At 45.3% G+C, this 72,089-nt stretch overlaps 1 protein-coding gene across 1 annotated transcript; it reads left to right on the top strand.

Annotated features, from left to right (window-relative positions):
* The first annotated feature begins 39,330 nt into the window (after window positions 1-39,330).
* Window positions 39,331-71,509, top strand: PYGO1 (pygopus family PHD finger 1). The gene is made up of 3 exons (XM_082252832.1): window positions 39,331-39,633; window positions 63,699-63,784; window positions 70,159-71,509. Exons 1-3 carry the CDS (start codon window positions 39,606-39,608, stop codon window positions 71,200-71,202), a joined length of 1,158 nt encoding a protein of 385 aa, XP_082108958.1. The 5' UTR covers window positions 39,331-39,605; the 3' UTR covers window positions 71,203-71,509.
* Window positions 71,510-72,089: the final 580 nt, after the last annotated feature.

Genomic DNA, 72,089 nt, shown 5'->3' with positions numbered 1-72,089 from the left:
TCTTTGAAATACAGTGTGCAATATAATATCCCAGTGCCGGCTTGGTACTTTGGGTGATTATTATACAAATGAAGGCTAAAACAATATGGCTTTTGGGAAGATGTGCCTTGTAGATTCATGTTATGTCAGTGCCAAGTGCTTAAACATGCCAAGGCCCAAACCTAAAGAGTGTGTTCGTATACTTTAGCTGTGGTGAATGCATTCACCTTTTATCATTACTGTTTTCTATGGATGCTGGCAGCTGGTTAAACCCAAAAGTATTGACAGTTTTCCAAATGCTACTCTAATTTGAATACCACCCTCTAATGTTGGATGGTCAGTTGGGAATGTGAACTGCGGACATATCACCATCAGTATGTCCTAACATTTGTGTTTGCTGTAGAAGTTAATGATGCCTGTGATTACTCAGGTATCTGTGATCTGGTTGAGGTTAATGTAGTTCTGCTGGACCAATATAACGGCACGCAGTCATGCCAGTGTTTTCATGGCTTTGTCTGCAAACATCAGGCCACTAGCAAAGTTGCATACATAATCTTTTATCATGGGTGGATTCTGGTTTCCCAAAGTGTGAGAAATCCAGATTTTAGGGAAATACTAGTCCAACCATATACCTATGTTTAATTTAAAAAAGCCAAATATGCCTTCATTCCCTGTATGAATACAAACTCATTAAAAGTCAACAAATTTCCCATCCACTGTAAAATGTTACCAGGGCTTGCTAAATTTTATAGACTGCTGATTTCACAAACGTTTCTGGTAAAACTTTGCAAAAAGGTAATTCTTAGGACCAATATCAGATTATCTAAATCAACTTTGTTGCTGATTTAAAAAAAAAAAAACACACCCTGCAAAGAAAAAAAAAAAAAAAACATTTTTATACTTATATGCCCCACTGCCTGAGCATTGAATTTTAGGGCCCATTCATGCCACATGTATTGAGTTGCTTTGTTCATCGCTGGCCCAATGCAAAAGCAAGCAGAAATATATTGTTCCCAATAGACTGAGTTTGGGTTTTATGAAAATTAAGACACGGTTCACACTAGCGCGACTTGTCAGGCGACTTGGTTGCCTGACAAGTCGCGGTGGGTCGGACACAAGTCGCTCCGACTTAGAAAATGGGTCCTGTACTACTTTGGGGCGACCTGGAGGCGACCTGCATAGACTTCAATGATATGAAGTACGTGCATGTCGCGCCGAGGTCGCGGTGCACTGTGCACCGCGACTTCACAGGTCGCCCCGGCAAGTAGCGTCGCCCCTATGTGAATGGGGTCTAAACGTGCTGTATTTAAACACAGCACAACATGATACAATGTGCATTTAACATGCATCAACATAAGCTGAATGCATGCAATGGAAGTGTTATGAATTTAGCAATGGGACAGTGGGACATGTAAGTATAAATACTCTTTGTTTTATAGGGTGTGCTTTTTTTTTTAGTTCTTTATTATCACACACAACATCCTACTTGTCACCAAGGCTTTTTTTTTTTTTTATTTAAGAATGTATATTTATGAACACAACACAAACTATACATTTGTACATGTGTGTATTTCTTATGCAAATATTTTTATAGCTGTATTTTCTTGACTTTGAATATACTCGTCTATTTTATCATCTGTGAAAAAATGTATATTTAACTAATTGTATTGTTGTAGGCTTACGTGTACAAGTAATGTATCACAATGCTTATGGAAATATTGAATATGTGCCATAGAGATCAATAACTATTAATATTTGTGCCCAGTAGTTTTACAGTTTTATACGCATTATGTTGGAATATCAATCACTGGCCATAGAATACATCACATTTTTTGGAAAATCGGCAGCTGTGTTAATTTAAAGGGCTTTTCACCCAGTTTTAGATTTTTTTACATGAATCCAAACTGTTGAAAGACATGAAGGTTGTGCTTTGAAACACTCAGTTAGTATGAGTGACAGGACTATATCTTACCTGAAATCAAACAGTGCTGATCAGGAATGTGTTATTATAAAATATTGGGGTTGGTTTACTAAAACTGGAGAGTGCAAAGTTTGGTGCAGCTGTGCATGGTAGCCAATCGGCTTCTAACTTCAGCTTGTTCCACTAAGCTTTGACAAAATACCTGGAAGCTGATTATTTATTATGCAGAGCTGCACCAGATTTTGCACTCTCCAGCTTGAGTCCCGGTTCACATATGTGCGATAATAGACATTGCATGTGTTTCGGAGCACACTGCTCTGAAAATCACATGCGATGTCTGTGCGATGTGAATTCAGCCATATAAATTGTATGACTGAATTTGCATCGGATTCGCACAGGACCCTTTTTTGGGTCCGCACCAGAATCGGATCGCATGGGTGTTCACACCTATGCGATCCAATTCATGTCTGAACTGACAGTTCGCACTGCGATATTGGCACTTTTCCACTGCAAGTACCGGCTCGGCTCTACTCGGCCCTGCTTGGCCCGGTTTGGTTTTCCACTGCATGGTACCGCATGGTACGGTGTTGGAATGGTTTGGTACGGTTTGGTATGGTTTGCTTTTCCACTAAAGTAAGTGGGTGGGATAACAAAGATTCTCTGACCAATCAGTGGCTAGTAGTGACTGCATGCAAAGGATTGTGGGATATGGTACCGGTATGGTACCTCTTGGAACCACAATCGAGGTGGTACTGTTTTAGAGAGCCGTACCGTTCGGTTCCATGTAGTGGAAAAGCGCCGCCATAGCGTACCGTACCGAACCGTTCCAACACCATACCATGTGGTACCAGCAGTGGAAAAGCACAAAAGCGAGCCGGTCCGTTCGGTTCCATGCAGTGGAAAAGCCCCATATGTGAACTGATCTGGGAGTGTCGTTAACTTTAGGCGCTTTTCCACTGCATGGAACCGTACCGGTTCGGCACGCTTTTGTGCTTTTCCACTGCTGGTACCGCATGGTATAGGGTCGGAACGGTTCGGTACGGTACGGTATAGGTTTGCTTTTCCACTGCATGGAACCGAACGGTACGGTACGGTACGGCTCTGAAAAAACAGTACCTACTCGATTGTGGTTCCAACAGGTACCAAACTGGTACCATATCCCACAATCCTTTGCATGCAGTCACTACTAGCCACTGATTGGCCAGAGAATCCCACCCACCTCGTTGTTATCCCACCTACTTAACTTTAGTACTACTTTAGTGGAAAAGCAAACCTATACCGTACCGAACCGTTCCGACCCTATACCATGCGGTACCAGCAGTGGAAAAGCAAACCGGGCCAAGCAGGGCCGAGTAGAGCCGAGCCGGTACGAGCCGGTACTCGCAGTGGAAAAGTGCCATTTGTATTAACACCCCCAGCGATTGGCATATGGCAGTGTAAACTGCCTGCGAGTTGAATGCGATGTGGGAACCCGCAGTGGATTTGCAGGGTTCCCGCATCGCATATATGTGAACTGGCAATTAGGCCAGCCACACACGGTTAAGTGCCGGTTCACATATATGCTGATGTCAGGTTGTCTGTTGATGTCTTGCACCTGCTACAAGATAACCCTTTACCCTGAACCTAAATATATTTGAAGCTGGATAGACAAATCCTTTAAACAAAGGAGATGTCAAGTGAGTATGTTTCATTTACAGGCAGAGCATTAAGTGTTCAGTTAAGCAGGACTTTTACAGTTTAGGCCTCTTTCACATGACAGGTCCACTCAGGTCTGCCTATCAGTTTTTCAGGTGGACCTGACCGGAAGCTCCACATTGGGTGGGGGGGTTTACTAAGGCCCTTTTCACACTAGCGGACTAATCGGGTCCTCCTGTCAGTTTTTAAGGCGGACCCAATCGGACTCTCCAGTCTCCTCTATGGAGCGGTGGGTGTCAACGACATGCAGAGTGGACACAGGCACAGCCCACTCTCCTCTATGGGTGGTCGGATATAAACAGAATGCCTGTCTATTTGCACCCAAAATTCAATCTGATCCTATCCACTAAAAACAGATGAATGGGGATCTGTTCCCCATCTGGCAGATTGGATGGAAGTCGAGTGTAAACAGACAGGTGTTTCGTTTACATCCGACCACCCATAGAGGAGAGCGGGCTGTGTCTGTGTTCGGTCTGCATAAGCAAAGCGGACACAGGCCAGCCATTCGCCTGCTCAGCGGGATTCCCTGCTAAACAGGCGATCTCCAACAGAGCCCGCCCCTTGTGGGAGAGGCATAAAATTGCAGCATGCAAAATCTGGTGTACTTCTCCATAGAAACCAATTGGCTTCAAAGTTTTATTGTCAAAGCTTAATTAAACAAGCTGAAGTTAGAAGATGATTGGCTACCATGCACAGCTGCACCAGATTTTGAGTGCTGCAGTTTTAGTAAAAACTTTTTATTCTTGGCAGAGTGCGTGTGATCACACAGGGCCAATCAGCACTGTCCAGACAGAGGATCAGGGGAGAATGAAAACTCCTCCTACAAGCGTTAGGCAGAGACTGATACAAGTCACACATTGCTTTATACTGCTGATGAGAAAAGGTCTTTAGCAGTTTATATTTACAAAAATAATTGCATTTCCATATTCTGTGGTAGACCAGATATAGTGAATGCAGGCTCCTGGGTTTAGTAACACTTTAACTCGCTTGCGGGGAATTTTAAAAACTATTTCTGCCCATGAATGTTTGAAGTGACTCCACTTTCCCACATTAGTATTTCAAGCCTTCAATGTCATTATTCTGCATTACCTAAGATGAAGTGTTATGCTACATGCACACATGCATACTTACACATAAAATATGCTTAGCTCAAAAAACACGTGTTTTCCCCCTCGACAGGGGTGCCGCAGGTGTGGCACCTAGCCGACTATAGAAGTGAATGGCTGTACTCTCCTGTAAACACTTTTGCTACCGTGCATCACATTTGACCCGCGCATGCACGTACAACGTTCTGCGTTTGGGAAAATACGCTGTACGCATTTGTGTGGGTAAAAACCAAAGCACAGAAGAGTACAGGAATGTGCAGATATTCACGTCTATGGCCAGCTGTACGCCCCCCGCAGCTCCCCAGCCATTGGAAAATGATGTCTTTTTACGCTAGGCATATTTTATACCAAAGTACGTCTATGTGAATGAGGCCGTAATCTCTCTGAAGAGCGCAGCCGGCTTCTCATAAAGTGGTTGGAGAATGAACGTGCATGTTGAAGTGGCCTTGAATTCCACAAAATAATGCCTCAAACCTGCGGCACACTTAAACTGCAACATTTCTTTCTAGAAATAATGTTACACTGTGTATATACATGAGTCAAATGTTATCAACACCTTTTAAATACTTTATTATGAATGTATGAGTTTCTTTCCAATAGACCGCTGTTACAATACTCTAATGTATGGAGAATTTAGAGCGAGCATCTTTTTCTTTTCCTCTTCTTTTCTTTTCATGTAAAGGTGACACTGGTGTTACTTTGGAGGACACGACTGATTTAGTTTTGTAATGTACTCAGGGAATCGGCTTGTCGCTCTGTTGTGCTCTGCCTGTTGTTCTCCTTGAATTGTGAATGTAACTCGTTTTCTCATTTCATGTACTATTGTTTAAATATTTTTTTTTCTCCTTTATTGTTTTTGTATAGAAAATGGTTTTAGTTTGTTGAGAATCCTTTTTTTTTTTTTTTTTTTTTATACTATGTTGTTTATTGGTCAGTTTACAGGAGTGTTTCAGCTCTTGTAAGTCTTGCCAAAAATGATAGATGTTGAAACGCCAAATGTTTTTGTTTCTGCTGCGATAACAGTCAGGATATCAGTGAGTTGCACAGTTAAAATAAAAGTTTTCTTACATAAAAGTTTTTTACAGTCGTGTTTATTTTTGCATTTATTTATTGTATGTACAGTTGTGCTCAAAAGTTTACACACCCTGGCAGAATTTATGATTTCTTGGCCTTTTTTCAGAGAATATGAATGATAACACAAAAACTTTTCTTTCACTCATTGTTAGTGTTTGGCTGAAGCCAATTATTATCAATCAACTGTGTTTACTCTTTTTAAATCATAATGACAACAGAAACTACCCAAATGACCCTGATCAAAAGTTTACATACCCCAGTTCTGAATACCGTGTATTGCCCCCTTTAACATCAATGACAGCTTGAAGTCTATTGGGGTATTTGTGGATGAGGCTCTTTATCTTCTCAGATAGTAAAGCTGCCTATTCTTCCTGGCAAAAAGCCTCCAATTCCTGTAAATTCTTGGGCTATCTTACATGAACTGCACATTCTGCACGAGACTGAGATGGCCACTCCAGAACCTTTACTTTATTCTGCTGTAGCCAATGACAGATCGACTTGGCCTTGTGTTTAGGATCATTGTCATGTTTGAATGTCCAAGTACGTTCCATGCGCAGCTTCCGGGCTGATTAATGCAAATTTTCCTCCAGTATTTTTTGATAAAATACTGCATTCATCTTACCTTCAATTCTGACCAAATTTCCTGTGCCTTTGTTGCTCGCACATCCCCAAAACATCAGCGATCCACCTCCATGTTTCACAGTAGGAATGGAGTACCATTCGTCATAATAAATAAATAACTAAATAAATGGTGTTCCATTTCATCATAGGCCTTGTTGACTCCTTTCCAAATGTAGCGTTTATGGTTGTGGCCAAAAAGCTCAACTTTGGTCTCATCACACCAAATGATTTTGTGCCAGGTTTAAGGCTTGTCTCTGTGCTGTTTGGCATATTGTAAGCGGGATACTTTGTGGCATTTGCATAGTAATGGTTTTCTTCTGGCGACTCGACCATGCAGCCCATCTTTCTTCAAGTGCCTCCTTATTTTGCATCTTGATACAGCCACACATGTTTTCAGAGAGTCCTGTATTTCACCTGAAGTTATTTGTGGGTTTTTCTTTGCATCCCGAACTACAGTGCCTTGCTGAAAGTATTCGGCCCCCTTGAACTTTTCGACCTTTTGCCACATTTCAGGCTTCAAACATAAAGATATAAAACTGTATTTTTTTGTGAAGAATCGACAATAAGTGGGACACAATCATGAAGTGGAACGAAATTTATTGGATATTTCAAACTTTGTTAACAAATAAAAAACTGAAAAATTGGGCGTGCAAAATTATTCAGCCCCTTTACTTTCAGTGCAGCAAACTCTCTTCAGAAGTTCAGTGAGGATCTCTGAATGATCCAATGTTGACCTAAATGATTAATGATGATAAATAGAATCCACCTGTGTGTAATCAAGTCTCCGTATAAACGCACCTGCACTGTGATAGTCTCAGAGGTCCGTTTAAAGGGCAGAGAGCATCATGAAGAACAAGGAACACACCAGGCAGGTCCGAGATACTGTTGTGGAGAAGTTTAAAGCCGGATTGGGATACAAAAACATTTTCCAAGCTTTAAACATCCCAAGGAGCACTGTGCAAGCGATAATATTGAAATGGAAGGAGTATCAGACCACTGCAAATCTACGAAGCCCTGGCGTCCCTCTAAACTTTCAGCTCATACAAGGAGAAGACTGATCAGAGATGCAGCCAAGAGGCCCATGATCACTCTGGATGAACTGCAGAGATCTACAGCTGAGGTGGGAGACTCTGTCCATAGGACAACAATCAGTCGTATACTGCACAAATCTGGCCTTTATGGAAGAGTGGCAAGAAGAAAGACATTTCTTAAAGATATCCATAAAAAGGGTCGTTTAGTTTGCCACAAGCCACCTGGGAGACACACCAAACATGTGGAAGAAGGTGCTCTGGTCAGATTAAACCAAAATCGAACTTTTTGGCAACAATGCAAAACGTTATGTTTGGAGTAAAAGGAACACAGCTCATCACCCTGAACACACCATCCCCACTGTCAAACATGGTGGTGGCAGCATAATGGTTTGGGCCTGCTTTTCTTCAGCAGGGACAGGGAAGATGCTTAAAATTGATGGGAAGATAGATGGAGCCAAATACAGGACCATTCTGGAAGAAAACCTTATGGAGTCTGCAAAAGACCTGAGACTGGGACGGAGATTTGTCTTCCAACAAGACATATCCAAAACATAAACAAAATCTACAATGGAATGGTTCACAAATAAACATATCCAGGTGTTAGAATGGCCAAGTCAAAGTCCAGACCTGAATCCAATCGAGAATCTGTGGAAAGAACTGAAAACTGCTGTTCACAAACGCTCTCCATCCAACCTCACTGAGCTCGAGCTGTTTTGCAAGGAGGAATGGGCAATGATTTCAGTCTCTCGATGTGCAAAACTGATAGAGACATACCCCAAGCGACTTACAGCTGTAATCGCAGCAAAAGGTGGCGCTACAAAGTATTAACTTAAGGGGGCTGAATAATTTTGCACGCCCAATTTTTCAGTTTTTTATTTGTTAAAAAAGTTTGAAATATCCAATAAATTTCATTCCACTTCATGATTGTGTCCCACTTGTTGTTTACTCTTCACAAAAAAATACAGTTTTATATCTTTATCTTTTTTTATATCCCTTTCCTGTTTTATACAGTTCAACTACCTTTTCCTGCAGATCCTTTGACAATTCTTTTGCTTTCCCCATGACTCAGAAACATCAGTGCTGCACTGGATGAAAGATGCAAGGGTATGTCAGAAGTCCAGAAACTCATTGACCTTTTATACACACACACTAATTACAAGCAAACAGATCACAGGTGAGAATGGTTACCTTTAATAGCTATTCAAACCCCTTAGTGTCAACTTGTGTGCATGTTATCAGGCCAAAATGACCAGGGTATGTAAACTTTTGATCAGGGTCATTTGGGTAGTTTCTGTTGTCATTATGATTTAAAAAGAGTAAACACAGTTGATTGATAATAAATGGCTTCAGCCAAACACTAACCATGAGTGAAAGAAAAGTTTTTGTGGTATCATTCATATTCTCAGAAAAATGGCCAAGAAATCCTAAATTCTGCCAGGGCATGTAAACCTCTGAGCACAACTGTATATAAAGCAACACAGCGGGTGGTTTGTGGTGCGATGCACTCCTGGGTTACTGCAGTGCAAGTTGCAGAGCATTGCACTGTTTATCTTTTTTTTACATTTTTGTTTTTTTAAAAACAGACTTTATCGAACTCATAAAACGAAAAAGTGCTGCTCCAGGTCTCCAATCCAATTATCTCCAGTGACTTTCACTGGAAAGGTGTCAGCATGGAAAGAGCCCATCCCGGCTCAATACACACACTGAAAAAGTCCAAATGTCGCACACCAACATAAGCCCCCTTCTGCATTATGGTAGCATTTGTATGGAAATTGTAAAGGAAGTATGGACTTTTTGGGCACATACACACTTATTTTTTTATAAAATCATTATATTTGTATTTCATAATATTAAAAATGTTTTATAAAAAGATTACAACAACAAAGATGGAAATATATAAAACAAGGGTAATGCACCCAACAGGTTTCGGATATCCCCACAAGGTAGGCAGCATACAATTCAATGAGATATAAGCTGACAATATTACTATGCAGTTGAATGTATGGGGATTCCATAACCCACAACCTTTTGGCTCAACATGTTTCACGGCTATGCACTTCTTCGGGAGCTCTTAGGGTGCCTCTGAATGAGATGAAAGTACATGGGTATCATCATAACAAAATTCAGAAATGGGAAATCCACTGCAGGCTCTGGAAGGATCCCCAACTATATTGTTGGAATCCACCCAGCTGCCTGATTGACAGCTGACACCGCTTCTCAGTACATGGCTGAGAACCGAACCCAGCTGCCAGCTGTGCTTGCCCTCTTCAGCCCGGCGCTCCAGTGAGCGCTGGAGGGGCAGAGCAGAGAGCGGTGACTAACAGTCACTGCTCTCCACTCTGAGCAGACTGAGAAATGAATGATCAGCAGTCATGTGATCAATTATTTCTCTGTCCTAATTCTGACGTGGAACAGCTGAAACATCACAGCGATGCTGCAGCATAGAGGTAAGTATTAAGGTAAATTTTAACCTATTATAACCTATATTAAACCATAAGCTTCTACTTTAAGCAAAATAGGCCCAAAATGTTGTTCAGGCTTGGAAGTGGATGCTTGTCACATTTGTCCAATGCATTTTTTATAGGTAGACCCCTTAGTCTAAAATGTTCTGAAATATCTATTATCAATTAAAATTCACTTCATATTGAACTAATACCTGTCTCACACACTCATCAGTCATAGATATTTCTTATTGAAAACTATTGCCATGCCTCTGAAGGACTCAAAGTCTACTGTCTGAGTCTGAGGCTAAGAATGAGGTGACGGCTTATGTTAATGTACCCTTCTGTTTCTTGGGTCGCTTTTTTTTGGGAACCATCAGGAATCTATAAAGACCGAAGCGACAAACCTGCATTGCCCATAGTAACCAATACAATGATACTTCATCTTTATAACTATCAATAGAACAGTGCCAACTTTGGAACTTCATTCACTGTTAGGCCTTATTCTTATGGGCTCTGAGGTCTGTAGACTGATTTGGTCATGTGTATATACGACTAGAGCGGCAAGCTGCTATGTGCAGGCAGCCTATATAAGTGAAGGGGAAGCAGCAGCTGCAGGGATACAGCTGCTTGTACCAATTTGGCAGGGATGCAGGTGGGGGTAAGCAGCCTGAAACGCAGGCAGTGTGCATTGGGGATCACTCATCCGCACATCTGTCAAACTGGAATGAGTGGCTGTGTTCATGCATCCACTACATCCCCTTACACTTGGGCTGTCCACATGCAACGTCTGGCGGCTCAAGTTGCATATACACACAGCCCATTTACAGGCTTCAGCGCCTCTTTGAATTAGACCTTAAGATGTATTAGGTCCTCTGATCCTTTCCTACTAAAAGATGGGTTTATGTTTTTGTCTGCATCCCTGTTGGAGAGAAGGCTATGGTTAGATTTTAACGCCTACTTGTGTCCCTGATAGGCAAATGACCCCTTATTTCTGGTTAGTAAACTAGGGTACACAGACAGCAATAAAACAAACCAAGAAAGGCTCTAATCATTCCCTCTATATTCAAATTTTTTTTTTTTTAAGGTTTTGGATAGAGTAGAAACACCTGTCAGTTTTTATTACTGTTTGCCATTATCATTAAAACTGAAGGTAAAAGAAAATCCAACATTTTGGGTTGACATCAAAACATTAATAGAGCAAAAATCTTCCAATGGGAACACTAATTCGGGTGACCCTGGTGACACCCCAGGCTTCCCTCACTTTGGAGGGGTTTTCTCTTTCTTCCTGTTTTGGCTATGGGATGGAAAGTGAAGAGAAATCTTCCCAATGGGACACAGATGGCAAAAAAAAAACAAACAAAAGAAAAAACTGTCAGGGATTCCTCCCTTATTAATTCCAAAAATAAAAAAAGTTTTGCCATTAATGACACTTCAATCATAAAGAAAAGCAGTACACAAAACAGCATCCTAGTCTTAACCATGTGTTATATGCAGCTACCTTCAAGTGATTAGACAATAACAAAAAAGCTTTTCTCCAGAGCGTTAGGATACTATACATGAACCCCACCTGGAAGAAGATGCGGAGCTGGCCTGTAAAATTGCTTCAGTCACTGGATCCTGCATGGGTGCTCACCTTGATGTGTACTGCATTGCACTGAATTAGCCGTAGGGTGCTATACAGGTCCAGTGCCACGAATCATTAGTGAAGGAGGCCTGTCCCTGAAGACCCGTTGGGGGAGTATGCCCATTGTGGAAGGGGAAGCTAGGATGGGACTGGTCCTTATCATTCTGCTCCCCTCTCTGGTCTCAGTGTGCTGACGCTTTTTCTTTAAATTGGCACAAGTCTGTCACATGGGCAGCGCCTGCACAGCCTCACTCTCCCTGGCCCTAATGTGCATGCACGCAGGGCCGGTGCTAGATTGTTTTGCGCCCTAGGCAAGATCAGCTACTTGTCATATGCAGTGACCCTGATCTGATGGTTCCTCCATGTAATGCTGTCATACCCAGTGACCCCCATATTCCTCCATGTCACACCTGGGGACCCTGATGTCCCCCTATTTCACACCCAGGGACCCTGATGTTTTTCCATGTCCCATCCTGGGACCCCACTATTCCTCCATTTACTGCTGTCATACCCACTGACCCTGATGTTCCTCCATGTCATACCCAGGGACCCCTGTATTCCTCCATGTCATGCTGTCATACCCAGTTACCTCAATGTTCCTCTATGTCACATCAGGGGGTCCCTGATGTTCCTCCATGTCATACCCGGAGACCCTGATGTTTTTCCATGTCACACCTGGGGACCCTGATGTTCCTCCATGTCACACCTGGGGACCTCAATCCCCCATGGCACACCTAGGGATCCCAATTCCTCATAGCACACCTGGTGACCCTGAACCCTTGTTACACTTGTGACCCCTCTCCCCCATGTCACACCTGGTGACTCCGATTCCCCATGGCACACCTGGCGACCCCAATTCAATTTCACACCAGAGATCCTCCATGTCACACCCAGGGACCCTGATCCCCTGCAGTATGAAGAGAGTGGCCTGTACTCTGCCCTCCTTCACCGTGATCCTGCTTATTCCTTCTCCCAGGACGCTCCTCTCCTGGACCACAGTGCTCAGCACAGCTCCAACCGGCTCCTGGTGGATGGAGAAGCAGCAGTCAGAGAGCTCCACACCTCCTTCATCACCAACATCCTTAGACCATTCCAGTGCCTTGTCGCTTCAGCTCCAGTAAAGGTGCCGCCCTACAGTGCCGAGCTCAGGTTCAGCTCTCCTCCACTCCCTGCTTAATACCGACCCAGGGAAATGAATGGCTGCCCACCAGTTCAGTGTAGAGAGTCACTTCCCGCCCAGGGTTTAGGCTGCTCAGCTCTAGACGAAGAGGACCATTATGCAGGTAGCACTCCGGTGGGCTTCTTTCCTGCCCCTTGGGGCTCCCCCAACAATGGTGGAAAGACCGGGCCTGGTAGTTCTGCCACTGCCCCAGACACCTGGCATCTTCCTCTGTCCCTTCTTCCTCCCCCACTGCTGCCCCCCCCCCCCTCAGCTCACAAGGATCATTCATGATGGAGAGTGAGTGCTGACTCCTGGATGTGCCCCTAGGTGGCAATGTGCCCTAGTAGGCTGCCTAGTGGAAGCACCGGCCCTGCATGCACGCACTATTTTCTTTCTCTTGGCATACTTTCTACAGTTGGGAAAAGCTACTTCTGTCTCTTGCATACAACACAGGGATCCTTGGATGCTTTCTACGTTCCAGCAGCCTACAGTACCTGAAACAGTAGTATTCACCCTTCCCTCTACACAGCAGCGAAATTTGTGAGTACCCCTCTGGGAAACTTTGTTTCTCCCTTGGGCTCACATCTTACCTCCTAGAGGAGTTTTGTGCCACCCTGTCCGACTTTGTGAGATCGAAGTTCTGTTGGATGCTGATTCACAGGGGTCACAATCGAGCCCCACCAGCCTCTCTTCCTGAGTCAGACTCTGACTTTACTTTTGCAGCAGATGCGCTGCCTGAGAAGGAGGCAGTCAAAGTGGATCTGTCCCTTGGTCATTAGGAACTGGCCCATACCTGCTAAGACCTACCTAGTTCACTCACCTTTAGAGCTCGTTTTGTATGACTGCCCTCGCACTGAAATAATTTTTGTCCCTCTTAGACATTTTTCTCATGGATATCCTATCAAAGGGTTTTGCCACAAATGGAGGATGCCGGACATGGAACTTCTGGCATCCAGAATCACCAACAAATTGTACAGGTTTGCTTCCAGGTCCAGTGACCCTGGGGCCTTGGCAGTGGATGCTCTAGTGATCCCAAGAAATCAGTTCAACCTCATCTATGCCTTTCCTCCTCTACAGCTCCTCCCTTGCCTGCTCCAGAGCACCCAAATGAAGGGTATTCCAGTGATCCTCATTGCACCAAGCTGGCCCAGGAGGATGTGGTATTTGGACCTACGTATATATACTCTTGGTGGACTTTCCATGAGCCTTTCCAGATTGTCCCAAACTTCTGTCCTTGGGACCAATCCACCAATCTGCTTCTAAATTGTTGGTCTAAACAAAGCCCAGGTTTTCCTCCAGTCAGGTTTGGACCAGCAGCCATCTAGCCTTGAGTAACATCAGAGAGCAAATCTCAGGCCTGACCGTTGTGCAGGTTGTTGTGCATATTATTCCCCCTTACAATGCTTTGTGACTCTGTGGGACCTTAATCTGGGCCAAGAGCCAGTGAGTGGGGAGTGGGGCTGAGCCACGCTCTCTGTGTTTTATGGACACAGAGAGTTGGCTCAGGAGAAACCATGCAGGAGTGCCCCATATCAAGGTAGGGGGGCACTTGGCATGGGGGAGAGGCCCAGAGCACCAGAAGAGGAGGATTGGGGCTGCTCTAAGCAAAACCATTTTTTTTTTTGCTTTTAAAAACACTTTGAAAGGCTTCCCCAACCAAATCCATCTCTGCAACTAAGCTAGGTTGAGTGATGCATTCATTGGTAGGTCTATTTGGCGTTGGTTGGCCAGATAAAGAGCATTGAAGGAAGTTATGTCAGCGGTGTGTGGCCTCTATCTTTTCTATCTTTGGTTTGAATTTACAAATCTTTGGAGATTACTGCCATCCCCATGAATTTAGTGAAAACTGTGAAAAATCATTGATGTGGAAGATTTAAAAACAAGCTAAAATTACAAATATTTTTCCCACCATCACCCTCCTTAAAATTAAATTAAACTCAAAGCCAAAAATGTAATATATTGCAGCTTACCAATCATTAGATGTGGTGCCTGTATTAGTTTAGGTTGTTTTCCCTCTGTTTTCACCTGGTGATCTGGCCAGTAACACACCTGCTGTAATACAGTGCCCCCACTGGGGATGAATGAGCACGGAGGGCACAGCATTACTAATCTAGGGGAAGGGAGCATTAGATATACCAGCAGATTTAGATACACTAACAACTTAAGGCTGAACTCTAGCTAACACTTTATAATCAGTTACAGCAAACAGTTTTGTTCTTTTTAGGATTAAGGTTTTACATAAAAAAATAAAAACTGATCATTGTAAGCACCCCTGTCAATGATAAATTGTTTATCTCATCCCTGTAACTGCTACATCTGCAGGACCGCTTGTTCTGTTGACAATAATAAAATATGCCCTGATGCACCCCGTGACGCACCTCCATCCCTAAATAACATAGAAAGTTGCAAAGATTGGTCCTTGTGACTTTAAATGAGGTGCGACACGCCCAATGATGAAATATATAATGCAAGTTTATTGGAACATACAGTGTTAACATGTAAACACAGGAAAGTACCGTACTATCAAACAGATTTGTGATGTTAGACATAGTATATTATATATTCATGGTCAAGTTCAGTATTCCGTAGAACAATCCATGGTAGGTATGAAAATGCATCCTGGTAACCCGACGCGTTTCGTGAACAACCGTTCACTTCCTCAGGGGTTGATGTGATACATAATTACTATGAAATAAAACAGTTTGTGGCATGTAATAACGATAGTAGATAATGTAATACTAATGCAAAACACTAAGGGGCCAAAAAGGGGCCCATACTTACAAATCTGTTAAAAAGAAATCGCATGCTCATGTTCAATTGGCTGACGCTGGGAATGTCTATCCCGGGAGCTGTGGGCCTGGGATCCACAAGGGCCCGGCAGGACAAACAGGGCAAAACACAAGCACAGACCAACATAGTGTGGTATCCATGGTGATGACTAGAGGAGACATATCTATGTGTCAGACTCGTATCTAAAGTGTATAGGAATAGTAATATCAGCAATCAGTACAAGGAGTATAATACTATGCAGTAAGTAGGGGTATCAACTAGTTACACTAGGAGTGAGCCTGGGTTCAAAAAGTATGTATCTGATGCTCACATTAAATGCTAAAAGTGAGCAATAAAACAAAAGAGTATCAATGATGTGTGATTCAAATTAAATGAAAAGACAAAACAAGAAGCAAAACAAATAGCTCCTGGGCCCAGAGGCCTCAAAAGGAAAAGACAAACAACAGACTTACTTACCAGATCATTAGAAGAAAATAAAGGAAAGAAAGCCTAAAATAGAAAAACGAATGCAGCCATCACATCTAAGAATTGGTAAGCTGCAATATAATAAATGTTTACTTTTGTGTTTTAAAATACTTTAACTTGCACACACTGAAAAAAATTAAAACTCAGACCAGGTTGCATTCTTCCCCTCTTTGACGCAGGCATCCAACACTCCAGAACATAGAAGATGCAGAAGATTTTTCAGAAAGATCAACCCCATAAAATGGCAAATGTTTGACAGCACAGGACAGGGGACAGTTAACTGGCTGATGTCACGCTGTTCTGTGTGCATTGCAGCACACACGGTAATACAAAAGTGTTGGTGTAAATTGGTTCATATTGTTTCCTTTTCAAACTAAACTGCAGCACATATATGTGACCACACTTAGGGGAAGCAATGGGATTTCTACAAGACATGCATATCCATGCAGTAAAAGCATGAATTTTACTACATTAAAGTAGACTGGGTTTTTCCACATTGATTCTTTACTTTGCATGATTTGTTGTAATGACCTTTATATATGCACTGTTGGTATGTATACTTTGTATTTCTACCAATAAAAATATTTAATGAGAAAATAGACAGGGAGGAATGGGCGCTAAGTGTCTACTCACACTTGGCCGTTTTAAAACACAGCAAAACGCATGAATTTTTCTGCATGGAAATGTCTGATAATTGGAATCCTATTGTTTCCTACACTCGTGCATTACCAAGTGCACTGTAATGCATGCAGAGCAATGTAAATCCAGCCTAAAACATATTCTTGTGCTTAACAATTTAAGAGAATTACAGAAATAGTATGTCAGCATAAAATTCATTAGTATCCACAGATCTACACACTGGGGATATTTATATAAGAAATACATCTGGTATTTTCTGTCCATTTCACACTTTTTTCCTAAGTAGTTTATTTTTAGATAACAGAAATGCACTTTTTTATAGTAATGTGAAGCCTGTGATTTTTTTTTAAACAGATGGTGTCCCAAAAGGGCTATGGCATTCTATGATATAACCTGTTGATCCCTCCAGTACATTTATTTTCCATTTCTTTTAACAGGGTTACAGTACTATTTTCTCTGTGGTGAAATGGCACAGCAGCATTGTCAACATGCCAATAGGGTAGAGTTAAAGTGGTTGTAAAGCCACTTGGTCAGGAACATACAATCCCCTCTGTTTAACAACGTTATGTGCCCCACATTACGTGTTTTATAAAAAATATGTTGATTTCTACCTAATTTCAGAGCACCTCCCGGCGCTCACGTGACTGCTCGCCGCTCTCCTCTCCCAGTCTGACAGCTACAGCGGCAGGGGGCGAGAACTCCCGCTGACATCAGAGGAGAGAGGCAAGTAGTCACGCGAGGCACTCTGAAATAAGGAAGAAATTTATATATTTTTTATAAAACACGTGCTGTGGGGCACATAATGTTATTAAACAGAGGGGATTGTATGGATGTATTGCAATTAATATAGCAGCAGGAAGGGAAGGGGCAGAGAGCAGAGCGGCACTGTCATGAGTTGACAGGCAGGGAGGAAGGGGGGAGAGGAGGACAGAGAAGGGCAAAGCAGGGCTGCGGATGACGGAGATATGTAAACTGATCACGGTGTCAGGGCTCAGCAGCCAAGACAAACTGTGGTCAGTTTACAGGAGGGACGGCAGAACCAGGCAGGATCAGCCAGGTTTTTTAGGTTATACATGGGGACAAATTACACAGCACAAGCACTTTAATTCATGCTTTAAGGGAACAGGATTAATTTTTTTTTTTTTAGGGTAACAAATGCTTTAAATAGACAAGTAGTTTTTATTGAACTTTAAAATGAACATGTGCACAGCCTGTGCACAAGTAATAGCATGTTCTGAATAGGAAGTAAAAGCCTTTTAAAACAATTCATTATTCAACTCTGCAGTTATAGGCATTGTGGGGAAATTCATCTTCAAACTTCACAATGGAGGCACTGCAATGGGAGCTTGTCTCTCCATTTTACTTTTTATGGAGTGCAGAATCTCATCAGCCCCCAATCCTTCCAATGTAAACACAAGGAAGATGTTTCTAAGCCATTAGAAACAGACTAATATCTGGTTTTCATCTTTGTTCTCATCTTAGGGGATCTGTGAGAATGGATTTATCCCCTGTACTTTAGGCATTGTTACTAACTGTCCCTGATTTCGAGGAACTGTCCCTAATTTGGAACAAAGTCCCTCTGTCCCTCTTTCCTCCTCATTTGTCCCTCATTTTGGTCTGATATATATAGTTGTATATGTAGCGATACCCCAGAAGAAACCACTTGAGTATGTTTGGTTCTGTACTCTGACTCTAAACCCCAAGAACCATCCCAGCCCCTCTGGAACACCTGGCGTAAGTCTTAGTGCGAACACCACCAATGAAAGACACACGTTATAGTAAAACACAGAAATGGTCTTTACTGTGAAATTTCTTAGGAATAGAAACAGACAGAAGCAATATAGCTGAACAGTGGATGAATATATCTCAAATAAGTGTGTAATAATGACTGAAATCAGGAGCAATAGAACTCAATAGTATTGTTTGGCTGCTTTCAGGGGACTCCTCAAGGCAAGTAACCCAGAGAGCAGAGGCAAAACACTTTAACAATTAACAGGCCACAAAATGGCAAACTCTGTAACAAACTGGTCACCACTCTACTTAAATTGGGCTCTATGAGTCCAGGAGGAGAGCAGAGGATTGACCCTCTTTTATGTCAGACCTCTTCCTTCTGTCTCCTAACACTACAGGCCCACAAAAACCATAAACACTGCACCTAGTTCAGTGGTCAATAGCATAACTCCCAAGTCAGACTACCCTGCTCATGCACTACATATACTGAGCCCCAGGTATTTGTGTATGTGTACATATGACACCAATAACTTCAGTTCCTTGGAAGAAGAAGGCCTTGGACCTTCAGCTAGCCACTTAAGTTGGTGCACTTAGAGATCCTGTTTGGTAGGAGTGATGCGAAGTATACTGTGTAATTCCTGGAGCAGAAAGAACACTTTTACTGCCTGGCCGAGGATAAGAGCAGCACAGTGTTGTTTTAGTGTAGGTAACCACAGGCAATGTTGTCTGCATGCAGTGTTTCTGTATCTTTGTAAAATGGGCAAGTGCCCACTCACTAATCCTGTGATCAAGGCCCAAGCAAAGTGTCCTGGATCAGGCATATTCTTCAAATAGCCAACCGGCTACCTCACAACTGGAACGCTTCACGCCGTCTGTACAGGTGCACCTGAAAAATGCACCTGGGATCACCCTCTCAGGCAGGATGTCCCCGACCGGCAGTGGATCTGTGGGAGGAATGGCACACCGACCCGGGAGGAAGAACCTCTACCCTCTGTTCAGTCTTCTTGCTTGCCTTGTGGTGCCTGACAAGCTCCCAGTCAGCCCCCCCCCGGTGTCCTTTTTTTCTTTTCACCTCAGGGCTTGCTGGGGTGTGTAGTCCTGTCCCCAAAAAAGGCTATAGGTCTGTTTTGTGTTTGGGACTATATGTCCCAAGATGCATTGCTGCAGTATTCCTTGAGTGTCATTGGTTCCCTCCCCCTGCCAATGGGGAAGCAGGGAAGGGAACACAACAGGCTGCTAGTCTTTCAGCGAGCGCCGCTCACACACTACACAGAACGAACTGGAGAGTAAGGGGGGGAATTCCCCTACAGGAGCTGACAGGCTTCTCTCCCTTGTGAGAGCCTGTGTGATTCCCTGCGGTGGCCGGCAGAAAGTACAGGGGCAACTGCTACCTTTTATTCTCCTATTCTCCTTTATGGGGGCGTGTCTTATGCCTGCATACTTTTGCTAATAGATGTCCCTTGTTCTCATCTCAAAAAACTGGGAGGTATGCTTTAACCACTTGCTTAGTGGGCACTTTCACCCCTTCCTGCCCAGGCCAATTTTCAGCTTTCAGCGCTGTCACACTTTGAATGACAATTGCGCAGTCATGCAGCACTATACCCAAATTAAGTTTTTATAATTTTTTTTCAGACAAATAGAGCTTCCTTTTGGTGGCATTTAATCACCACTGGGTTTTTATTTTTTTCTAAACAGATAAAAAAAGACCGAAAATTATAAATAAAATATATATATATATATATTTTTCATAGTTTGGTATACAATTTTGCATACAGGTAATTTTCTCCTTCACTGATGTGCGCTGATGAGCCTGCACTGATAGGTGGCATTTATGGGCATTGATGAGGCAAGGCTGGTGGGCACTGATGAGGGGGAACTGATGAGGCTGCACTGATAGGTGTCACTAGTGAGCACTGATAGGTGACAATGATGAGGAGGCACTGATTGGCCGTTGTGATTGGCTCTTTATCCCCATCTGGGATCAGCTGGGTCGGGAAGACTCAGCAATCACAGAGTGTTAAGGTCTTTGATAACGCCCAAGTGGAAGGGCGAAATGCGTCAACGTATTTCAGGTGCGGCACCTTCTGACGTCACTTCCTGGTCATTTCCTGGTTCTCTGTGGAACGCAATCGGCCGCGCCGTTCCCGGAAACCTCTTGTGATACGCTCTCCTCTGCTTTTATTACTACCATTTTTTATGAGCATATTTATTCTATGCATCAATAAAATATCAAAAACGGGCTTCACTATTTTGGAATCCTTATTGTTTTTGGAGCTGCCCAGGGTCATCACATTGAAGGGATATTATCCAGCTTATTGTATCTCTCATCAAGAATAAGATTTTACATGCTATAAATCTCCAACTAGCTAGGAATACAGATTGGAGGATCCCTCTTAATACAAGCGTTTTTGACCCCTAATAAGGGTCCACCCTTTCTGGTGAGTGGGGTTTCTGATGGGGTTCAAGTCACCTGGCACCAGTGATCATCTTAAGAGCACCTTAACACCTGCACAGAAGCGCCTTTATTGTATTTTGCATTTATTTATTAGTATTTTTATTTTTTATATATTGCACTTTTGTGCACATGAAATTTGAATTTTCCCAATTTTGTGGACTTTTAACCATCAGTTTTCTGGACACTCAATTAACAGCATTTTTAATTTTATTTATATTTTGCACTTTATGCACTGGATATTTGCACCTATTTTGTGCTTTTATACTTGGTTATTTTAGGCACTTAATTTGCAAGCGCTGTGACTTCCTGTTCTTACCACTAATTTGTCCGAGTTTTTTACTTGGTGAACAGCAGCTGCACTACCCAATTTATTGTATTTTTTATATATATTTATTTAATTCATATATATATTTTTATCACATTACTATATTTATTTAGCGCTGGTTTAAATCTATATATCACAATCACAGAGTGTGCTGCCAGCACGCCGCATGGGGGCTTACATGCATCATGATCACAGGAGGGCCTCAATAGACGCCCTCCCAGCAAATGAAACCTGCGCTGTATCTGTCATTTGGCTCTAGAGTGGGAAGGGGTTAAGGCCCCACCCATTCACACCTGAACATATATGAGGCTCAAAACACTTCAAGCGACAAAAACACTTCAGGTGTGAATGGGGCCTTAAAGTATATCTAAACCCAAAATCCCATGGATTTCAAATGTGTCTGCGTAGTGTAGCTTTGAATCTTGTAGTTCAAAGTACAAGCTCCTTTTGAGCTACAAGCATCCAACGTTTTTGGCGCCGATAGAATTTGAAAAAAACTAAAAGGTACAAAATTTTATTGTGAATACAACATATTTGGAATCCTCCAATCCCATGTAAGATACATAGTTCCTTCCATTTGGGTAAGAACCTTTCATAATGTAGATGTTCCACAGGTATTACTCTATCCTTTAAGCCCCTCGGGATAATTTTCTGATCTATATGAGTTTCCAAGGAGGAAACGTCCCATTTACGATTCAAATGTCTAATGAGTAGTTTTTTATGTATTTTAAATTCCCTCTTAATTTCATCTTCACAGCTTTCCGTGTTGACTGGATCTCCCCTTAGCTCTAATTTCTTAGCTCAAATTTCTACATCAACCTCCTCACCTAAAACATAGGCCATGGGGTTAGGTCTAGAATAAAAAGATCTATAGTAAGATAGAGGGAAGTCTTCTTCAAACACTTGGAGGGAACATTCAGTGCACAACTACAAACACCAAACGAATGCCCCGTACACACGTACCGATTGTCGGCCGAACGATCGGCCGTCTTTTGTCCAGTGTTGTTGTGTTGGTTGAAATGTGCTCTAGACTGCACACGAATTTTGTCGGCCAACAACAACCAACTGCAGAAGTGATGTCATGTTCTGGTCTACTTTCCGTGTGTTTTTTCTTCTCTGAGCATGCCCAGTCTTGCTCATCTGGCTTTTGTCGGCCGAAATCTGTACTGACTGAGGAACAATCGGCCGTTCTTTGTTGGCCAACAAAAATTTTATAGCCTGCACACCAGATTTTGTTCGGCCGAAAAGTCGCAGTCGGTTGTCGGAAGCATCATACTAACAAGGCGACAATTGGCCGATCGGACGTTGGCCGAATATTTACGGGCGACAATCGGTACGTGTGTACGGGCCTTAACATACAACATTATATAAAACATGGAGATGGGGGGAAGTTACTGAATACCAAAGATTCTCAGGAAAGAGTCACCAGTACTCTAAAGCATATAACTACAAAACAATAAGCAAGGGAATGGGGATATTAATCAATGAGGATGTAATTAACATCCTCTAGTAACCCACTCACTCACTCTTATAAACAACATAAAGTGGAGAGTGGGGCTCTATGGCAGCAAACCAGCATACATAACAAAAATAGGCAAACAAGAAAAGTCGCCTAAAGGACCATATATGAGCCACCGGGGAATAGTTACAAAAAAGTTGATCAAACACTACAAACGATGTAGCAAATGCTAACTAATTTTATTGTGAATACAACTTATTTGGAATCCACCATATAAAAAATATACAAGGCTAAGGTTTACCAATTAAAAAGACAACGTTGTCTTAAAAACAAAAAAAAAAACACGGTGCACCAGACGCCATACGTTCACATACACAATGAATCAAGTCATATGTTCTAGTAAAGGCCCGTACACACGTACCGATCGTCGGCATACAAACGTCGGCGGACGAAAGATCTGCCGATTGTACGCGTGTTAGTATGGTGCCTCCGACAGATGTCTGCGCACAATCCGCGGACAAAAGTCTTTCGTGCAAACATGAAAATTTTTGTCTGCGGACACCAGAACGGACGATTGTTCGCCTGTCAGTACAGAATTCGGCCGACAGACCGCAGATTTGCAAGACTGGGCATGCTCAGAAAATTAAAAACACAGGGAAAGTTAACCATTACATGACATCACTTCTGCAGTCAGCTGAAGTCTGCAGACAAAATTCTTGTGCTGTCCTTGTGCTGTCTTTGCACTTTTCAACAGACACCGACATCCCGGGGAGAAAAGACGAACATTTGTATGCCGACGATCGGTACGTGTGTACGGGGCTTTATGCTACAAACAATCAACCAATATAAAGTGCATGGAGTTCACCTATCAGACTCCATAAATGGTGCAGCAAATATAGAACAAATATGCTGCTAAAAGGAATATGAGGCGATTAATATTCTACAGATGCTGCAGCATTAATCTGAGTCAGCGGTTGCGTGCCAGAATGTAATATGGCAATGACACTAAGATCTGCTAGGTGCATATAGTTGATCAAATGTTCAACAGAGCCCAGTTATGTGAATGTTTATCAATGAACTCAGCTGTTGATCAACAGGTGTCCATCAGGTGTATAGCAATAGTAAAATCATGGAATTAACACAGCAGCTGTTGCACGAAGTAGCAGGTAAGCAGCAGTGGAGGAGATGTAGCAAAAATCAATGTAGCACCATCTGTAGACAGCAATGTTAACCATAGATTGAAACGTCATTAGTTCATCATAAGCAGTAGAAGTAGAGATAGCTAGTAGACAGTGTCAACTTGTTAGAGCAGCATGGGGAGAAGAAAGCAGCAGCAACACGGCAGAAAGGTATATGCATCAGAAACTTAACATATGAATACGTCAGCGGAGTGCAGCACTGATAGACAGAGTACGGAAGATTCAGCAGGGTGACCTTACATCTTAGAGAGCTAAAGTTTATAACATAATAGTCTGGATTCAGAGTCTGCACTTTGTGGAATAACCCAGTGATCCAAGTATGGAAGGCTGATCCTAAGGTTTTAAGAAATATAAAGAATCACAGCAAACTCAAACCGGATTCCTGGTCCCCAGTGTATCCATATATCCTTCCTTCACATGCCTTCAATGTAGTCGTGACTGCAGTCCCACTATGCCCTATAGGCTCTACCTGCTGTTGACCGATTACCGAGTGTGCAGTCACCAATCAGCCCGGCAGCTACTCCCATAGCACGATCCCGGGTGAGTGAGAGTGGTAACAGGCATGATCAATGGCGTCTGGACAGTACAGCATGACGTCTACGCATTTTGCTGAGAAACCGGCTTCTTTAGGACGTAGAACCCCCTAGCTGGAGTGCATTTAAATACACTTTCTGCCCAAGCTTCAAATTTCATTTAAAGGGGACATGACAGTGGTTAACAAAATTATAAAGAAGTATAATACACTCTAAGATCAGTCAGTCATTTTTGCCCCCGAATGCCCAGTCTGCAGTTATGCACCGAATGCCCAAAGAGGGGCCATATTTAAGATTTTAACACAGAAACAAAAAGAAAAAGAAAAAGAAGAAGATGAAAGGAGCAAATTCCTGAGAAAAAGGGATTCATTTTTCCAATATTTTTCCATATATGCTTTTAGTAGTGTTATAACTTCCCGAGAACAGCCTTGTTCTAGGAATCTATTCCTTTCAACTTCCATGCCATCAAGTGCAGTCTTTCTGGAGCTGGGTGTAGGAATTGGCCTTGAGAGAGAAGGTCTGGCGTAACTGGTAGAAGCAATAGGCTCTCTAAGCTTAGTTGCAGAAGGGTCATGAACCATGGTCTCCTTTGCCAAAAGGGGATTACTGCTATCACTGTTGATGCCGATCTCCTCAGTCTGGATAGGAACCTTGCTATCAGAAGTGTTGGGGGAAAGATGTAGCCCAACTGGAAATCCCAAGGGTGGTGAAGGCATTCTACTCCCTCGGCTGAGGGGTAAAAGGCTCTTGCTAGGTATCTCTGACACTTGGCATTCGCAGGTATTGTTGCCTTGTCGATCTCTGGAGTTCCCCAAGTCTCGATCAGAAGGGAGAAGGCTTGCTGACTCAGGGACCATTCATTGTTTGACCCAAAGTCCCTTCTCAGGCTATCAGGTAAAATGTTCTGTGCTCCTGGGACATATATGGCTCTCAGATCTTGTAGATGTATTTGAGCCCAATCCAGGATAGGACGAACTTCCTTTGGAAGTGTACGATACCTGGTTTCCCCTTGTTTCTGGATGTAAGCTACTGCTACCTTGTTGTCCATGCATAATAGAACGTTCTTTCCTCTTAGGGAAGGAGCAAATGCTAGAGGTGCCTGGTTCCAGTGTATTTGAAACCACTCCGTGTGATTTGAATCGCCAATGTCCCTGGGCCGATTGGTCTTGATAGTGAGCTCCCCATCCTTCAAGACTGGCGTTTGATGTTGCTATCTCCAGATGCAGAGGAACTATATTCCAGTGTCTCTTGAGGTTGTGAACATGTGTCCACCACTATATGGATTGCTTCACCACCCTGTAAATATAAATCTGCTGAAGCATCAATAGGATCTTTTTAAAGGTTCTTAGTGGAGTGGAGATTCTGAATGACAAGCTTTGAAACTGGAAGTGTTAGTTGTCTACCGCAAAACTGAGAAATCTCTGAAAGATGGGATGTCTAGGAACATGTAGCATCCGATAAATCTATGGACAGTATGCAGTCTCCTAAATTTATTGCAAATAGGATTGACTGAAGACTCTCCATTTTGAAGGATTCAACCTGAATCTTTTTGTTAAGGTTCTTCAAATCCAGAAGGTCTCCCGTTTTTTTTCTTTCCAGGAATAGTGGAGAATAAAATCCCGTCCCTTTCTAGTTCGCCGGGACTTTTATGATTGCTTGTTTTAAGTAAATTCAACACATATTTCAGTAACATTCTTTTTATTTCCATTATTGTTGGTAATCTGGTTGGTTGAAAATGGTCTTTTGTAAGTCTGCTTTTGAATTTCCACTTGTGACTGAATTGAATGGTGGAAATTGTCCAGGGGTCTGTTATATGATCCGCCCAAACCTTTATGAATAGCTTGAGTCTGGCTCCCACGTTTACAGGTTGGACTGGCTCACCTTCAAAAGGACTTCTGCTGATCCATTGTTGAGGAGGGTTTTGACTTTTGCAGCCTGAGAAAGGAAGACTGGGTATTTCTCCAGTTCCTCTTGAACTCTCTTCCAGGTCTATAGGATTTTGCATCCCTGTATCTTTCTGGAAGGTTGCTTTTGAAAGATGGGCTTTTTTAAAGTTTTTGTCTTCTGTCGGAGGGAATCAGGCCCGATTTTCCGCCAGTCACTTTTGATATGGCGCAATCTAGTTTTGACCCAAATAGATTTATCCCGTATGGTATTTTACACCAGTTAGTTTTGGACGCTGTATCGGCCATCCAGGGCTTTAGCCACAAGGCCCTTCTGGATATTACTGAGGCCAACATGGCCCTAGCAGATGACCTAATGATGTCTACTGATGCTTCTGCCACAAAATCTCCAGCCAGCTTGAGTTCCTGAAGAGAGGATATAATTTTTCCCTGGTCTGATCCTGTAACGCTCTGGGTTCTTAGTTCAATGGGGCTGGATCTACAGCTGCAGAATTCCACTCAGTAGTCTTGTAGAGATCTGTTAAATCACCTGATCCAACTCTCTTGACTCATCATAGTGGTTCAGCCTGATTCAGTATGCACATATACAAACACTCAGATAATGATGTTGCAGGAGTGATAGGTAATTATGCAGGTAGCAGTGAAATGTTACACTGAGGGTATAGGCTTTGCAGGAGTGGTAGTAGATGATGATAGGTAGAAGTAATAGTTACACAGGTATGTTAGTCTCTTTGTAGGTGTGTGGAGGTAGGTTGGTAACTGATGTCAGAATCAGCTAGGCTGGTAACCGATGTGAGAATCGGATAGGGCTGTTAACCGATGTGAGAATCGGATAGGCGGGTAACCGATGTGGGAATCGGATAGGCGGGTAACCGATGTGGGAATCGGATAGGCTGGTAACCGATGTGAGAATCGGATAGGCTGGTAACCGATGTGAGAATCGGATAGGCTGGTAACCGATGTGAGAATCGGATAGGCTGGTAACCGATGTGAGAATCGGATAAGGCTGGTAGCCGATGCGGTGTTCAGAGGTATGCACAAAACAGAGTTGCAGGATAACAGATAGCAGTAGACACAAGAGCTAGCAATCTAGTTTGGTAATGCAGGTGATAGGTAGTAGCAAGCGGTAAGCACAAGAGCTAGCAATCTAGTTTGGTAATGCAGGTGATAGGTAGTAGCAAGCGGTAAGCACAAGAGCTAGCAATTAGGTTTAGGCATTAGGTAGCAAGTGTTGTTGATAAGGTGGGGGCCCCTATGGGGTACTTATCCTCATAGGAGTGAGCAGCAGCGTTTAGCAGAAGGCAGAGTAGCTCCGGTCGGTCCAGCAATGAGGTACAGGGTTACAGGCAGAAGCTCCGGTCAATCCAGGTATAGGGTATGTAGCTGGAAGATTCGGCAGCGTCAGGATAAGCCACTGCTGAGAGCGGTTGCACGAACCATGTGTGAGTGCAGACCGTCAGTTGAAATAGCCACTCAGTGCGGCGCCTGATGATGATGTCAGCCCTGTTAAAGGAATACACACCTATATGCGTTCCACCTACCTGAGTGGTGGAACGCAACCCGGAAGTGAGGAAATAGAAAGGCACTGAGAGTGCCAGGATCTTACAAATCCTTCCTGCAGTGACTTTTCAATACTGAAGGTCCATCCTGAAATCGCTCTCCCGACCGCTGCTGAGGCGATGGTTGATCTGCCGGTGCCGCTTGCTCCTGAGTTTGCTTTCTTTAGGTCAAGATCAATCTTACGGTCGAGTACATCCCTGAAGGTCACTTCATCTTCTATGGGCAGAGTTACATACCTATCTAATCGCATCAGAGAGGCATCAACGACCGGTGCATAAATTAATGGGTTCACATTGAGTTCTTATCAAGGTCTTACCTTGCCCTCCTATTGGCAGCCATCTTGGACATGTGCAGACTGCTGCCTCTTATAAACTTTAATTGCATCATCATTTGCCTGCTGCCTGGGTGTCGCACAGTGATGATGCTGCTCACCTGACTATATCAATCTCCTGATGGGTTGCAGTCCTAGCCCATGCATTTGTGCTCTTGACCCTGACTTTTTCCTGTTCTCGCTTCCTCACTCTTGCTGTGTGTTTATTAATGTTTGCTCCAATAAACTGCCTTTTTTTACCTGCATCCCCGTGTGGTCTGGTTCCCTGGCACCCTGACAGTTCTTTAAGCTGGTATAATTTTGCTAACCTATTATTGAGGATAGTCTTTTTGTCTGGCTTCTGGCACTCGTCCTTAAAGAGGTCCTTTAATTCATCAATGAATGGAAAGGACTCCATTCTGGTGTTTCTTTTGTCTCCTCCCAGCCAATCGCTTCTTTGCCTGACCTGGTGAATGGTTTGACTAATGTGAAGTCAAATCCTACTGAAAGATACAAGTCTTCACTGTCGGATGAAGAATCTGTCCGCAGTAGAGGGTGAGAAGTCATGGAGAAAGTGTTTTGAGAAGCTCTGTCTGGTTCAGGAGCTGATGCTTCTAGAATTGTTTCTCGCACCTCTCTGTTACCTCTCTGGCATCTGACTCTTTTTCTCTTCTTGCCTCATTGAAGCATGTGCGGCAGGCTAGTTTGTCTGGGAGGGCCGGTGCTCCGCAAACCCAGCAGGCATTTGCTGCAGGACAGGTGTGATGACCGCCGTGGTGACAGGATGAAGAGGAGCCTCTGTGACGTGAGTGGTGGTGGCGAGAAGAGGACCTGGACTAGCTCCTTCTGGATCGCCCATGTGCCGATGTAGATGCAGGATTTGAGTGCTCTTTGTGCCTTGAAGTCGATGATCATGACCTGGTAGGGCTGGCCAGACACTATAGTGTTAGTGGCTGTGCTCTCTTTTTCTAATCTTCACTACTTACCCCATTGAGAGAACCACTTGCATTATAGTCTGAGGATAGTCTGCTTGAGCAGTGGCCTCCATGAGCAGTGCTAGAAAAGACAGAACACCTATAGCACCAATAAGAAGAGTGTATTAGCAAGGTCTCCAAGAGAGTACAGAGTATTCTACCCACAATAAGAAAGAGTAATAGCAAGACAAGTACCTTAGGCAGCAGTAGAAGGGATCCTGAGAGGTGCAGGGACTTAGATCTCCTTGTGGATCTAAGATCAACACCAGCCACATCTGAGAAAGAAGCTGCAGCTTTTAAATCCGCTGCCGCCGTCATGGCGGAAGTTACGTCATTGTGCATGCACAGTAGCGATTCACGGAATCCAGCACCATCTTAGATAGGGGTGAACTGGGTGCCCACTCACAACACTTATGGTCGCACATGCGCGGAAGCAGTAGAAACGAGCGGCCACTATGTTTGAACAGGTCCCATCGATCTGTGGGACTACAATCCCCAGAATGATAGAGAAAACACTGTGCAGGAGAGAGGAAAGCCTACCAGAGGACCACTGCAGAAATGTAAGCCTATTTAAGGCTTGTATGCAACACAGGTGTTCCAAATTCCCCCAAGACCACCAGGTTGGGGTTCCTTCCATTGAGCTCTATTAGAAACTGTACAGGATAGGACTTCCATCCAGGAGAGGCTTAACCTGGCCGGGACGAAGTGCGGTAATGGCCCTACATGTATTCATCCATCCTATCAGGTGAGGAAAAAAAAATAGAATGCTGTGGGGGTCTCCTTCAAAAATGAAAACAGGAGTATGCAGCGCTTGGTGGAAAACACAAAAACCAGCAATCTATGATAGATATACAGTATTTTCACAATATAACAAAGTACATTGAAAAAGGCAGTGAAAGAAGAGTCCGTGAAGAGGAAAAAGGTCCAACAGGAAGCTCTGGTGATGAGTTGAATAGATGTGCATACCCTTTAGTGTCCTGTCACACAACGCAGGAGACCGGGCTGCAGCTACCGCACATTCCATCTGGAGATCCCCGCAAGACTTATACCTAGATGCCTATATGTCGTGGTCCACATGTGAGTGTAAAACCTACTTTCTATTAAAGTATTACTTTGAACGTATTACACCATGTGAGGTCTTTTCTTCTTACATGTGGCATGACTATATGTTCCCTCGAGAGGATCTTATTTGATGGTACTGAGGCAGTTCTTTGCTGGAGGTGATCTCTTACATGTACAGACATTGAGGAGTGCTGTGAAGTGTGAGGAGCCCTTGTTGCAAGCGCTATACGATCTCTGTCATGGGGATCATATAGGTCTGGTAAGAGGCCATTGCTTTTGGGTGTTTGGTGGAGGTCACATCTATTCAACTCATCACCTGAGCTTCCTGTTTGACCTTTTTCCTCTTCACGGACTCTTCTTTCGCTGCCTTTTTCAATGTACTTTGTTATATTGTGAAAATACTGTATATCTATCATAGATTGCTGGTTTTTGTGTTTTCCACCAAGCGCTGCATACTCCTGTTTTCATTTTATCGGTTTGAGGTACAACAACTTTTTTATGCTAGCAGCTGGTAATATTAAAACACTTTTTTTTACTTTGATCTAGCGCAGTATATACCTGTTTTTATCCTTCAAAAATGTATAGCTAACCTATCAGGTTGTGGGGGTGGAGTCACAACCCAGTGTGTGCTGCCATGATGCGTCAGGAAAACTGTCTATGCAGATAAGGAGCGTCTGTAGATAAGAACCAACTGTGCAGCTTTGCCCAAAGTTGAATAATGCCCTTGCAATAGGTGTAGGCCATTTACAGCTGCAGGCATTATTCAGATATCCTCAGTCAAAGCCCAGGATGTCATATGACGTGCTGTGGGTGGGACCTAGTTAAATCAGAGATAGAGCTCACTCCTGTCTTGGTGAAGGTATGTAAATGGCCTACACCTATAGCAAGAGCATTATTCAATTTTGGTCAGAGCTGCTCAATTTGTTTATATCTACAGACATTCCTTATCTGCATAGGCAGTTTTTTGGTAAAGTAACCCTTTAACCACTTTACCACCAGCCACTGTGCTGCTACTGCGGCACAGTGGCTCGTTATCGTCCAGCGACGTAGACCTACGTCGCTGGACTCCTCCCCTTGTAGGCGGCGCTCGCGCGCCGCCGGAGGCGCGCTCCCGCTGTTTTCATTCTTCATTCACAGCGGGAGTCGGGCCAGGGGAGGAGCGGCGGCGATCGCCGCCGCTCTTCCCCGATCGTTGGGGAATCTAGTTTGGAGATCCGCCCGCCTATGTAAACAGAGCGGGCGGATCTCCTAAGTGACAGGGAGTGACAGATCGGAGTGTTCAGCATAGCTGAACATCCGATTTGTCCCTGGCTCACTCAGTCACCTCCCCCCCCCACACGTTAGTAAGCACCAGGCATACATTAACCCCTCCCTCTCCAATAAAATGAACCCCTTCCCTGCCAGTGTCATTTTTACAGTAACAGTGCATATATATAGCACTGATTACTGCAGTAATGTCACTGGTACCCCCAAAAGTGTCAAAAATGTCAGTCAAGGGTCCGATCTGTCCGCCGCAATGTCGCAGTCCCGCAAAAAAAAAACGCAGATCGCTGCCATTACTCGTTAAAAATAAGACACCAAAAATGACAGAAATCTTTCCCTTAGTTAGTAAACGCAATAACGTTTGCGCAAACCAATCAAAATATGCTTATTGTGATTTTTTTTACCAAATATAGGTAGCAGAAAAAAAATTGGCCAAAAATTTAAAAAAAATTAGATTTTTACATATTTTTTGGGAGGAATTTCATATAAAAAAATGTAAAAAATATTGTTATTTTTTCAAAATAAACGCTCTTTTTTTGTTTATAGCGCAAAAAGTAAAAATCGCACAGGTGATCAAATACCACCAAAAGAAAGCTCTGTTTGTGGGAAAAAAAGGACGTAAATTTCGTTTGGGTACGGCGTCGCACGACCGCGCAATTGTCAGTTAAATTTGCACAGCGCCGAATCGCAAAAAGTGGCCTGGACGTAAGACAGCAAAATCCTCCGGTGGTAAAGTGGTTAAAGCAGCATGCAGGGTTCAATAAGTTAAAGCAGGTGGTGGGGTGATGATACAACGCCTTCCAATGGATTGTCAAATGCTCTCTAAAGAGTTATCCAAGAGTGGATTACTCTTCAGGGAGGGACACTAGTGCAAACAAGACCTAAGATCCTAATCACATAAGCGCTGAGGCCTGTACACTGCCAATGGGCCCGTTTGTTTATGTGGCTGGAACTGCCAGGAGCTGTGGTATGCGCTGGCAGCCCATGTAAGTGTATTGGGATGCAGCAGCTGCATGAACACAGCCACTCGTCCTAATTTGGTGTAAGAGGCTCCGAATGCATATTCTTTATCAAATTAGAATGAACGGCTGTGTCTGTGCCGCTGCAGCATCCCTATAGACTTGCATGGGCTGCCAGCACACACACACACCACAACACCTGGTGCTTCTGGACACATAAACACATAGCCCAGTCACAGTGTACAGGCCTCAAGTCCCTTGTGAAAAAGGCCCTAGGAATGGTTTATACTAGTGTTGCTCTTTGAAGCATGATCTGATCTTCAGAAAGCATTTAACAGGCAGTGTGGAGGTGTTGTATCACATCCTCACCACCTGCTTTAAAGGGTTACTTCATCTTTACCACAAAACTGCCAATTCAGATAAGGGACATCTGTGAATGAAAACAAATGGTGCAGCTTTAACCAAAGTTGAATAATTCCCTTGCTATAATTGTAGGCCATTTATGTACCTCATGATGCCTGATCTGAAAACTCCTAGGACGTTACTAAGTAAGGCCTAGCTATTACTGTTTACCTTAAGGCCCCTTTCACACTTGTACTACTCTAAAGTTGCGCGACTTTGGAGTGCAACTTTTGATGCAACTTCAGATGGGTGCAACTTTGATCCGACTTTGGCTTTGAACAGTTTTAATGGACAACTGTTGCACACAAGTTGCATTGTATAACATTCAGGTATGACTTTCATGCAACCTCTGAGGGTTAACATTGCAGTCTATGGTAGGTAGGACCAAAGTAATGCATGAACTACTTTGAAGTTGCTGCAACTTTAAGCTGCACATATATAAATGGGTATCATTGGAAAACATGGGGAACAACATGTCACGCAACTCTGATGTCCAAAGTTGCATGACAAGTCGCATAGGTGTGAAAGGAGCCTTACCATCACAGGGTTGAGCTCTCAAACACTGAGCTCAGGGTACTGCATCAGGGGAGAGAAAGAGAATGTGAGAGGGTTTGAATCAGAGAAAGAGCTCACTCTGTGATGGTGTTGGCCAGGTTAGCAGTAATGACTAGGCCTCGTTTAACAACATCCTGGGAGTTTTCAGGTCAAGTTTCATGAGGTGAGTAAACAGCCTACACCTATAGAAAGGGTATTATTCATAGGTGTGCACAGCCTTTCACATTAGGGTGTGCACCTCAAATCTCAAACACATCTGTGGATGAGCATGTGTGTATATACTGATGGTGCTAGTAAGGCAGTGGATGGTGTCAGTAGTTTTTATTTGTATTATTTTATTATAATTTTTTACAATTTTACAAAGATTTTAGGAGCCCCATTAGGGGGCTTTGGTGAAATATCAGGGATTTAAACAGGGGGGATCTGGTGATTAGGGTGTGCCCATGCACACCTGGCATACCCTGTGCGCAGGCCTATGGCATTACAGTTGTACAGTTTATTTTTAGCTACATGTAGGCAGGTAGCCTACTGTGTATGTCGTATTATGTAGCATTCGGCTATCCAGGTCAGGGGGAAGGGGTTAATGTTTTGCTACCATTGCTAGGTGTGTTTGCAGGCTTTCTCTGGGGTCCAGCCTCCCTCCCATGTTATATATAAGGGAAGAGGCCTGAATACTAGGGGGCTCCAGGAAACGCTGGAAAAACTCATGGGGAACACACAACTAAAGGCTTTCTGGGACAGATGATCCATTCTGGAATGCTGATTCACTGGAAGACCCCCAAGAACGTGAAATTCCCTGTTCAAGCATTGCCAAGTATGGACTTTTACCAAAGAGGTGGCTTCCCCTGTGCAGGTAAACTGGAGCAGCTACAGTTATGGGCCATACACACTATAAGATTTTCTGAAGACTTTTTCCTTTAGACTTACCAAAACCAGATAATATGAGGTCAAACCTAAACACTTTCAATTTGTATGCAATCAGGCAGGCCCTTGCACTACATAGAAAAGGTAAATCTGAAGGAAATCTAACCACAAAAGTTGGATAGTGTGTATCCAGCTTTATGATAGGGGTGTTAACGCATGTCATACATGTTTTGCCAAGTTTACAGGTAAAGTTGATTCAACTGCTCAAAACCTGGTCTGATGTTACTCAAGGGGTGTATGTGGGATCTTGGCATATTACTAAAGAACTTGGGCCCATAACCACAATATGGGGTCCTGTTAGGGCTCCCACCTCATCCCTTTAAACCAAGACACACATTAACCATTTAAGCCCTGGAGGATTTGGCTGCTAAAAGACCAGGGGGTATTTTGCGATTCGGCACTGCGTGACTTTAACGGACAATTGCGCGGCCGTGCGACGCTGTACCTAAACGAATTTGGCGTACTTTTTTTTCCCACAAACAGCGCTTTCTTTTGGTGGTATTTGATCACCTGTGCGATTTTTTTTTTTTTTTTTTTTTTTTTTTTTTTTTTTTTTTTTTTTTTTTTTTTTTTTTTTTTTTATCATGCGCTATAAACAAAAAAAGAGCGTAAATTTTGCAAAAATAACAATATTTTTCACATATTTTTTATATGAAATTCCCCCCCAAAAAAAATGTAAAAATCAAAATTTTTTTTAACATTTTCGGCCAATTTGTTTTATGCTACATATGTTTGGTAAAAAAATCGCAAAAAGCGTATTTTTATTGGTTTGCGCAAAAGTTATCGCGTTTACTAACAAAGGGAAAGATTTTTGTCATTTTTGTTGTTGTTTTTTTTAACGCGTAATGGCGGCGATCTGCGATTTTTTTTTTTTTTTTTTTTTTTTTTTTTTTTTTTTTTTTTTTTTTTTGCGACATTGCGGCGGACAAATCGGACCCTTGACTGACATTTTTGACACTTTTGGGGTGTTACCAGTGACATTTCTACAGTAATCAGTGCTATACATATGCACTGTTACTGTAAAAATACACTGGTAGTGAAGGGGTTAACTTTATTTCAGAGGGAGGGGCTGTGTGTGTCCCTAGGGGCATGATTCTTACTGTGATTGGCTGTGGCTTGAGCTGTAGGAACAATGATCAACGGTCCTACATTGTAGAACCGTGTGATCAGTGTTTCTACACAGGGGAGAATGACAGGTGGCTTGTTTACACAAGCCGCCTGACTTTCTCCCCCGACGATCGCCGAGTGACCGGCGGACATCGGGTCCGCCGGTCACACGCGCGCGGGGGGGGGGGTCCGGGAGCGCGCTCGCTCCCCAGAGCCTCACAGGCTAGCGAAGTAGACCTACGTTGCTCTGCCTGTGAGGGGCTGACTGCCGCAGTAAATATACTGTGAGCAGTCGGCAAGCGCTTAAGGTGGTAATTAAACTCACTTAGTGCCTTAAGCAGGCCATACACGATGCAAATTTTGAACAATTTATCGTGTGATAAACTCAAGCGGCATCATGTGAGTGTACCATCAATGTGATCCGAAAATCGTACTTCCAAACACTATTTTTTGTGCTCTTTTAACCACACCTCTACTGGACACACCCCCTACTGTTCTGTGTTTTGTTAGGTGAAATCATACAACTCCCCCCATTAATGATACGAAATTGGCCAATTTTCGCAAAAAAAACCCAACATGTTGGATATGTGAATTTTTGCTGTTGCACATACCACACTAACGATACGAAAATCGTTTGAATTCACTGGCAATTTCAATTTTCGGACAAAATTCACATCGTGTATGGCCTGCTTTAGGCCCCTTTCACACATACGGTCCGTTCAGTTCATCAGTTCAGTCACGTCAAAATGTATCAGTTTTTCATCCGTTTTTCGTCAGTTGTCGTCCGTTTTTCATCAGTTGTCGTCCCTTTTTTCATAGAGATACATTGATGTCCGTTTTTCATCCGTCAACGGATGGATGAAAAATGGACAGCATGTGTGAAAGGGGCCTTATGTGCATTATATTAGCCTCAGAACCTATGTAATAAATGTGTCCTGGTTTTAGGCCCCTTTCACACAGGCCGTTCAGAGCCGCCTGTCCGTTGTTTTTTTTTTTGGCGGATCTGAGCGGATGCCCCATGCATCTCTATGGGGCATTGGATGTCAGAGGAGACATGTTCGCTGACATCCGATCCGTCAAATCTGGACGGATGGAAACCCTATGTTCCATCCGTCCAGCGGAACGGATGAGAACGGACAGACGGTCCATTCCCATCCGATTCCCCCATAGAGAACAGCGGGGACTTGACAGCACACAGCACGGAGACAGAGCAGCCATCCGTCTGCTCAGCGGGGGATCGGCAGATCGATCCCCCGCTGAGAAAAACCGAGTCCGCCGACGGACTCCCCTGTGTGAGAGGGGGCAACCCTAGGTACTGTATGTGTAATATCACTACGACAGAGGATTATTTAACAAGACATGGAGGAAGAGGTAGTTGCCTTGAGTAATCGCAAGAAAAACCAGAAACCAGTCATTGGCGTTAGGTGACCTAAGTCTTTCGGTAGTGAGGGGGTCAGTGCTTTGACTCCCTCCCCAGCTGTCTGCCTCAGCCAGACACTGGGAGTGGACTAGCATTACTGAGATCTGTGGCCTGGTCACTGGGAATGGGAAGAGAAGATTTAAGTAAGGGCATGTTTGAGGTCCTCACTATGACCTTGGTGGGACCTGAGTTCCGCTGACTGGTGGAGTGCACAGAGGCCCGGCCTGTCCCTCCGAATGCAACACACACATCAGTATAAGTGTGTAAGACATGGGATGAAGCAGCTCAACAACTTGACCTCCAGAAGATTTACCCCCCCCCCCCCACCAATAGAGCTTTCTTTTGGTGGTATTTGATCACCACTGCGTTTTTCATTTTTTGAGCTATAAACCAAAAAAGACTGAAAATTTTGAAGGAAAAAAAAACTTTTTTTTTTTTTTTTTTTTTACTTTCTGCTCTAAGACATACCCAATATGAAAATGGTAAAAAAAGATCCCAATAAGCGTATATTAATTGGGTTACGCAAACGTTATAGTGTCTACAAACTATGTGATAGATTTGGAATTTTTTATTTGTTTTTTTTTTTATACTGGTAATGGTGGCGATCAGCAACTTCTAGCGGAACTGTGATATTGCAGCGGACATTCAGACACTTTGCCTGGAACCAGTTATACATATTGCATATTTTTAGCACTGACCATTTTACCTTACCCTCCCAACATTCTGAGCTGGGAACCAGGGACCCGGTCCCTATTAGTAAAAGTATGTGGGTGTAGGACACACCCCCTGTCACACCCCCTTAGAAAAAAATTATACATAAAAAAAAAAAAATGATTGGTTAACTCACAAGTGCTTTTTACCACTACTATTCCTTTATATTGGCTTTTGAAATTTACAAATGCAGCAAATTAGAAATTGGATGAAAGGTTTTTAGCACTTTTTGATAATTATTGCATTTTATATACAGCCTTATAGATCAGACCAAAATGAGGAGGAAAGAGGGACTTTATTCCAAATCAGGGATAGTCCCTCCACATCAGGGGCAGGTGGGGGCTATGCTGTAATGATGACACTGGCTAGGAAGGGGTTAATATCTAGGTCGATCAAAGAGTTCATGTGTGCCTAGCCAGTGTTTGTGTGTTAGCTGTGCACTGCTTTTACCAGGGGAAGAGATGGATTTTACTCCCTGCTTGGCAGAGACACAGAAGCCAACCCCCCCCCCCCCATGTCAGAACTGAGCTATTCCCTGTTTACCTAGCCATATCTCAATTCTCTGTGTATTGCTGATGATCAGCGTGGAATGCCCGGAACCCGCAGATCAGCTTCTGCTGTGCACGTGCGCCCCCTGCAGGCGGAAGACTGGAATCACGTTGTATACGTCATCCAGCGCACAGCTGCCATCCTGTAGCAGTAAAGCTTCTATAGGGCAGACGGCAAATGGTAAAGGTAGAACTCCAGATTTTGGGTACTGCACACATGTGGCTCATCTAAGTTGGGAGGACACCTTAGGCCCCTTTCACACTATCCGTCCGTCGGACGGACTCCGGTTTTCTCAGCGGGGGATTGAGCTGCCGATCCCCCGCTGAGCAGCAGGATGACAGCTCTGTCTCCGCGCTGTATGCAGAGACACAGCTGTCAGTTCCCCATGCATCTCTATGGGGGAAATCGGATGGGAACGGACCGTCGGTCTGTTCTCATCCGATCCGCTGGACAGATGGAAAATAGGGTTTCCATCCGTCCAGATTTGACGGATCGGGTCGGATGTCAGTGGACATGTCTCCGCTGACATCCGACGCCCCATAGGAATGCATGGGGAGACCGTTCAGATCCGCCAAAAAAGGAACAGGCGGATCTGAACGGTCCGCCTGTGTGAAAGGGGCCTTAATGTTTGACTCTTCACACGGCCGTGGCTCCCGCCTGGTTCTGGGCATTGGTGCGCACGCCTGCAGGCAGAGTGTTACCTCGTGTGCAAGGGTTAGTGACTCACTTCCACGCCTGGCATAGCCCAAAGAACCCACCCCAGGGTAGGCCTCCCATGTGACCCTTGCTTGGCACCCAACATGAAAGTAAAACATGGAGGCTGTGATGCCCACCCTGTCGCCCTACCCTTACATACAGACAATTGTTCGTATAGGCAGTTTTTTGGTACAGGTGGACCATCCTGGTAACCCAGGGATCCCCAAACTACGGCCCTCCAGCTGTTGCGATACTACATGTCCCATGAGGCATTGTACAATTCTGACATTCAGACATGACTAGGCATGATGGGAACTGTAGTTCCTAAACTGGAGGGCCATAGTTTGGAGACCCCTGTGTTAACCTCTTGAACCCCACACTAGTTTGCCACAACCTCATTCATTGCACTCCGTTGTGGGGTGACCCCCATGAGTCCAATGTTTTGTGTTGAGCAGGCAGTACTGCTTTGCTCAGGTGAGAGGAGGACGGTTTAGTTTCTACTAATAGAGCTGGAAATGTGTTTGGGAAAGCTTTATTTGGCGGGAATACTTTCCAGGTAAAGAGAAGGAAATGAGTTGCCATGAACATGACCTCCTGTGTATTCTGCCACTCTGATCATGACCCCCAGGGAGTGCGGCGCGCCCTGTCACCAGCAGGTGGCGCTCTGTACGAGGACGGCTCCCGTGTGACAGCTCGCACACGTTATACAGGGCGGTGAGGAGCCGTGTCCCGGTGTACACCCCGGCCGGGGAGGGTGGCACACAGATGAACTCTATGGTATTTCCTGTGTCCGCTCTGTGACACGCCGAGCCGAAACTTTACAAAGTGCTGGAAGGAGGAGGGGAGACGAGTCCTCCAGACAGGTCTGAGCTCTTCCGGCTCCATGTGTGTGTTCTGTCCGCAGGAGCAGCAGACTTCCCGCTGTGAGCCGCTCCGGGGCCTACGAGGACACCCCCATGGAGAAGTCACTGTGGGACAAGGCAGGTGGGTCTGTCCTACAAGAGTCCCTGTGTACCGATATTTATTTACAGCTGGTGACCGGAAACCCACCAAGGAATGACAGGGAGTCACCCAGGGGGACACGCATGTAGACCGGAAGTGGCTGCAAAGAGGCAGCAAGAGATCCTACTTTTGTCTATTTTTTTATAGTGTCACTAGGCTTTATTTAGAGGTGTGGTTGGGTACTAAAAACTGAACTGTGTTTTTGCCAACCTTCAACAGAGCCCCCCCCTCCCATAAAACCACTTACCCTCTGATAAGTTTACTCCCCCCTCCCCCCCAATGACAGGTTTTGTTTTGCGATTTGGCACTGCGTTACATAAACTGACAATTGCACGGTCATGCGATGCTGTACACAAAATTAATATCATTTTTCCCCCACAAATAGAGTTTTTTTTTATTGGCTATTAACAATAATATTGACAATTTGAAGAACACATTTTTTTTTTCTTTGGTTCATTGACGGACACAGCTCCTGATTCTTCATAACCATTGGGTTATTCCGCCCCCTACAGGAAGGAGTAGGACACTAGGCTTGACTACGCCTATGGGCAGTCCACGGGGGTATACTGCCACTCTCAGCTATAGGCACTGCCTAGTCAGGAGTAAGGACATAGTTCCTTGCTGGGATCTCTGGTCCTGGCAATTGTTTTCCTTTTTAGATGGAATTTTATCTTTGTTATTTTGTTCCTGTGGGAATCTATGAACTGCCAGACTGGGCGACGGACTGGATAATCTACATCCTTAGGGTCCCCCAGTGTGGTCAGCGAGTGCGTGCAAGCCTCAGCTCCGCACTAGGTCAGCCCCAGCATAGCCCCACTGGACAAGGGCTGGCCTGCGAGTTAACTGTATCACAAGGGTGCATACGACTTGGCCTAGGCCTGAGTCGCAGCGTTCCTCCTGGCCGACAGCCATCCACATCCAGATGGAGCGGGGGTCTGTCAGGAGCGGTGCCCACCCTGTTCCTGGTAGGGTAAGTAGCTGTCCCCCCTCTACCCCTGGAGGGTTTTGGGATGGACCTGGGACAGTGGGACCCCCTGAGTTCCCCCCCAAACCCTCCAATAATTCTGTGGGTCTTCAGGACCCCCCTCCCTAGGTGAGGTTATGGCTTTTGCCACATGTGCCTAGGGGGGTTTGTCTGGAGTTGCTGCTGACCGTATTTTTCCTGGTGCACAGTGGGGGGTTGAGCAGGCTTCCCCACTACCATGGGAGTTGATGACTAGGGCAGGGATGTCCCCTGGGCTCACTGCTTCACTTGTTGGGCTGGGGGAGCGGATGGTTTGGCATCTGTGACTCACGTAGCCGGATCCGGCCCCTAAATTTAGGCCGCGACTTTGCAGCCTACTGGTCGGGAACTATTTGGGGCGGCCCCAGTGAGGGTGGTTAAAGCCACTACCCCCTGTTTGGGAATCCACCCTCCCCTCTCCTGCCCTTGGGTGTTCAGCTCTGCGGAGGCTCGCGCCCAGGTGGCTGGGCATCCACAAAAATTTAGGGCGCGGCCTACCAGGCCATGTGTCTAGCTTGGCACCTCCCTTGGAAGGGGTGGCGTTGTGGGGGCAGTTTAATTTTTGATGACAACCATGCCACCATTATTGTGGAGGGCACCTATCCCTTTCAGCGCTGGGGGACCATTAGGATACCCTGTCTGTGCATCCGCGTCACAGCGGGCCTTTAAGGGGGCTATATCTTATTGTGCGGGACCCTATGGAGGGGCTCAGAGGGCAACCCCCCGTTGTTTTTTTGCAGGGTCCAGTAGTTGGTTAATTCGTGGACTCTGGGTGTGCATCCCCCTTGCGGGATCTCAGGGGACGACTCTCCCCTGATTGTTATGTTTTTCCGGGTGACCTTAGTATATAGCGTCCACCACCCTCCCCTGCCTCATCTGTCCATCAGAGCCTGAATCTGTTTCGGCCGCCGAGGGCGTGAGTCAGCCTACTGAATACTTAGACAGTGAGGAGGTTTCCTCTGCTTCTCTAGCTGTGCATGAAAAAGCCCCGGTGGATGCACGGATTGTGTCAGAGCGTGACATTTTTTAAACATGGCGATGATGCTGCGTCAGAGGCGCTGGTCTCTTTTGGCACCACAGGTCCTCCACTGTGGCAGGGCTGTTCCCTTTTCCCGTTTACTTTGACAACATTGTCACATAACAGTATGGTGGTCCAAAACACACCCTAAGCGTTTTGCTGTGCGATATCCTTATAAGGATTCCTTGCTTACAAAGGGGACGGTCCCTCCTGAAGTGGACTCTCCAGTTTCCAGGCTAAAAAAAAAGCTACCTTACTTCGGTTGAGGAGTCCTTGGCTTTTAAAGATCCTAGGTGTGTTTCACTATGGCTGGTTCGGCTTAGCCTGGTATTTACTATTGCCCTGGTGTCGTAAACTCTGACGAGTAGGCTAAACTTTACGTGGGGACCTGGAGGGAAAACTGCTTCCCCCTGCCTTTGCAGAGCTGGTGGATAAGTTGATCTAGGGCAGGGGTCTTCAAACTATGGCCCTCCAGTTGTTCCGAGACGAGAACTAAAGTTCCCATCATGCCTAGTCATGTCTGTGAATGTCAACATTTTACAATGCCTCATGGGATGTGTAGTTCCGCAACAGCTGGAGGGCCGTAGTTTGAGGACCCCTGATCTAGGGGCTACAGTTTATCTGTGATGCCTCTATGGATGCGGCTCCTTTGCTTTTAGGCTGTCTGACTCTGTATCAGCAGTGGTCCTTAGGCATCTTATCTGGCTGACCATGCTGGTCTGCGGACCAGACTTCTAAGAAGGCCTTATCTGATCTCTCCTTTGTGGGGGATTGCCTGTTTGGAGCTTCCTTGGATGACCTCATTAGTAGATGTGGGCCATTCTTCTTGGCTTAGAAGAGGCCTTTTTTCATCTCTCAAGGGATAAATGTCCTTCAGGGCCTCCCCTGGAGATTCAAAGAGGACCTGGTTTGGCAAGTCCGTATCGTCTGATTTATGCCTTTCCCTCTCTCCAACTTCTGCCAAGGCTCCTGGGCAGAATAGAGGCAGCAAGGGATTCTGGTCTTTCCAGTGGCTCCAGACTGGCATCGCTGGTCTTGGTACGCCGATGTGGTATGGCTGGTCGTCAGTGCTCCTTGGAGACTTCTCTCAGGGAAGATCTGCTGTTCTAAGGGCCAATCTTCCATCCTGCTTTACAGTCGCTGGTTTTAATGGCTTGGCTGGTAAAAGCCTTGTACTGAAGGATAGAGGTTTGTCTGAATCGGTGATCCCTACTCTGTTAAAAGGTTAGAAAATCTACCTCTAGGAAGATCTACCATCGTACTTGGAAGACGTACGTTTGCGTGGTGTGAATTTTTTGGGGTTCTCCCTCGCTCCTTTTTGGGTGGCTTGGATCTTGGCTTGGATCTTGGCTTTCCTCCAACGGGCGGTTGAGCAGCGCTTGGCCTTGAGTACCATCAAGGGCCAGGTTTTCGGCCTTGGCGGTTTTCTTTCAATGTCTATTGGCCACACGTTTCTTGGTGCATACCTTTTTTATCCAGGGAGCTCGACATTTGTATCCAGTGTGGTTTTCATTACCACCGTGGGTCCTCATACTGGTGTTGCCAGTTATCCAGGAATTTCCCTTTGAAAATATCGGGAGGTTCCCCTGCTTACGTGGTCCCAGAAGGTGGCTTTTTTGGTGGCTATTACTTCTGTGTGCAGGGTGTTAAAGCAGGCGGTGTTGTCTTATTGTTCACCTTGCCTCTGTGGGTTTACAGAGCTAAGGTAGTTCTTCGTCCCTGTCCATTGTTCCTTCTAAAGGTCGTCTCTGATTTCTATTTGAATGAAGACCTTGCGTTGCCTTCCCTGTGTCTAGGGATGCACCGAATGTTCGGCAACCGAACATTATTCGACCGAAAATAGAAAAAAATAGCACTTTCGGTGTTCGGCCGAATAAATTTGTGCCGAACAATGTCAGCGGCGGTCACTAAATGGCGGCCCGCGCAATGCTTCCGCCCGGACCGCGAGCCCGCTACCTAGGAGTCCTTCAGTCCCCTTCCTCATTGCAGCTCCCGGCTCCCTGCTCACACGCCGCCGGTGTCCTGTCCGGCCGCGAGTAGGGGGTGTGACGTCAAGCGCACGTCCCGCCCCCTGCTCCTGACTGCGGCTCCTTCACACTCGGTCCAGCGAGTGTGACACTATGTGCATGCCCCGCCCCCCTGTTCGCGGCTTTTGGCTCTGACCTGGCTGCAGTTCAGGTATGTGGAGCACATTTGGGGGAGAATACGGTAGCTGCACAAGCATTGGTGTGCAGACTGGCATATTTTGCCATATGTTGCCACTTGCCATGCTCATTAGAGTGCCCTATAAAGTGCCCCTTAAAAAAAAGAAAGAAAAAAAATGTGCCCAACAGAGTGCTCCCTTGACATAAAATGTGGCCATCAGCGTGCCCCTTATTTTATGCTAAGGGACATGCTGATGAGCATATTTTATGTTAAGGGGCACTCTGATGGGCATATTTTATGTTAAGGGGCACTCTGATGGGCATATTTTATGTTAAGAGCAACGCTGATTTAAATGTTTTGTTTTGCCCATCAGAGTGCCCCCTAACATAAAATGTGCCCATCAGTGTGCCCCCTAACATAAAATCTGCCCATCAGCGTGCCCCCTAAAAATTGGCAAAATAAATGGAAAAAATGCGAAACCCTGCGTTCGGTATTCGGCCTTCGGCCAAGCATTTCATTATTATTCGGCTTCGGCCAAGAATTTCATTTTGGTGCATCCCTACCTGTGTCCCAGGCCTAAACATCCTAAGGCACAGGTGTCAAAACACAAGGCCCGCGGGCCAAATGCGGCCCCCTAGGCCATTTCATGGGGCCCTCGCACCTCTCTCGCAGCTGCCGCACCCCCCTTGTCTCTGCCCCCATCTTGTCCCAGTAGTTGGCAGAAGAGACTACAGGACTCCTTTGCCCGATCCTGCACTCCTCTGTGCAGCTGCAGAAAGGCTTTTCTTTGCCCACCCCACCCCCCCTTTTTAGCAGTCCGCAGCAGAGAGGAGGGCAGAACTCCTACAGATCCTGCACCTCTGTGCAGTCGCAACACCACCTTGCCTCTGCCCCCCTCTGGTCTCTGCATTCAGCAGATTGTCGAAGCTGACTCCAGCCCTCCCCTGGTTCTCCTTCAGACCCTGCACTTGTTCCCAGATCCATCTGCATCTTTTTCCTGGCAGCAGCACAAGGTAAGGGGTGCACTGTGATGTAAGAAAGGGTGGGTGACTCTTGACATCACATGTAAGGGGGGCGTGGGGTGCTCTGGACATCTAATCTTTCAGATATAACCGGCCCTTTGAGGGTGACCATAATGCTGATGTGGCCCGAGATGAAATTGAGTTTGACACCCCTGTCCTAAGGAAATTACTCTGCATTCCCTGGATGTGGTTCAGGCAATCAGGGTGTACCTGGCAGCTACGGAGTCTTTGAGGAAGTTAGACTCACGGTTGGACCTCAAAGGGTTGCCTGCTTCTGCTGCGACAATTTCCAGATGGATCAGACAGTGATTCAGGCCTATTCAATTAGGGGTCAGGTTCCTCCTTTCCCTGTTAATGCGCACAGTCATTGGTGCTGGTCGTCTTTGGACACTTTTTCAAAGTTTTATAAAATGTTGGCATCTGCGGATGCTTCTTCTGGCTGTAAGGACTTCCAGGCTGCTGTTTAGACGACCTGGTGTTTAAAAAAAAAAAAAAAGATAAAAGGGATAAATTTAGAAAAAAAAATTTAAAGTGAACCCCCCGCATCCCTCTGCGCTCGTGAGCAGAAGCGAATGCATACCGAAGGCACGCACATGTAAACTGTATTCGCACCCCATGTCAGGTATCAGTGGAAACGTTGAAGTGAGAGCAATCATTCTAGCATCAGACCAACTCTGTAACTTTAAACGTGTAAAGGCATATAAAGTGTTGCCTTGGAAGATTTGCACCATAGATTGCCATTCCACAAGCGTGTGCAATTTTAAAGCTTGACATGTTAGGTATTTATTTACTTGGCATTTCCTCATCTTTTACATGTTACAAAAACTTTTTTTTTTTTGACCAAAAAAAATTGCATTTGCAAAACAGTTGCACAAATACCGTGTGACATAAAACAATGATCGCCATTTTATTCCCTAGGGTCTGTGCTGAAAAAAAGTATAGTGTTTGGGGGTTCAAAGTCCTTTTCTAGCAAAAAATACTGATTTAAAGTGATTGTAAGTTTTCTTTTTTTTTTTTTTTTTTGTATTCCTATAAAAATACCAAACATGTTATACTTACCTGCTCTGTGCAGTGGTTTTGTACAGGGCATCCCGGATCCTTCTCTTCTCGGGGTCCGTCTTTGGTACTCCTGGCCCCTCCCTCCTGTTGAGTGCCCCTGCAGCAAGCAGCTTGCTATGGTGGCACCTGAGCGGAGTCACAGCTCCGTGTATCCATCCAGACACAGAGCTGTGGTTCGGCCCCGCCCCCTCTCTCTCTTCATTGGCTAACTGACTTTGACAGCAGTGGGAGCCAGTGGCGCTAAAATAGGATTAAATATGGAGCTGCGCTTATCAAAGCAATACATTTATTAGAGATGTGCAGTGAATAAATGAGTTAGATAACTGTTGAGAAATCTTGTGTAAATAAATGTGAAAATTGGTGCATAAAATCCAAAAGATATGATATTAAACTCAAATATAAATAAAAATAATTACTAAAAGTATATGTGATTATGACACAGTTGTGGATAAGAGCCCATTCACATTAGCATGACTTGTCAGCCTGACAAGTCGCGGTCCATTGATTAGCACAGGACCCGTTCTAATAGGAGCGACACAAGTCGCTCCGACTTAGAAAAAGGGTCCTGTACTACTTTGGGGCGACCTGGGAGCGACTTGCATAGACTTCCATTATGTGAAGTCGCGGTGCACGCGACTTCACAGGTCTCCCCCCCCCCCCAAAGTTGTGTCGCCTCAATGTGAATGGGCTCTAAATCATATTGCACTTAGGAGTGATAAAAGATGCTTAAATAAACGTTCATTCATGTGAATCATGTGCCGCAAACGTGAACACGCAGAAGCTGTGGTCAGTGAACAAATGAATATGTGACTCCAGCACTGAATGATAGGAGATGAATCAAACACTCTTCTGGGTGTTACACCCTTACCTTACCTTACTAAGGGAACCTTAGCTTACTAAGGGAACAGCATGTGATGGATCTCTGACAGTCCTGAGGTTAATACAGGGTGGAGGCTGTGACATCCTGAGATCTCCAGATTAAGCAGAGTACAAGCAGAAGAGACTCGTCTAGTGTAGTATTTTTCACAATTTTTATTAAGATAAAAATAGTAACTCACATTTAAATCTATGGTAACCGGCAGGTTACAGCCATATAACGATATCTGTGTATCTCGAGCCATCCGTTGGCTGCACTTCCGGGTTTGCCTATCACGTGACATCCCAACGCGTATTGTCACTGTGTCTCAGCCAATCAGGAGGGAGAGTGCCAGACAGCCGAGGCACTCGTGGACATCGCTGGATCGAGAGGAGACTGCTGCACACAGAAGGTTTTTTATCTTAATGCATTAAGATAAAAAAAAAACCCTTGACTTTACATTCCCTTTAAACTAGTAAACCAAGTGCCAGAAAAAGCCTGCTCTTCTAGTGGTTAAAAAAAATGAAGAAATAAAAAAACTAATCAGTGTGATGCATCGACAATGCACTTGTCCAGTCGGACCACATCGCACACCAGCCACCGTGTTAAAAGGCAGTGAAGTGAGTGGAAATCCCTTCAAAGTGAGAGGGAATCGCCACTTGTTACCAGAACTAGTGTTCCCATTGGAGGGATTCCCCTCTAGTCCTGTTCCAATGTCAACCCATAATGTGGGATTTTCTTTTACTTTCAGTCTCGGTGAGAATGGTGAACAGGACAAATGGAGAGGATGAATCTCCCTAATGGGGGGCACAGACAGCAGTAAAACCAGACCGGCGTTCTATTCTAATCCCTCCTCACTCTAGCCAAAAAAAACCTGACTAAGGCTTCCGCCGTCTGATCGTTCTTAAATAACTAAGGGGCAGGGTCACCTGATAGTCACCCGGTGACCCCGCTCCCTTGTGATATCAACATGGCATGTCCTTGGGAGATTATGTCACAAGGGGTCATGACTCGCTGCTTAGTTTAGAACTTTCAGATGGTAGAAGCCTCACTTGGGTGCAGAGCTTTTTTTTTTCTCCATTTGCTGGCAAATCTGTTTACATTCAGCTGTCCTTGTTTTGTGAACACCATTGTTAGGAAAGGGTGAACACCATTGTTAGGAAAGGGTTAAAAATAAAGTGAAAAATGGCTTAGTCGCACTAATATGGACACAGATGCGACTTCAGTGCGATATACATTAATCTGAGAGATAAATGGCAGTGAAGTCAAGAAAAAGGAATACATGAATTTTTCAAAAAAGCACCACTTCAAGTCGCAGCGGTTAAGACAGAGCCATAGAAATGCATTCGGTGCAATTTGGAAATTGCATGTTACACCTAAAGTCGTACCAGTGTGAACGAGAGCTTAATGCCCCGTACACACGCACCGATTGTCGGCCGACCGTTCGGCCGTCTTTTGTCCGGTGCTGTTGTGTTGGTTGAAATGTGCTCAAGACTGCACACGAATTTTGTCGGCCAACAACAACCAACTGCAGAAGTGATGTCATGTGATGGTTTACTTTTCGTGTGTTTTTTCTTCTCCTGAGCATGCCCAGTCTTGATCTTCACATTTTTGTCGGCCGAAATCTGTACTGACTGACGAACAATCGGCCGTTCTTTGTTGGCCAACAAAAATTTTATAGCATGCCCGTGAGATTTTGTTTGGCCGAAAAGTCGCAGTCGGTTGTCGGAAGCATCATACTAACAAGCCGACAATCGGCCGATCGGACGTTGGCCGAACATTTACGGCCGACAATCGGTGCGTGTGTACGGGGCTTAAGGGAATAAAAACAAGGAGCGTTATGAGTGTTCAGTGGTTTTGTTTTTTTCTGCTCCTGGAGGGGTGTTAAACTGTGTTCCTCCAGCAGTTGCAGAACTACAAATTTGTAAGCTTGTAATTGTCAACCAAGTAAGAAAATCGAAACACCTGCTAGAATGGGTTATAGGTGGGTAGGAAAATAGTGTTTTTTTTTTCCTAAAGTTGGCCTTTTTAGGTTAGTTAAATATTAGAAGTATTAGTAGTAAAAAGTTCTATCTGCAGAAGATCAAGCTGTGGTAATTGTGGACAAATGTTTTAAAATAAAATACTTGATCTAGTAGGATTAAGGGCTATAGAAAGCCTTACAAAGTGACAGCCATTGCCTTACTTCTTAAAGCCTTTCAGTATTCAGAGGCAGAAATGAAGAAATGTTGGCTGTATGATTGATCGGTTTCCAAGTGCTTGTCGTCATCTTATGCCCCATACACACGTGCAGATTATCTGAAGACTTTTGTCTGCAGACTTACCAAAACCATATAATATGAGGTCAAACCTAAACACTTTCAATTTGTATGCAATCCGGCAGGCCCTTGCACTACATAGAAAAGGTAAATCTGCAGACAAAAGTCTTCAGATAATCTGCACGTGTGTACGGGGCATTAGCCTTCATTTCTCTATAAGATAAAAATTTGCCAGCCTACTTAAACAGGAAGTCCAGTGTGTGTCCCCCCCCCCCCCCTGAAAATTAAATGCATACTAGCACATTGTGACACTTGCCTCCAAACGAAGCCCTTGTCATCCCCGCTGGAGGCTGCATCCATTTTCAGCCGTCTTCCTTTCTGGTCTGCGGACTCTGGCTAATCTACTGGCCTGGAGTGGCGTGACGTCACTCCTGCATAGGAGCCGCAGGTCATGGCACGGGCAGACGTTTCTTCAGAGCGCATGCGCCGAAGACGTCATCATCTGCATGCAATGTAAATATCTCAAACTGTCTAAGTTCAGGAGATATTTACAGTACCTATAGGTAAGCCTTATTAAGGGTAAAAGTTAAAAAAGGTGAGTTTACAACCACTTTAAGACTGAAGTGGCTGAAGACCACTTAAAGTGGAAGTAAACTCCCCTGCCCAACTTTACTGCATGTAAAGCATTTTATAATCCCTCACATGTAGGTGGCTGTAAAAGTGTTACCAACTGCGCAGTTTAGGAGATATCACCATTGTCAGTGACGTTACTCGCGCACGGCACACTTTGTCCCTCACGGCACACTCAGCAAGACGTCAGGCTGCATCTATGTGGCGTGCCTCTGATGGCTCCAAGGCATTACAATCCCGCGAGATCCGGCGTTCTTGAAACACCCCATGTGCCCAGCTACGTCATAGGGGTGTGAACAGTGACATTCTTTAACACAGGGAGGATATTTGCATGTTTACTCTTATTGGTTTGCCAGGCTTTGCCGCCAAGTAGAGCTGCACAATTAACCACTTTACCACCGGAGGATTTTGCTGTCTTCCGTCCAGGCCACTTTTTGCGATTCGGCGCTGTGCGACTTTAACTGACAATTGCGCGGTCGTGCGACGCCGTACCCAAACGGAATTTACGTCCTTTTTTCCCACAAACAGAGCTTTCTTTTGGTGGTATTTGATCACCTGTGCGATTTTTTTTTTTTTTTTTTTTTTTTTTTTTTTTTTTTTTTTTTTTGCGGGACTGCGACATTGCGGCGGACAGATCGGACCCTTGACTGACATTTTTGACACTTTTGGGGGTACCAGTGACATTACTGCAGTAATCAGTGCTATAAATATGCACTGTTACTGTAAAAATGACACTGGCAGGGAAGGGGTTAATGTATGCCTGGTGCTTACTGACGTGTAGGGGGGGAGGTGACTGAGTGAGTCATGGACAGATCGGATGTCCAGCTATGCTGAACACTCCGATCTGTCACTCCCTGTCACTATGGAGATCCGCCCGCTGTGTTTACACACAGCGGGCGGATCTCCAGACTCTATCCCCGACGATCGGGTAAGAGCAGCGGCGATCGCCGCTGCTCCTCCCCTGGCCCGACTCCCGCTGTGAATGAAAACAGCGGGAGCGAGCCTCCGGCGGCGCGCAAGCGCCGCCCAGAAGGGGGAGTGTCTGACGACGTAGTACTACGTCGTCAGACGATAACGAGCCACTCTGCCGCAGTAATATTACTGTGAGCGGTCGTAAAGTGGTTAATCGTTAAAAAATCGCGATCTCGATTAATCCCCCGGACGATCTTAAACTGCATGTCCTCGATTCTTACTGAGCCGTTTTCTGCTCACCTAGACCCGGTTCACACTTCTGCGAGTGCCGGGTTCGCATGTAATGTCGGAGCGCACTGCTCCGACATGACATGCGATCAGCTGTGCGGTGCGAGTTTAGCCATACAGTTTGTATGGCTAAATTCGCATCGCACCCGGTGCAAACACGCACAGGAGGCATTTTTGCAGCCGCATCAGGATCGGATCGCACAGCGGTTCACACTTGTGCGATCCCATCCTGTGCGAACTGCACGATCGCACTGCGATATGCGATCAAACTGGGGGTGTCGTTAAGATTACATTGACACCTCCAGCGTATCGCATATGGCAGTGTGAACTGCCGGGGGTGCGTGTGCGATGCGGGAAAAGGCTGCGAATTCGCAGCCTTCCCGCATCGCATATATGTGAACCGAGCCTCACAGCTGTAAAAAAAAAAAAAAAAAAGTCTTCGGCAAATGTTTATCAACATTGTTAAAGCTGCTAGATAAGTATAAACAAAATGCTTTACAATGTATCTTTTCCATCTTTAGATCAAAGGAATGAATTTCCGGCTGTAAGGGAGAGCAGTTTAACCTCTTAAAGTATTTTTTGCTAGAAAATTACTTGGAACCCCCAAACATTATAATTTTTTTTTTTAGCAGAGACTCTAGAGAATAAAATGGCGATCATTGCAATCTTTTATGTCCCACGGTATTTGTGCAGAAGTCTTTCAAACGCAGTTTTTTGGGGAAAAAATACAAGTTAGCCCAATTTGTTTTTTTTATATAATGTAAAAGATGATGTTGGGGGGGCGTGGTCTGGACATGGCCGGCTGAGGACGTCTTTCTGCTGAGCTCCGTGCCTTTCCTCCCCAGCCCGACTAAAATCAGCCTTGGCAGTGAGATATGCGGACGTCCAAGAAGAGGAAAACCAAGGGGACCTCTGGAGGAGCCGGGACATCGGTGAAGTCGCGTCCCTCGGGGGAGATACAGCGCTTTTTTGTGGCTTCCCAACCCTCTTCTCCCGTGGGCAATATGGCGGCGGTGGAGAGCCCTGGGCCATCTGGCGGGAACGACATGGCGGCCTCCCCTGCGTCCTCAGCAGACACAGCTCTGACCACTCCTGCAGCCTTCCGCCCGTTGCCGACCGGCATGGTTCCATCGCTGGGCATGGACGAGGAATTGCGGACTATTTTACGTTCCCTGCCTAGCACGCGGGACATTGAATCTATTGTCGGCCGCCTGGAGGCCGCGCACCGGCGGGAGGTGCAACAAGTGCGGAAGGAGGTGCAACAGGTGGCGGACAGGGTGTCCTCCGGAGAAGCGGCGTTGTCCGCTATGGACGCTCGCCTTCTGGCTGTGGAGCGGACCCAGGCAGCACACAGGGACACTGCTATGGCCATGCAACTTCACATGGAGGACATGGAGGACCGCAGTCGGCGGAACAATGTCCGCCTTAAAGGGATTCCTGAAGCTACAGGACTGGAGGACTTGGCGGCGTCCGTGACGGCGATCCTTGGCATTCTGTTGGGTGACTCTCTCCCCCCAAACCTGGAGTTCGATCGAATCCACCGGGCCCTGGGCCCCCGGTCACCGGATCCGGAACGCCCACGGGACGTTGTGTGCCGTTTCCACCGTTATTCGCACCGGGAGCTGGTGATACGGAAGGCCTGGGAGGCGCGCACAGTGGACTTTGATGGAGCACGGATCCGGATCCTCCCGGACCTCTCGAGGGCCACATTGTACCGGAGGGCGCTGCTTCGCCCTGTCCTGGACATGACTCGCAGGGAGGGAGCCACCTACCGCTGGGGATACCCGCTAGCCCTGACTGTCCGGAAGTCTAACACCTCATTCACCTTACGCTCCCCCTCGGACTTGCCAGCCCTCTTTGCCTTCCTGGGGGTGCAGCCGGTGCAGGTCCCGGACTGGCTGGTACTCCTCCCGCGCCCGTCGGATCGCCGGGGCAGGAGCCCCGCTGGCGGTGATGCACCTCTTCCTCCTCGACCACAGCGACAGCGGCAGCGCTCGAGTGCCTCGGTGGCTCCCAGGGAGGACTGAGCTTCTTCCACTACGGAACTGTGCGCTGTGTGAGTACTTATCCCCCCCCCGGTTTGGCCCCTACCCCCTCCATCCCTTCCACGCGCTGCTGGTGCCCGACCTGCATTGACTTCCCACTGCCCCACTGGTGCTGTTTACCCGCCCCCCTCTCCGGTTTACCCACGAGGCGTTTTTTGCCCGAGCGCCCGCACTGACCCCACCGCCTCAGGATGGCCTCCCCTGCCATGAACTGCCGGAACCCCGTGGCGTGTGGTGCGCTCCGCGAGCCGGTTGTAGCGGGAGCCTGGGGGTATCCCATCCCCCTCATCTGGACTGTTCTACCGCTGCCTGCTCTGGCCCTCCCGCCGCCTCGTGACCCTGGGCTGAAGTCCTCTGTGGGGGGGGTTCCCGTGGGATCCCGGGACCCCTTCACCTGCGATGGATAATGTCTCTGATGGACGGGGGGGGGGGGGGGTGGCGGGTGGGGGAGCTGGGTGCTGGGATGGGGTCCGGGGTCCGCGCGGCGGCCGCGGGCTGCGCAGTTTTACTCAGGGTTCCTGGTTGTGGGGGGACTGTGGACGTATGCTTTACTCGGCTAGGCGGGGTGGGGTGTGTGGGGAGGGCGGGGGGAGATGGTGGACTTTGGTGGACGCTGGGTCTTTGCGGGTCTGTGGATTGTGGGGGGGGGGGGGGAGGGGGGATGCCATTGTTACTGTTCCTTATACTGCAATTTAGAGTTTACATTTAAGTTTTGGTTTTTTGCTGCTGATTTGAATGTCTGTGGTCCTGGAGCGGCCCTCTGGGATGCCTTGTCTCGGGGCGGTCTCCGGGGTCTCTCCATGTGCTGCTTATCAGAGGCCTCCATGACGGCCCCCTTGACTGTTTTACTGCCTCTGTCTCCCTCTCAACGCTGCCATCTCCTGGTAATGGGCTGGGTGGGGGCCGGAGACAGCGGTTCGAACCGTGCCTGATCTACCCACTTCCCCCCATAGGCCTGCACTTGTGTACCCCTACGGGTCTCTGAGTGCCTGGTGGCTTAGCTGCCTTTAGCTAGAGGGGGGTGGTACTTACCCCGACCCCTCTCTCTTTTCGTTTCTTCTCTTTCTCTTATCTGTCTGTCTCTCGTTGTCTTTCCTATTGTCGGATCCATCTCCTTCCTGACCCCCCCCCCCCCGCTCCCTTGGTGTTGTTCCCTCTTTTTTTTTTTTTTCCCCTTGCCATGGACGAGCTCACTGTGGTCTCCCTTAATGCCAAGGGGCTCAATGTCCCGGAGAAGCGCAAGGTCCTTCTGAACGACCTGCATCGCCGGCGGGCTGATATCGCGTTTCTCCAGGAGACGCACTTTCGTACAGACCGTATTCAGAGACTGACTAATAGATTCTACCCTAATTCATATCATTCCACGCATGCGGCTGCCAAGTCGAGGGGGGTGTCCATTCTTGTGGCTGCCAGGGTGCCCTGGACCTGCCAGGACTCCCTGCTGGACCCCAATGGTCGCTATGTGTTCTTGCGAGGTACTGTTGGGGAGACTGTGGTGACGCTCGCGAGCGTCTATGCACCGAACGACGGACAGGACGTGTTCATCGCCCGGGTCCTCAAACGACTGGCCTCCTTCCAGATGGGACAGTTGATCTTGGGCGGCGACTTCAACGTCCCGCTGTCCCCGGGGTTGGATACCTCCTCCGGCAGCTCTTCGGTGTCCCACGCTGCCCGGAAGCGGATTCTTCGTGCTCTTCATGATTCGCAACTTGTCGACGTATGGAGGATGCAGCACAGTGGGGAGCGGGACTACTCCTTCTTCTCGCCACCCCACAGGCTGTACTCCAGAATCGACTATTTCCTGATCCCGCATGGACAGCTTCACGCAGTGATAAACTCCACGATCGACACGATGACCTTCTCCGACCACGCACCAATCTCACTTGTATATAAACTATCTGAAGGGACACGGGGTAGGACGCGCTTCTGGCGTCTAAGTGACTCCCTCCTCAACAACGAGGAAGTCCGGACGGACGTCCTGAAGGAACTTACTGAGTTCTTTCGCACCAACACAGCGGAAGACTGCGACAGGGGGATTATATGGGAGGCCCATAAAGCGGTCATTCGCGGGGTGTTTATGAAGCATGGGGCTCGGCTCAAGAAGCAGAGATCGCAACAGTTACAGCGCCTCTTGGAGGCGATCCACAAATTGGAAACCTCCCATAAGCAACGTCTAGACAGGACGGAGGAACAGGAACTATTTGTACTACGTCGTCAGGCGCAGGACCTTATGTTTTCCAGGGCCAGGGCGGATCTCCAGAGGGCGCGCCATGCCTTTTACATGGAGGGGAACAAATGCGGGAGGCTGCTGGCAGCCTCGGTCAAGGCGCAAAGACTTGCGTCTTACGTACCCCGTATTCAGCCTCCGTCGGGGGGTGCGGCTACGTTGCCCGAGCAGATCGCGGGCGAATTTCGGAACTTCTATGCCTCCCTGTACAACCTCCCGGACCGTGGGGGAGCCTCGCCCGTTGTGGAGGACTACCTGGCCTCGGTGGACCTCCCGTCCCTGGGGGCAGAGGCCAGAGATGAGCTGGAGGCCCCTATTACCTTGCTGGAGCTTCAGGCGGCGGTGGGCGCGTTGCAGGCTGGGAAGGCCCCGGGTCCTGATGGCTTTACCCTGCCTTACTACTCCACTTACATGGACGTACTTGGGCCTCACTGGGTGACTTGGCTCAATTCGCTGGGCAGAGGGGAGTCGTCCTTCCCCCCCGACACGCTTAGAGCTCATATTTCGGTTTTGCCCAAGGACGGAAAGGACCCCTCTTGCTGTGGCAGCTACAGGCCCATTTCTCTGCTGAATGTGGATCTGAAGGTGTTTACAAAAATTCTGGCCAATCGCCTCAGCCAACATATGCCGCATTTGGTCCATTTGGATCAAGTGGGCTTTATTCCCTCTCGGGAGGCGAGGGACAACACCTCCAAGGTCCTGAGCCTTATCCACGCAGCCCAGACGTCAGGCACACCCTGCGTTCTACTTAATACGGACGCGGAGAAGGCGTTTGACCGCGTCAACTGGCGGTTCATGCTTTCCACATTGAGGGCAATGGGCTTCGGTGACAAGTTGATGTCTTGGATAGGGCACATTTACTCCTGCCCATCGGCCCAAGTGAAGTGCAACGGGATACTTTCTAGCCCTTTCCACATTTCAAATGGCACCCGGCAGGGCTGTCCCCTGTCCCCGTTGCTGTTCGCGCTCTCTCTTGAGCCGCTCTTGGGCAGAGTGCGGGCCAATCCGGACATCTCGGGCATTCGGATTGGGGACTTGGAGTGTAAGGTGTCGGCCTACGCCGACGATATGCTCTTTTCCATTTCGAACCCGGCGATCTCGGCACCCAACCTAATGAGGGAATTGGACCTGTACGGCCAGTGCTCCAATATGAAGGTGAACTTTCACAAATCCGAGGCTTTGGGGGTGGGCGTCCCGGCCCCCCTACTGACGCACTTGTCCTCTACGCTGCCCTTCAAGTGGACTCGGGGTGTCCTGACATACCTTGGGACCCAGATTTCATCGGATTTGTCCAAGATATACGAGTTGAACTTCCCTCCCCTCCTGGCCCGTATTCGTGGCCTGCTCCAGACCTGGAATGTCGGTCTTCATTCCTGGTTCGGACGGTGCAATTTAATAAAAATGATGATTCTCCCTAAGATCTTGTACCTACTGCATGCTTTGCCGGTGCGGATCCCGACCTCTTTCTTTACTCAAACCCACAGTGTATTTTTGAAATTCATCTGGGCTCAGGGGAGGCCTAGGCTGTCTCGTGCCCAGCTGACTTTACCGAAACACTCGGGGGGCCTGGCCCTTCCGGATGTTGCTAAATATCATCTTGCGGTCCACCTAGGCCGGCTGATTGACTGGAGGAGACATAGCGAAGGCAAATTGTGGGTGCAGTTGGAGCGGGGGCAGTCGGTCGCTTCCCTGGAGGGTCTGCCATGGATCAGGGGGGACCTGCCACGGGACCTTCGGGAACACCCGACGATAGGCGTGACGCTTGCGACAGTTCGTCGCGCTTTGTCCCACCCCTCCATTTCCACACAGACGTCCCCGCTTTACCCGGTTCTGGGGAACCCGGAGTTCTCCCCGGGGCTGAAGGAAGCGGCATTTCGCGGACTGATGTCCCGGGGCGTTTCCCAAGCCACTCACTTCCTCAGGGGGTCTCGGTGGCCAACGATAGAGGAGCTGATGTCGCCTAGCGGCCCCTTTGTGCTGGGGTTCTGGCATGCAGCCCAAGTACACCACTATCTTCGCTCCCTGCCGGATCCATCTTCTTTCTCCAGAGATCTCACTCCGTTTGAGGAATACTGCGTGGGGAGCGGGAACCTACCGGGCACGCTGTCTAAATCGTACAGCCTGCTGATCTCCCCGGGGGAAGACTATGTCCTGCCGGGGCTGGCCAAGTGGGAACGGGATCTACGGCTGCACCTTACTCCGGCGCAGCGCCTCAAGGTGTATACCCTGGCTTTGAAGACCCCGACCTGCGCGAAATTGCAGGAGTTAAATTATAAAATTCTCACCCGGTGGTATCGGGTCCCCTCTCTTTTGGGCAGATTCTACCCCGGCACGTCGAACCTCTGCTGGCGGTGCCAGGGTGAAGTAGGCACCATGCTCCATGTCTTTTGGTCCTGTCCTCGAATACGCCCCTTCTGGCGGGACGTCCGGGCCCTTTTGGGGGAATTGTCGGATCGGGAGATCCCGGATACCCCGGAGTTCTTCCTGCTCCAGGTTTCCCCCATGCCTATCTCGAAGTGCAAAAAATCAATTATCCCTCATGTTCTGAGCGCCGCGAAGGCTTGCATTCCGGTACTTTGGAAGACGACAGGAGTGCCGACTATTGGGGACTGTATGCGCAGGATGGAGGATATAAACAGGATGGAGGACCTCACCCTCACGAGGCAGCATCGCAGGGAACGATATACTCAGATTTGGGGTTTCTGGAATGCCTTTGTGCTATCCGACAGGGGCAGGTCTCTGATTTGCGGTTGATTATTGCCCCGGGTGTGCCCGTGGGTTCGTCCATGCGGGGAGTTTCCCCTTCTGGCCCTCTCACCCCCCTTCCCCCCCCCTTTGTCCTTTTTTCTCCTCCTCTTTCCTCCATTATCCCTTCTTGTGGTATTTGTTTGTGGTCCCGTCTGGGACCCCGTTCTCTTTCTCTTCTTCCTTTTCTTTCTCTTAGAAAAAAGTAGGGAGCGGCGGTTGGGAACGGTTCTTCCTTTCTCATATAATACGGTTTCCTCGCATAGTTGTGTGGGGCCTGGTCATTCATGGCTTAGGGTGGAGGTGCCCGCACCTTCCCCGAATCTAGGGTTGGTTATTGGATTATATCGGGTCATCCTGTGTATTTCGATGTGATGTTATTGTTCACCTATCTGTGTTATGCCCTTTCAGTTACAAATATCTGTATGGAACGTGTTTCAGCTTGTTTTTCAACTGTGGTTCCTTTTCTAAAATAAAATATTTGAAAAAAAAAAAAAAAAAAAAAGATGATGTTGCGCCGAGAATCGTGAGAGAATCGTGATCTTTATTCTAAGCAAAAAAATCGTGATTCTCATTTTAGCCAGAATCGTGCAGCTCTACCGCCAAGGTAACTGTATTCTGAAACGAGGCTTGGTAAATCTTTACTGAGTATGCACGAGATTCTGGCATTGACAAAGGAAAGGGCGGAAGCACAGATGAGGCTGGAATTGGAAGGCAACAGCAAACATGGCGCCGTCTTGGGCTGGAACAGATGATAAAGAAACCAAGCTGCACAAACAGTAAGATGGGTCCTATAAGGCTAATTCGTATCCTGGTGAGTTTGGAAATGTTCTACTCTCTAGACATATGATTACTGGATATATTTCTTCAGGGTTCACTTGCTCTTTAAGGCTTGAATGTCTTTAAACATATGGCAAATACAAGTTTCCCCTCACATGTCCTCGTATTGTCCCAGCTGCACGGAATGTCCGTGTTTTCTAGGAAATGTACTCAAGTCATATGTCTTGATGACCTTTTAGTGAATCTGAATGAACACAAGGCTATCCGAGAGAATATGGCCATGGTTCAGTTGAATGCAATGCATACTCTTCATGTATCAAACCCATGGAAAAGAAATGCCATAGGTGAAGGTATGAATGCAGCTATTGGGTTCTTACAAAGAAAGAAAGCTGGAAACTTTGTGCTGGAAATAATGGAAAATGCTGCAACTGTCTCTGATGTAATTGGATCTGATTAAGCCCTAAAGTAGAACAGAAAACAAAGCGCTTTTTTTTATTTATTATTTATTTATTTGGGAGGTTTCTAATCCCTGTCAGGCTTATTTTGCCATCTGTTTTCAATGGGGAGATTTCCATCACTTCCTGTACTACAGTAAACCCCCCTCCATTGCGGGGGTTACGTTCCGGACCCAGCCGCGAAACGTGAAAATCCGCTAAATAGAAAAACCCTATTAAAATGCATTGTAGGCATGTTTTTTTTACTGTCACTGTACGCGTAAAAGCATTTTAAGGTCTTTAAACACACTTTTAAAACAATAGAAACTCATTTAAACACATAATACTGAGAGACATAGCAAGAGCTATGGAAAACACAAAAATATTTCATTTCTAATGATTTATATAGTAAAATAACATTACAAAAAAATATACCGGGACCGCAAAAACTGAACCGCAATGGAGCGGGGGTTTACTGTATAGCCAAAAGCAGGCAGTGAAGGGAAATCCCTCCAAAGGCAGGGGATCCCTGGTTGTCACCAGAAATGGTGACCCCCATTGGCCAACTGTCTGCATGTAATGATTTCTGAACTGACCCCCCCCCCCTCCTGAAACTCCTCCTCGGCTCCTCTGTAATTCAGAAGGCCAGGTCTGTGGCCAGGTCTACTGGATGTGTCAAGGAAGGAAATGTGTGTAAGTTTACAAACTTCCAGATTGTTCAGATTAACCCCACAACGACTCAGTAACACATATGTGGCATCCAGGAGGTGGGCTTTGTCTGGGCGCCACATATACAGTATGTGTTCCTGTGTTTGTGCTGGGAGCGTGCTGCACAGGGTATTCCCAGCACACAAACTGGGCTCTCACCAATGATCGGGACTCCCGGTTCACAATCACTTATCACTAGGGATGCACCGAAATTTCGGCCACCGAAATTTTCGGCCGAAAGTAGGCCTATCCCATTTTGGCCGAAAATGGGTTAAACATGCCGAAATTAATGGCCGCCACGAGGAAGGAGGAGGGCGCAGCGCAGGTTTGAAAAGTCCCGCCTCTGCTATTGCTATAACTATGTGAGCGCTTCACTTCCCTGTCATGCGGGTATCTCCTCTGACAGGGAAGTGAAGCGCTCACATAGTTATAGCTATTAGCGGCCGCTCGCTCGCCCTCCCGCCCGGCCTGTTAGTTCATTCATGCACAGATGGTAGTAGTAGTGACATCACCGGGAGGCGGGCCGCTGGCCAGAGGCACGTCTTTTTTTGAATGAAGGACACCGGAGGAGCAGAGTGTCTGACAGTAAGGACGCTGAGGCAGGGGGGGGGAAGCTGAGGCGAGCTTACCATTGGTATTAGTATTATGCAGCATGAGGGGGTTATTGTATTGCCACTGCTGGTCACTGATGCATTTGTGACTGACCAGTGGCAGTGAATTAACCCCTTTGTGCTGCATTAGTGCTGGTTGCACTGATACTGGTTGCACTAATGCAGCACAAAAGGGGTTAATTAACTGCCACTGGTCGGTCACAAATGCATCAGTGACCAGCAGTGGCAATACATTAACCCCCCTCATGCTGCATAATACTAATACCATTGGTAATTCACCTCTTGCCAACCCGTCACAGTACATATACTGCGACAGGGTGGCAGCTACAGGTGTACGACGTCACTGCCTGTTTTTGGTATATGCCCCTGTTCTATCTATTTTAAAATTATTTGGGGGAAAAGTAGTTTTCGGCCAAGGGCATCCTGCATTTTCGGTTTCGGCCCAGAATTTTCATTTCGGTGCATCCCTACTTATCACAATCACAATGGCCTCTGGCTATCACAATGATCACACTCAGTAGCCTGTCCATGTGTTTTCTTTCTCTTCTGTAGATAAAGATACATTGTATCTTTCCTTGCAGGAGAGAAAGAAGTAAACAGACAAGCGTTCACATTTCTGCGAAGCGGGAACGCTGCGAATATACAGCGTGATCCCGCATTGCATCCACACCCCTGGCAGTTCACACTGCCATATGCGATACGCTGGGGGTGTCAATTAAAAGTTAATGACACCCCCAGATCAGACTGCATATTGCAGTGCGATCTGAAAGTTCACACAGAATCGGATCGCACTAGTGTGAACCACCATGCGATCCGATTCTGCTGCGGACCAAAAAAAGGGGTCCTGTGCGTGTTTGGTGCGATTGCGGTGCAAATTCAGTTATACAAACTGTATGATTGAATTTGCACTGCACAGACATCGCATGTAATTTTAGTAGCAGTGCACTCCGAATTACATGCGATCTCTGTCATCGCACAAATGTGAACCGGCACTAAAAATGAAAAAAATAAAAATAGATCAAGGTTTGGTATAGGTCAGTGTTGGAATCAAAGGAGGGTCAGCATATATTGGGTAGGATTTTAAGAAAACTGCATTTTTATTTTTTTTTTTTGAGTTTTTGTATAGTTTAGGTAAGATAAAAAAACAAAACGTTCACTATTTCTGGGCCACACTACGGGTTCAAACAACTAACCTACACATATGTGGTATCATTGTGATCGACAGGAGCAGGAGAATGTATTTTGGGTTGTTTGGTACAAAGGTATGGTAATAGCAAGAAATATTCAGCTATATTTAAAAAAAAAAAAAAAAGTGATACTTTTTTACTATTTTGGGACAGTATTCCTAAACAAAACAGAAGATATCCGTTACCATTTACCACCAAATAAGTCAGATTTGTCCTTAACCACTTAAGCCCCGGAAGATTTTACCCCCATTCCGACCAGGGGGTATTTTGCGATTCGGCACTGCGTGACTTTAACGGACAATTGCGCGGTCGTGCGACTCTGTACCTAAACAAATTTGGCGTCCTTTTTTTCCCACAAACAGAGCTTTCTTTTGGTGGTATTTGATCACCTGTGCGATTTTTTGATCACGCGCTATAAACAAAAAAAGGGCGTCAATTTTGCAAAAATAACAATATTTTTCACATTTTTTTTATATGAAATTCCCCCCCAAAAAAATGTAAAAATCAAAATTTTTTTAACATTTTCGGCCAATTTGTTTTATGCTACCTATGATTTGGTAAAATATATTTGGTAAAAAAAATCGCAAAAAGCGTATTTTGATTGGTTTGCGCAAAATTTATCGCGTTTACTAACAAAGGGAAAGATTTTTTTTTTTTTTTTTTTTGCAGTACTGCGACATTGGGGCGGACAGATCGGACCCTTGACTGACATTTGTGACACTTTTGGGGTTACCAGTGACATTTCTACAGTAATCAGTGCTATACATATGCACTGTTACTGTAAAAATACACTGGTAGTAAAGGGGTTAACTTTATTTGGGAGGGAGGGGCTGTGTGTATCCCTAGGGGCGTGCTTTCTACTGTGATTGGCTGTGGCCTGAGCTGTAAGGACACTGATCAACGGATCTACATACTAGATCCGTGTGATCGGTGTCTTTACAGCGAGGAGAATGACAGGTGGCTTGTTTACACAAGCTGCCTGACATTCTCCCTCTCCCCGGCCGATCGCCGAGTGACCGGCGGACATCGGGTCCGCTGGTCCCACGCGCGGGGGGGGTCCGTGACCACGCCTCCGGGGGCGCGCGCTCGCTCCTCAGACCCTCACAAGCTAGTGACGTAGCCCTACGTCACTTTGCCTGTGAGGGGCTGACTGCCGACGTAGATCGGCGTTAGGCAGTCGGCAAGTGGTTAAAAAAAAAAAAATTAAGGTAAAATCTGTCTGAATATACAAAGTAGTTGTGGTGATATGTACAGTTTTTTACAAACATTTAAAAATGAGAAAACTTTTTGTCTGGACGTTGAGGTTTGTTTTACCCTCCGTCAGGAAGTGGTAATAGAAGTCTGAAATAAAATGTGCGGATGAATAAAATGTTCACTGTAAATACACTTTTTAAGCTGAAAGTTTAATTGGGCTTTAAAAAATTGAAGTTTACCAGTCTTGGTGGCTGGATTAGTTTTCTTTTTATTCAGTCTTTTTATCTTTTACTTTTGGGCAGACACTTAATGTTAGGGAACACATACAGGTTTCCTGGCAGAAATGACTTGTGTGACCATTGGAGCGGCCAGGACCTCTTTGCACCCGTCATGCCTTATCTCTGGCTAGTGGGAACCTGTGCCTTGTGATCCTCCTGTTGGTTCAGGGGTCATGTATTAAAGGTGAGCGAGCAATCTGTGTGCTGGTGGTGGGCTCAGTCACGCATGTTACCAGTGGTTTTTGAATCGCTCACCGAAGGAAGCTTTCCCTCTGCAGGACTTTTATTTGGGCTCTGGACTGCTGTATTCATGACTTTAGTTGCGCTGCACCGTATAAATGATTTCAGGCTGCAGTAACAACCTGGCAGATGTTCCAACCCTTCCTTGTACTGTCCAAAATAAACACAATATTGGCATTAGGAACTTCCTTATTAAACTGTATATGTCTCTTACAACCAATCATGAATTATTCTTTCATTTTAACCATGCACTAGAACAGTTGTTAGGATAAGTGTTGGTAAAATGACCGCTTTTATTTTGTGTGAACTCAAACTTGGTCAGGCTGAGTGCTACAACAGATATTCTATATTAAATGTTTTGTATACATATTATGTGTGTGTCATAGTATGTGACCTCTATTTGACAGGTGATGTCGGAGGATTGGATGGATTAATGAGATCAGGTCCACAACTGGGATGTCCTGAGAAGAAGAAGCGCAAGGGCAGTGGACAGGTACATTTAATTATACCCCACCCCTCCTATAGAGTAGTACAGGGTCAGTGTAAAAAGGAAAATGTTTAATAATTAAAAAAAAAAAACCTTCAACAGTGATATAACATGATTAGGATTTTTACAATATGTTCAAATGTCCATACAGTCCAAACCCACAAACTGAAATGTGCATTTGTCCTTCCTAGGACACATGCACATTTTAGTTTGTGAATTTGGACTGCATGAACATTTAAACATTTAGGAAACCTTTTTAATAGTGTTCTATCCCTATTTAAGGGTTTATTTACACAGATTTGGGCAAGCGCCTCTTTTTATTCTTTAGCTGCATACAGTGCCATTAACTGGGCAGCTGCCCCTGTAAATGCCTACCACATATTCATTTTGGGAGTGAGAGAGATCAAGTACCTACCCACATATTATTAACCATACTGAATTTTCACCAACTTATTTGAGTATTTTTAGAGATTTATAGCACCTAGCGTTCACTCTGTTTAGTTAGTGTGTATGTGTGTGTGTGTGTGTGTGTGTGTGTATGTGTATAATATATATATATATCAGTCATATAATACTTTTTGTCCAAAAATAAAAAAATTACTGCTTAAAATACCTCACTGGAATGAAACCCAAGTGCCCACTAAGTGTAGCTTTATGAACTTTTAATGTGAATAAAACAAAGGAATGTTACTCACAAAGGTGAAAACCTAATGGGCACATCGGGAATGTAGAGGCAGGGTTATTCTCTGGTTGATAAAGGACTAAGAAGACTAACATCCATGGAAGTAATTCTAACCAACCGGAATCTTGGGCTCCACGGTCTGGTCTGCCGGTGGTTTCCGAGACGTGGGACACAGAGGCGGTGGCATCCTCCAAGAGGCAGGATTGCAAAAGCGAAATGCTTGCTCTATTCAAGAATGCATATTACTCAGCTAAATCCTATAATCTTTTGCATTCGGGATGAGTCGCATGACACCGGGGAGGGAAAATGGGTAATTGGGCCCAATTTTGACATTTTCACTTAGGGGTGTACTCACTTTTGTTGCAATTGGTTTAGACATTAATGGCTGTGTGTTGAGTTATTTTGAGGGGGACAGCAAATTTACACTGTAAGACTGCATTCACACTGGTACGACTTGGACCGCGACTTGTCAGCCTGACAAGTCGCGGTCCTCACGCTCCCATTGTGTAGTACAGGAGCCGTTCTAATAGGAGCGACACAAGTCGCTCCAACTTAGAAAAAGGGTCCTGTACTACTTCGGGGCGACCTGGAGGCGACTTGCATTGACTTCCATTATGTGAAGTCCGTGCAGGTCGCCCCCTAAGTCGGAGTGACCTAATGTGAACGCAGGCTTATACAAGCTGTACACTCACTACTTTATACATTGTAGCAAAGTGTCATTTCTTCAGTGTTGTCACATGAAAAGATATAATAAAATATTTACAAAAAATGTGAGGGGTGTACTCGACAGTGTGTGTGTGTGTGTGTGTGTGTGTGTGTGTGTGTGTGCATATATATATATATATATATAATCCTACACACAAGTGAAGTCCCCTTCTTTAACTATTATTTTGCATAGATATACAGATATATTTCTTTGCTAATTTCCCTAATTTTTCATTGTAATTCTTAGTTGTGGATCATAAATGCAAAAAAATATAGGATTTAGCTGAGTAATAACATAGACCTTCTTGAATAGAGCAAGAATTTTGCTTTGGCAATCCCGCCCCTTGGAGGATGCCACCACCTCTGTTTGCACTAAGCCCATTACAAAAATGGCGTCACTACAGCCTGAAGGAGCTATGTTTAGTGATGCTCCGCAAACGCATCACTAAACATGGAACGTCGCATCCGTGAAGTGACGTCATACCAGCTGTGCTGTGGGTCCCGGAAGTGCCGAAAACCACCGGCTGACCAGACTGTGGCGCCCCAGACCCAGTTCGATTGGCTTTTCTTCCACAGATGTTCGTCTTGTTCGTGTTTTTTTTTTTTTTTTTTATCATACAGAGGATAACCCTGCCTCTACATTCCCAATGTGCCTATTATGTTTTCATTGTTTTTGTTAACATTAAAAGTTAATAAAGCTAGACTTAGTGGGCGTTTGAGTTTCATTTCATTGTTTTCACAAGAGTTGCCTTCTTGCTCCACGCACTGCTGTCAGCCTGTTCAGCTTTATATGGACATTTATAGACTAATTGTTGTTTTCCACATTTTTTGTTCTTTTGCCCTGTGCTTTAGGACCCTAACCCATTGCCTATATTATTATTATTATTATTATTATACAGGATTTATATAGCGCCAACAGTTTGCGCAGCGCTTTACAATGTGAGGGAAGACAATACAGTTTCAATACAGGAGGAATTAGAGGGCCCTGCTCGTTAGCGCTTACAATCTGTTTGCACTGATTTTGTTTTCCCTTTGTTCAAATAACTTACCATGCCTCTTACTAAATGCCTCGGACTGTCTATTTTTCAAAGGGTTAATTTAGGGGGAATTTGTACTATCCTGGCATTTTTAGGGCCTCAAGAAAGGAGTCGCAGTCAGTACATCAGGATTGATCATTTTTAAAAAATATATAGCATAGTTTGTAGACTTTTAACTTTCACACAGGCTAAATATTATACAGTGATTTGGCTTATATTTACAGTGCCTTGAACTACAAAACTTAAATGTTTTTTGTTTGATAGATCAACACAAAGTGGCACATAATTGTATAGTGGAAGGAAAATGATCAATGGTTTTTAAAAATATTTTACAATCTCTGAAAAGTGTGGTGCATTTGTATTCAGCCCCCCTGAGTCAATGCTTTGTAGAACCCATCTTTCACTGCAATTACAGCTGCAAGTCTTTTTGGGGATGTCTCTACCAGCTTAGCGCATCTAGAGTGAAATTGTTGCCCATTCTGTGCAAAATAGCTCAAGCTCTGTCAGATTGGCTGGAGAGTGTCTGTGAACAGCAATTTTCAAGTCTTGCCACAGATTCTCAATTGGATTTAGGTCTGGACTTTGACTGGGCCACTCTTAACACATGAATATGCTCTAATCTAAACCATTCCATTGTAGCTCTGGCTGTATGTTTTGGGTCGTTGTCCAGCTGGAAGGTGAACCTCCGCCCCAGTCTCATGTCTTTTGCAGACCCTTAACAGGTTTTCTTCTAAGATTGCCCTGATTTTTAGCTCCATTGATCTACCCATCAATTCTGACCAGCTTCCCTGTCCCTGTTGAAGAAATGCATCCCCACATGATGCTGCCACCACCATGTTTCACAGTGGGGATGGTGTGTTCTGGGTGATATGCAGTGTTAGTTTTCCGCCGCACATAGCGTTTTTAGCTTTTAGGCCAAAATGTTCACATTGGGGCTCATCTGACCAGAGCACCTTTTCCACATGATTGCTGTGTCCCCGACATGGCTTCTGGCAAACTGCAAATGGGACTTATGGCTTTCTTCTTGGCACTCTTTCATAAAGGTCAGATTTGTGGAGTGCATGACTAACAATTGTCCTGTGGACAGATTTTCCCACCTGAGCTGTGGATCTCTGCAGCTCCTTAAGAGTTACCATGGGCCTCTTGGCTGCTTCTCTGATTACCACGTGGGCGGTCCCTAGGTAGTTAATCTGTAGAAGTTTTTAAAGTGTTGCTTATGGGGATTTTTAAGTACCAATGTTTGTCGCCATTCCACGAGTGTGCACAATTTTGAAGCATGACATGTTGGTATCTATGCGACATAACATTATCTTTCACATTATAGAAAACAATTGGGCTAACTTTACTGTTTTCTTATTTTGTAAAAATAAAAAGCATTTGGAAAAACCGCTGCGCAAATAGTGTGATAAAAAAAATATTGCAACAATCTCCATTTTAGTCTCTGCTAAAAAAAAAAATAGATCATGTTTGGGGGGTTCTAAGTTATTTTCTATAAAAAAAACTGAATAAACAAGTGTCAGAAAAAGGGCCATTCCAAAAGTGGTTAATGCTCTCCTTTCCCGGCCTGTCAGTTTAGGTGGACGGCCATGTCTTGGTAGGTTTGCAGTTGTGCCATTCCCTTTCCATTTTCGGATGATGGATTGAACAGTGCTTTGTGAGATGTTCAAAGCTTGGGATATTTATGACCTAACCCTGCTTTAAACTTTATCCCTGACCTGTCTGATTGTGTTCCTTGGCCTTCATGATGCTGTTTGTTGACTAAGGTTCTCTAATAAACCTCTAAGGGCTTCACAGAACAGCTGTATTTATACTGAGGTTAAAGTGGCCTCTATTTACTAATTAGGTGACTTCTGAAGGCAATTTATTCCACTAGATTTTCATTAGGGGTATCGGAGAAAAGGGGGCTGAATACAAATGCACGCCACACTTTTCACATTTTTTTTTTTACAAAAATAAAAATTTTCCTTCAACTTCACAATTTATGTGCCACTTTGTGTTTTGTCTATCACCTAACATCCCAATAAAATTTTAGTTTTTGGTTGTACCGCGACAATGTGGAAAATTTCAAGAGGTTTAAAGTACTTTTTCAGGACACTGTAATTGCAATGTAGGCACCGCCTTGGTGCAAGGGAGAATTTTCAGATTTCCTGGAGTTTGGCTTTAAGCATATTGTTTTGACAAACACGCATTGGATACTAGTTTACCTTTGGACCCCATTCACACCTTTAGTGTGTTGTAGTGTTTTACTCCACCTGACTACGCCTAATATGCAGAATCCCATTGTTTGTATTTGTTCCTGTTCACATTTCAACATTCAGTCACTTAGATCTTTGTGCCCTATGTTCAAAGAAATGCTTGAGCTATTCTTTTTTGACCCCTTTGACTGCCATAATAGCACGTGTCAGAGTGCACTATGCAACTTCTCATGCATTTTTCACCTACAGAACTCCTTATCTCATCTAGAACTTCTTTTTTTTTTTTTTTTTTTTTCCTCCTTCTGCCCAGCCCAAAAAGAACAAATACAAGAAGCTTGATAAACATACAAACGTTTTTGCACAAAGCTGAAAAATGCTTTAAAAATGTCCAAAAAATGCTTTGAAATCAGAGCAATATGCTCTGTTCAGGTGTGAACGCAGGCTTGTAGTAGAATTAATGGCTGAACTTTTTTTTTTCTGTTTTGAATAGAGTATGGGAGGGTTATAACCTGTCCTTTTTTTTTTTTTTTTTTTTCCCCTACAAAAACGTTTATTAGCAATGTAATTAAAATCCAAAACATTACTGTATTTAAAACAGCATGGTTACCGACAATAGAAATGCACAAAGGTATATCTAAGAAAAACAAATCTCTGTTTAGGACTTGTGTCAAAACCTCAAGGGAAGGTACAAAAGAAATAATGTACAGTTTATAAAGGGCATGGAATATGTTAACCATGTACATATAGTAGCATTTTACAGCCCTTTCAGATGTCAAAGTGAAACCTTTGAAAGGTGGAAATCATCCTGAGCAACATAAAGGAGATCAAAGATCCCCAGGGTTCAGCGCCTTTATTAAGAAATTTACTAGCAAGCGCTAACTAAAAAAAAAAGTAAGGAAAACCTAGAAAATTTAAATAAAACGTCACTGTAAAAATAAACTTGGCCTACCTTAAAAGTGGACTGTGTCAGTTTTTTGTTGTGTGTTTTTTTTTTTTTTTTTTTTTTTTTTTTTTTTCTTTTTCTTTTTACAATTTTATTTTTACATTTTGGGGGGCTTTGGTGAAATAGCAGGAGTCTAAACAGACATCCAATGTCTCACTTTTGTGATTGAGAACACATTCCTCAATCTCCGTCCAGAATGAATGAACAGGAAGAGCTCTGCCCAGTCTCCCTGTTCAGTCACAAACTGAAACATGGTAAACGGTGTTTACTATGCTTCAGGTATGAATAAACACTGAGTAATCTGTACCGATCACTCACTCTTCATTTGGAAAAGGAACAGGCCGGTAAAGGACACATTTACCGAATCCCCCCTCCTTCCTTCCCCCTGCTCTCCCTCCTGAAACGATTTCCTGCAGAAGCTGGTGGGAGGAGAGAAGGGGCAAGCACTGTTGGTGATGTGGGGACCAGGTAGCACATGAGGGCCTGGGCAGCAGAAGGAAGGGTAATCTTGACCGGAGCGGCATTTACTCAAACTGGTCGTCTTTATTTTCCTCTTGCAGTAGCTGAGCGGGAGGGAGAAGAGAAGCAGGCTTTTAAGCTGCTGCAGTAGGAAAATACAGGAGATCAGTTCCAGTAAATGCTATATGGGTTTCGGGGGTTGGCATGGAAGGGGCACACTCTACTTGTCACCTGCTCACAATCGATTGGCTTGCGATCAATGGGTTGCCAACCCCCGGCTTTAACCCAAGTGCTTGCAGTGGTGGATTTTCTAGAAAACTAACAACTCATTTATTTTCTTTTTTTTTTTTTTCCTTTAGGTATCCTCTCTACCTCCCCTATCGGAGTTTGCTCCCCCAACAAATACAAGCTCGGATCACCTCATTGCCTGCAATCCATTTGACGATGACTATAGCATACCTCCTATTTCAGGCTACACTTATTTTGGTAAACTTGGTTATTCCAACATTGAAAGCTTTAATACTTTCAGGATCCCTCCAAATACCTCACCAAAAAGGCCTTCCCGTAATGTTGGCAGCCAGATGTTAAGAGAGGCACCACCACCTTTTACAAAAGAGCTAAAGGTGATGGGGAAATCCTTTCCCTTTAATTTGGGGTCGCAAGAGAAATCCAGTTTTGAAAGCGAGTCATATTTTTACAGTGGGTTAGGACAAACAATCACAATGCCAGGACAGCACTTTAGAGCAAACCAGAATGATGAAGACCTCCATCGCATGATGAGTCTAAATTCTGCTCCAAGAAATGACTTCCAGCTTGCTTCTTACAGGCCCCAGGGTCTTAAAATAAATGTCAATAGTTCATTTACACCTGCCCAACCACACTTCATGCCTTCAAAAATACCCAGCACCAACCAAGGTTCAGTCCTTGTATCGAATAACCATTTGAGATCTACTGGACTTCAGGACAGGCTAAATCTGGATATACCCCCGCACCCTATATCAAGTCCAAACAATAGTAGGGATCCAGATAATTCCCAGGCCGATGTAGTCGACCTTTCTGATTGTGGCCAGATTAATGGAATGCGTAACAGACCGGCACTTTCTAGACTGGCAAAGACGGATGTAACCCCTAGTGAGAAATGCAATAGGTGGCTTCTCCATTCTGACTTTTGTGGTACTTTGTCCACAGATATATTTTACCCATGCGGGATATGTTCTGTCGAAGTAAATAATGTTGCGGATGCTATAATGTGCGAAGCCTCCTGTCGGAAATGGTTTCACCGAACATGTACAGGGATGACTGAGATGGCCTACGCTCTACTTCGTTCTGAAGCCTCCGCTATTTGGGGCTGTGATACCTGTATGTTGAAGAAAGATATTCAGCTGGTGCGCACAAAAAAGTAGATAAAGTCCTCAACCCTTTGTTTTGTTTTCTTTCATTATTCCCTTCCGGTATAGGAAGAATGGTACAAGATAATCAACTCCTGTAAAGTGTGCTGTAAACCAGAGAAACGAACACAAAGCTACAGGCTATGTTTGTACCTAATATTATTGCAAAAACTGCCCTATCAGCAGTAGATCAAGATTAATCATTGCTACGGTGCTTGCTAGTGTGTTTTTTTTTTTTTTATGCCGAAGATCAGAAGCAGAATCTATTGTATCTAGATCATGAAAATTTCCAATGGACATTTGGGGTTCTACCCACATTTTCTGAGTTCTCTTGCACTAAATGGTTTTTCCTTTTTAATTTTGAGGGCTGCTTACAAAGACGGTTCAAACTTGTAGACCTCAAAGGAACTTGGTTATATCCTACTGAAAAAACTACCTTATGTTGATGGGAATAATACGATTATGCAGAAGGTTAATACTAGAGATTGTATATTTTTAAGAGTGGCACTTAGTAAACAATCCCTTTTGAATGTGAGTTCTGAATAAAACAAGCAAAAGTCTTGAATATTTATAAAAAAAAAAAAAAAACAAAATGGCACTTTTTGAATTTAACTTCTTGGTTTTAGATTGAATTTGTGAATTTGGTTTATATAGTACCATCGCCTATATTCCCAAAAGAAGTGCCTTTTCATGATGTACTGTAACCAGCTTCACAAACATCAAGTCTGCTGATAAATTACTACTTAATTTTGAACAGACTATATGCAATAAAGACCAAATATCTACAAGTGTGCTTATTGTATATTGATGAATACAGAGCAAACCCTTGATTTATAAAAGCTCTTTAAAGTAACACAAATTATTGGTGGGGGGAAACGGATATCTTGAGGTGCCACTACATA

This window comes from Pelophylax lessonae (genome assembly GCF_965119305.1).
Source record: "Pelophylax lessonae genome assembly, chromosome: 4".
NCBI lineage: Eukaryota > Metazoa > Chordata > Amphibia > Anura > Ranidae > Pelophylax > Pelophylax lessonae.
Note: the sequence above shows the minus strand (reverse complement) of the source record. Positions and strands in the feature narration are given on the sequence as shown.

Coding starts and splice junctions, on each gene's coding strand:
- PYGO1 (XM_082252832.1), top strand. CDS start 39,606: ATGGAGAAGTCACTGTGGGACAAGGCAG. Junction 39,634..63,698: donor GTCACTGTGGGACAAGGCAG/GTGGGTCTGTCC, acceptor TCTATTTGACAG/GTGATGTCGGAGGATTGGAT. Junction 63,785..70,158: donor AGCGCAAGGGCAGTGGACAG/GTACATTTAATT, acceptor TTTTTCCTTTAG/GTATCCTCTCTACCTCCCCT.